The 60,948-nt window shown below is 42.5% G+C and overlaps 1 protein-coding gene and 2 long non-coding RNA genes across 4 annotated transcripts; all 3 read left to right on the top strand.

The window, feature by feature from the left end:
* The first annotated feature begins 471 nt into the window (after window positions 1-471).
* SOD2 (superoxide dismutase 2) lies at window positions 472-12,296 on the top strand. The gene is made up of 5 exons (XM_025866417.2): window positions 472-623; window positions 969-1,171; window positions 5,964-6,080; window positions 7,648-7,827; window positions 9,409-12,296. The coding sequence occupies exons 1-5, from the start codon at window positions 601-603 to the stop codon at window positions 9,552-9,554; spliced, it is 669 nt and encodes a 222-aa protein (XP_025722202.1). The 5' UTR covers window positions 472-600; the 3' UTR covers window positions 9,555-12,296.
* Window positions 12,297-27,467: 15,171 nt separating this feature from the next.
* LOC112819379 (uncharacterized) lies at window positions 27,468-51,344 on the top strand. 2 transcript variants are annotated; one of them, XR_003206836.2, is made up of 3 exons: window positions 27,468-28,870; window positions 30,478-30,634; window positions 49,021-51,344. It is a non-coding gene; the product is annotated as an uncharacterized lncRNA (long non-coding RNA). The 2 variants fall into 2 exon arrangements; XR_012378630.1 differs by lacking the exons at window positions 27,468-28,870; window positions 30,478-30,634 and adding exons at window positions 42,780-44,019; window positions 45,736-46,665.
* On the top strand, window positions 34,392-41,603 carry LOC141373016 (uncharacterized). Its single transcript, XR_012378631.1, has 2 exons — window positions 34,392-39,558; window positions 40,654-41,603. It is a non-coding gene; the product is annotated as an uncharacterized lncRNA (long non-coding RNA).
* Window positions 51,345-60,948: the final 9,604 nt, after the last annotated feature.

Below are 60,948 nucleotides of genomic sequence, written 5' to 3'. Positions count from 1 at the left end.
CTCCGGGCCGCGGTTGGAGGGGCACCGGCTCTCACCTTACCAGCGCTCAGGACTCCCCTTCCTGAGGGACCTCCCTAGCCCGCTAGGGCGCGCCAAGCCTGCTCAGGGAAACCGCACCCTTCCCCCGCAGGAGGTCGCCGGCCCCCACCGCGGCCCTGAGGCGCCGGGAGCAAAGGGGCGGGGTTGCGCCGGCGGAGCCCGCTGCGGCCCTTCCCGCGGGCCCCCGGGGGGGGGGCGGGGGGCGGAGGGGGCGGGGCTGCGGGCCGTACCATCTTCCACCATGGGGGAGATAGAGCGCGGCCTTCCCTTTGGTCACACGCTCAGAAGCGGGCAGGTGGGCGCCGCCGTTCCCCTGGCCCCCTGCGGCAGGTCCCTCACGTCCCTCCTTTTCGCATCCTCTGGGCTCAGGGCGTGGGCTGGCTCCGGCAGGGCAGACCCCGGGGCTGCGCGCCCCCCGGCGTGGGAGCGGCAGGCGCAGGGGGCGGAGTCCGTGGAGGTCGGCTGTGTCCTTGCGGCGCGGCCCGGGCCGTGAGTCTGTGTACGCCGGGCGGTCGGCGCGGCCGGTCAACTCTGCGGCGTCGGCTACTGGGCGGTCTCACCATGTTGTCCCGGGCAGCGCGCAGGTGAGGCGCCCGGGCCGTATGGCGCAGCGGGGACGGGTCGCGGCCCGGAGGGCGAAGGGGCGCGGGCGGCCGCCTCCACCGGCCCCGCTCCCTGCGTGCCCGCGCCGCTGCGGCGCGTCCCGGGCGTCTTCGGGGCCTCGGCGTCCTGGGGACGCAGCGGGCGGCCCTGCCTCAGGGCAGGTGTCAGCTGAGCGCGTCCCGGGGCTGCCGCGGCGCGGGGCCGCCGCGTTGGTTTAAAGCTAAAGGGAATGTGGAGGGCGAGCGAGCAGGCGGTAGAAAGGCCCAGATGGCGCTGGGTCTGCGTGGACGCGTGAGCGAATCGGTCTGCGTCTGCTCTCTTTGCAGCACGCGCCGGACGGTGGTGCCGGCGCTGGGGTCGCTGGCTTCCAGACAGAAGCACAGCCTCCCCGACTTGCCGTACGATTATGGCGCCCTGGAGCCTCACATCAACGCCCAGATCATGCAGCTGCACCACAGCAAGCACCACGCGACCTACGTGAACAACCTGAATGCCATCGAGGAGAAGTACCTGGAGGCGCTGCAGAAGGGTAGGTCCCAGGCTGCCTGCCGGTGAGAAACCGCAGGGAAAGGGGGCAGCGAGGCGCGGCGCCGGGAACCGGTCCCTGCCGTTCAGGAGAGCGGCTCCGCGTGTTCTGCGATTGACGTGGGGTCAGAATTCACAAGGAAGGCAGTCATTTTGTGGGAAACTGAGACAGGCCTGTGTGTATCTACTAATACTTAGAATTCAGTATTATGCTGTAATATGGACGTACACTTTTTTTTTCCCCCCGAAAGAGCTTAGTTGACAAAACCAGTAAGTAGTGTGCGAACTTTGTGGCTGGGGGCGTGTGTGTACGAGAATCTGTGTTTTAATGTCTCTCTACAAAGTCGTATTACACTTTTCAGCCTACTAATCAGTGGCTTGCGCGAGAAAGATAATTGACGGTATGTATTGCTTAATAAGCTGCCCAGTTAAAAGATGTATTTTCTCCAAGTTTATTGACTTTAGGTCCTCTGAAATTTGAGTAAATTTCAGACCGTGACATCTTGTTGACGGGGGTTGGGGGGGCATCTAGTGGGAAAATGTAGTATTTCAGCCTGATCGAGTGAGGTAATTGGCTAAACAAAAACAAGAGGAAGTTGCCACATTCGGGAGGATTTGGAACGGGAACCATGAGTATGGGGAAAAATTTTGGTGATTTGTACGGGAAAGGGGTTTTAGAAAATAACAAATTCGGGGAAGATGTGGTAATGATGACAGGGTGGGGAATATCCCAGTTGTGAAATTATTTCCTGCATGATAACACCTGACAACTTGAACTTTTCTCTTCAGTATTTTAAAAAACAACTTAATTTCAGTCCTTCTCTTGTGCAATCACACCTTTACTTGTTTTCATGAAAGTTACTGAAAACAAAAAAAAGCTGTACATTATGTTGTATTATGTTGACTAAAGATTAGTAAGTACCTACCAAGTTTCCTTTTATTTAAAAAATTATATATTTTCAAGACTGTTGAAGAATTAAATTTTCATGTTTGAAAATTTGGGGCAAAAGTATTAAGTGACATAAACATCATCAATCTCATTACAAGTAGGTAAATAAATACTTTTCAAACAAAAGTATTTCACTTGTACTTAACAGGAAAAAAATTGAATTGAAACCAAGGAAAATGTTGAACTTAAGGATAGTATTTTTAAAAGATTGTAAAGCCCCCCACATTTCTGTTTATTACTACTATTTTTTATTTTTTTAAAGATTTTATTTGTTTATTTGACAGAGACAGGGGGAGCACAAGTAGGCAGAGCGGCAGGCAGAGGGAGAAGCAGGCTCTCTGCGGACCAGGGAGCCCGACGCAGGCTTGATCCCAGCACTCTGGGATCACGACCTGAGCCGTACTCAGACACTTAACCAACTGAGCCACCCAGAAGCCCCAGTTACTACTATTTTTTTTTTAAGCTCTGTACCCAATGTGGGGCTTGAACTCACAACCCCACGATTGAGTCGTATGCTGTACCAACTGAGCCAGCCAGGCACCCCCCAAATTTATATTAAAGTTTATTTATTCAGTTTATTTATTTGAGAGAGAGAGAGAGAGCACAAGCAGGGAGGAGAGGCAGAGGGAGAGGGAGAAGCAGACCTCCTGCCAGCAGGGAGCCCGCCAAGCAGCTTGATCCCAGGACCCTGGGATCTCCGCCCGAGCTGAAGGCAGACGCTTAACCAACTGAGCCACCCAGGCGCCCCTATATTAAAATTTAAAAATGATGAAGTGGCTCAGTCGGTTAAGTGTCTGCTTTTGGCTTGGGTCATGATCCCAGGGTCCTGGGATCTAGTCCTGCATCGGGCTCCTTGTCAGTGGGGACCCTGCTTCTCCCTCTGCCTGCCACCCCCCCTGCTTGTGCGCATGCTCTCTCTCTCTCTCTGACAAATACATAAAATCTTTTTTTTTTTTTTAAAGATTTTATTTATTTATTCCTGAGAGACGGAGGGGGAGAGAGAGAGAGAGAGAAGCAGAGGGAGAAGCAGGCTCCCAAGGAGCAGGGAGCCCGATGCGGGACTCGATCCCAGGACCCTGGGATCATGACCTGAGCCGAAGGCAGACGCCCAACCATCTGAGCCACCCAGGCGCCCTAAAATCTTTTTTTTAAGATTTTATTTATTCATTGGACAGACAGCAAGAGAGGGAACACAGCAGGGGGAGTGGGAGAGGGAGAAGCAGGCTTCCCACCAAGCAGGGAGCCCGATAGAGGCTTCCCTCCCAGGTGCCCCTAAATAAATAAAATCTTAAAAAAAAAGATGAAGAAAACTTTAAGAGATTGAGATTATTAAGCTGGTTTTCAATAGCATGTTTCTTTCCCATTAGAAAAATTTAGTTAACTGTTGATTTATTAAAAAACAACATAAAACCTATATTTATTTTTAGGGTGATTTTCCTAGAATAATTTCTAAGAGGGACATTGATCTATAACAAAATTATATTGTGAACATAATAACAACAAGAAGTTGGCATCTTAAAACAACTCTCCAAGATGATCTGTGTATTCTGAGATCACTTGGCCCTTTCCTCCTCTCCGAGGTATGCCCTAAGAACAGATTAGAGAACTTTTTCTATTATGTATACTCCCTAAGCACAGAGCTCTCAGTGGTTCTTTGTGTGTTCCACTTTGTCTCTTAGTATCTTGTGAATAATAAGCACTTGGGACTTAATTGAACAAGGGAATTGCCATTTTCCGTAATAGTTAATCTTAGCTTCTTAAAGGTATGGAAAAGAGTATTTTGCCTACTTATTTAGCAAGGTAGAAAAAAAGTCTTCCAATGTGACTTTTCTTTTTTAAGTATAGATATTAGAGAATTAGTTGTTTTTTTTCCATAAAAACTACATTTAATGTATTCAGTTATCTAGTCAATCAAACACTTATTGAGTGCCTGGTATGTAGGAGGCAATACATCGGGCCCCTGGTATATGTGCTGCCGAAGCGAGCACGATATATCGGGCCCCTGGGACACAGCAGTGCACAGAAGTCCTTGTTATTATCGGAGCTTTTGTTCTAGTGGGGAGACAGGTGGACAAGTAAATATGTAGTAGTATGCCAGGGCTGTAAGTCCTATCAAGAAAAACAAGTTGGGGAAGTGATGAAAATTGCCCATTTTATATTATGGTTTGAGAAGGCTTCACTGATGAGATTGCCATGTCCCTGGAGACATGAAGGAGAAATGTGGGACTGAGCCACGAGGCTACCTTCAGCAAGAGTATTCCATTCCAGTCCAGGCAACAGCTAGGGTTAGGAACAGTTAGGGTTAGGAAACCCTAAACTGGGAGCAGGCTGAGCTTCTCTTAGAAGTGCAAGGAGGCCACTGTGGCTGGAGCTGGGCCAGCCAGTGAGGAAATGCACACGGTCAGATGACCTGCATCTTTGAAGCCGGTTGTAGGGACTTGGGGTTCACTCTGAGTGAGAGGAGCCCAAAGGAGGGCTTTGACTAGAGGAGTGCCACGATCAGTGTGGGGTGCAGAGGAGCCCTCTGGCCAGTGTTGAGAACAGACTGTAGGGGGCACGTGTGGAAGCAGGAGACCAGTGTGGGACATGGTGGCACAGATGCAGGTAGGTGATGCTGCTCGTCTGCACCAGAAGCAGGAGGAGGGGACTGGATTCTGGATCTTTTTAATGGTAGAGCTGGCTTTGCCAGTGGGTATGTTGGTGGGTTGAACGTGGTGTGAGGGGAAAGGAGTAAGAAATGACCAAGTCCTCAAAAATGTCCTGAGAAAGCAGCTGGGCTGGGGAAGGCCATTGGAGGGTGTTTGGGATTGGAAATTCGGAGTTGAGTTTTGAATATGCTGAATATTTTGTTCATGTAACATTGAACTATTTCCCAATTGAATAGTTGTCTATCTAGAAAGTGAGAGCTGAAAATCTACCATTTTTTTTTTAAACTTTTATTTATTTTTAGTTATCTCTACCCCCACTGTGGGGCTTGAACTCACCACCTTGAGACCGAGAGTTCTGTGCTCTACTGACTGAGCCAACCAGGCGCCCCTGAAAATTTACCATGTAGTACTGTTTATGGAACCACACATATCCGCATTTCACTGTTTTCTGTCTTTGTTCTCATTGTTGCTGAAATCTTTTTCTTTTTCTTTTCTTTTCTTTTATTTGACACAGAGAGATAGAGGGCACAAGCAGGGGGAGTGGCAGGCCGAGGGAGAGGGAGAAGCAGGCTCTCCGCTGAGCAGGGAGCCCGATGCGGGGCTCGATCCCAGGGTCCTGGGATCATGACCTGAGCCGAAGGCAGATGCTTAACTGACTGAGCCACGCAGGCGCCCCTGCTGAAATCTTTTTTTTTTTTTTAAAGATTTTATTTATTTATTTGACAGAGAGACACAGTGAGAGAGGGAACACAAGCAGGGGGAGCGGGAGAGGGAGAATCAGGCTTCCCGTGGAGCAGGGAGCCCAGTGTGGGGCTTGATCCCAGGACCCTGGGATCATGACCTGAGCCAAAGGCAGACGCTTAATGACTGAGCCACCCAGGTGCCCCTGAAATCTTTAATATCCAAGAAAACTTTGAGTTCTTTGAAGCTCAGGAAAGAATTTTCTGCATGCTTTGCACCCCCTGCTGGGACACTCATTGAGTTGTTCAAAACGTTATTAATTGAACTGAAAATCCACTGGGACAAATAATCTTTTAAGATAATCTTTTGTTGTTGTTGTTGTTCGAAATTGTGGAATTTTAGGACCGATAGGGATGTTATAGATAAGCTAGTCCAGTTATCTGATGTTTTACAAAGAAAATGGTATATAGATTGTTTGCAAAGTAAGAATTTTAAAAAGTATGTTTGCCTCTTTACAGGTGACATTACAGCTCAGGTAGCTCTTCAGCCTGGGCTCAAGTTCAATGGCGGAGGCCATATAAATCATTCCATCTTCTGGACAAACCTGAGCCCTAAGGGTGGTGGAGAACCCAAAGGTTGGTAGATACTGGTATAGTCTTAGCTACATTTTGTGCACAATAGGAATGACGGTTGCTTTTCTTATGTTAATTCTGAGATATCATAGTGACGTATTTTTCATAGCAAGGAGTACAACAAAGTTGTAACTTTGAAAGGGACATGTGTAGGAATGGAGTACATTCAGGGAGTTACATCATCAGCTTTTATACACATACAGTGTCAGATACGATGTCAACTTCTGGTTGAAATGTACTGTACTTTACATTAGAACAAGACTGGTAAACAGTTTTTAGGAAAGTTGAGCAGCCTGGGGGTGGGTAAGATACTTAATCATTCTGTATCTACTTTCTTCATTTGTATGATACAGGGACAGTAATAGAGTTATTTTGAAAATTAAATAAGTTATCAAACATAAAATGCTTAGAATAGTGCCTTTTGCTATTATTTTCCTGCTCTTCCTAACTGATAAAAAGTTAGTTGTCCCAGAAAATTAGGTTTTCCAGGACACCTGGAGGGTAAATGAGGGGACTGCAGAGCTCATGGTCTTGTTCACTCTGGCTGGTTTACTTGACTTCCTGTGTCTCTCGTGGAGGCCCAGAGGACTTTAATTACCCTCCCCATCCCAGGGAAGGTATGGGGCACAAGTAGAACTCTCCCTGTCTCTGGGCTTCTGGCATGTACCTTAAGTTTCTGTGGGTTTATTTGTTTGTTTTCAGTTGTTTTGTAGAAGGCATCTTAGGCACTTGTAATAAGCAATTTCATTTGGAAGTAAAGATGAATGGGAAAAAAAAAGATGAATGGGAGAGTAAATTTGAGAAGCTGGGCATTTCTTTTTATGAGTTAGGTCTACAGACGGTGACTTAATACTTCTGAGGTTTTGGGATTTAGTAGAATGTCAGATGTGCCCATTTTTAGCCAACAGGTCTTGGTTCTCTGACACTTTGGGTTATCTGTACCACTTTATTATTTGTGCTTATAATAGATAATTACTATCTATTATAGTAGATAATCAGAGAAGTGATATTTTGGCCTACTTGACTTGGTTGATGTACTCAATCTAGAATTATATGTTACATTGCTACAGAATAAAAGGACTGTAGCTCTTACAGTGTACCCTTTGTTCAATAATAAAAGACAAAAATCACTCTTTTTAAAATTACATAATTGTGATAGGAAAGATCTAGGCTGCCTTGGGGAAGAACCAAATAACAACCATAAAATTTTATTCCCAAATTGTGACAGAATAGGTAGGGTAGAAGTCAAAGTAAAATTTTCTGTTGAAGGGAAACAAGAAAGCTAACGGAAAATATCATTTCTTTTCTGATGGAAATAGCACAGTGAGGGAAGAAATCCCTCTAACATGGTTCAGTAACAAACCTGTGAATTACAATTGTGAGACCTTATGATGCTAGTGTCAAGGCAGGAGTAACGTGGTGCCGTCTGGGCTCACTGGCTTATGTTATGTCTTCCGATGTCTAGTTGTATCTTGTGCCTTATGACAGGCATATTTTAAAATATGTAATAAAATTGTTTATTGTTACAGTCTGTTCACTTATGCATGTTGTTGGATTTTTTTTAAAATAGGGGAATTGCTGGAAGCCATCAAACGTGATTTTGGTTCCTTCGACAAATTTAAGGAGAAGTTGACTACTGTATCCGTTGGCGTCCAAGGCTCAGGTTGGGGTTGGCTTGGTTTCAGTAAGGAACAGGGACGCTTACAGATTGCTGCTTGTTTTAACCAGGATCCCCTGCAAGGAACAACAGGTTAGGTTTGAAAATTGTTTCACATTCATTAGTGGGCGATGGTTCACTGTAAAGCATTTACCTTGAAATAAGGAACAAGAGCAGTGATTAAACCTATCATGAGCATGTCCTAATGTGAGTAGATCTTAACAGCTGATAATACCCTGAGTCTTCTGTAAGCAAAAATGCTTTAAAAGCCCTTGATGTTTTGCAAAATTAGCACATGTAATTTTACAGATACATTAACAAAACATGTTTTGAACATAAACCCTGCTTCATTTGACAGAGAATGCGTATCAGCTTACATAATTACATGCGCTGAAATTAGATAAACACCACGCAGGAGGAGAAGACCTGGAAGCCGAGTCTGACCTCAGGCCTTGGACTCTCAGCCCTTTCGCTGAGGACCTGTGGTCAGAATGGCACTGGAGCTCAGATTTCCAGACTTCTGCCTTTTTGGGGGGTTTTGGTTTTGGTATAGGAAAATATTTGGCTTAGAAGCTCCAGGCTGGGGTCACCAAGTCCTTTTCCATGTTGAGCCAGATTGAATCAGAATGTCTTTAGGAAATAGTCAGAAGGCATCCAGCAGTGGGACCTGCGGTGACGTCTTAACGTCAATTATCAGTGGTTCTCAGCCACATTTTCTGCCTCAACACATGCCCGCAGACTTGCTTATGTGCCTCATTTCCCTGGATATGTTCAGATTTAGCCAGGCTCTAAATGGCTCTTTTGGGAAAGTGAGATGCTGGAGAATATTCAGAGAGTTGGGTCTACCTTTGAAGGTGCCTTACAGACAAGGCTGTGATTTCCAGGTGAACCCTGGCCACACCTGCTTCTCTTCTACTTGAGGAAAGCCCACTGGAATGAAAATCCGTGAAAGTCACGGCAGTTTACAGAGGGAAAAAAATCATTTATAAACTTTGTTACCTTAATTATTCATAATACATGATTAGTGACATACCTCCCCACTGCTCAAGACCTACTGGTTGGTACTTGTTTTTCTAAAGGAGAGCTTGTCATTTTAGTTTGAGAGTTTTTGAAAATGAGTGTTGTGTAAGTAATTCCTTCTTTACACTATTTAATTTCTGAGGACAGTGTCTCTCTTTCTTTGGTCCTGTTAAGTTTTCCTTGTTAACTTATTCTTTCTGTTAGTGTCTCATAAATGCTCTGTATTTTCTGAGACTAACATTATTAGCCTTGGGAGCAGAGCGGGTTCTCCTAAAACTCCCCTGACTGCTTCAGAAGGTCCTCAGCCACCCCCACAAACATGGTACCTTACTGATCACCCGAGAATTGGCTCATGGAGAGCTTTGTTGGTATTTCAAGAACAGCTCTTAAAATACCGTACTTAATTTTCCAAACTCTATTTTAAATTTTTTACTCTTTAGCGCATTTTCTTCCAAAGAGCAAAGCTTAAAAACATTTTTATAGGATGTTTATTCTTAGGCGAATTTCCTACTTGTAAAAGAAACTGAAAAATGGATGGGAACGTTGTGAAGGGTAATTTTGTATGCAAAGGATAAAGCTTCAGTGGAGAAGATGCAGTCACGTTTTAGATTGAAATTCATAGTTTTTCTTTCTTTCCTCCCCTCTCTCCAATAGGTCTTATTCCACTACTGGGGATCGATGTGTGGGAGCATGCTTATTACCTTCAGTATAAAAATGTCAGACCGGATTACCTAAAAGCTATTTGGAATGTTATCAACTGGGAGAATGTAACGGAGAGATACATGGCTTGCAAAAAGTAAAACGTGATCATTACATTGAGCAAAATAAGCTTTTCACAACTATTTTTGTAGTAGTGCAGAGTACCATGGTCCTCCAGTGAGCTGCGCTATTGTAGCATTTCTAGCTTGTTCAAGCATTTGATGAACATGACTTAATGCTCTGAATTTCTTGTTTTCAAATTTTGTTATTGGGCAACTGAAAATAGTAAGTGCTTTGTATGATTTAGTCTTTTGATTGAGCATGATCTTCCGAGAGCTGAAACAGCCAGCAGGTTATAATTGCCATCATAAAACCATTGAAAAGATCTCACCCCTGTCCCCTTAGGGCCTCTGGGGAAGCCTTTTGCCCCTTATTGCACTTGTAGAAAACCTGGTCCTTTGCCCAGTTGTTTAATGATAAAAGATTAAATTTGTTTCCCAAGGGAAGTGTTCAGTTTTTCTATTGAAAATTGCTCTTTTTGTAAGTAATCTTCTGTCTAGTAGTACTTGTGGTAGATACCACCCATGGGCCTTTAAGTATTTTTCGTCACATGTTCCACAGGGTTAACACCATTTTGTCTTTTAAAAAATATCACTTGATTGCCAATTGAGAATTTCTCTATTATGAAAAGGAAATAGTCGTGCATTTGAATTTTTCTGTTGGGAGAAATAAAAAGACTTTTATGTGAAAGTTTGTCATCAAACAAAGAAGTATGTGTTAGGTACCTGCTCAAAGCAGACAAATCTGGGCCTTGTTGATAAAATGAATGTTGGGAATGAGGCCACAGACTGTTCTGGCCAGGCGCTTGCCCCACGTTTCCACCCTGTTCACAGGCACCCCTCTGCAGAGCGGCAGCCTGGGTCGGGTGCTGTCTTCCCAGAGCGGCAGGTGGTTGGTTTCTGGATGTGGGCAGCGGCGTGTCCCTGCCCAGGAACATTGCTTTTCAAGACATGTTTTTGAGTTATTCCATCATATTTGATCTTCTTTTCTTTTAAAAAAATGCACGGTCACTATAGAGCTTTATGTTGTATAGTTCTTTAAATAAAGGAAAACAATACCCATAATCCAGTGACACAGCCTGTCAAATTGTGTTCCTGTTTTGTGCCTGCAGGTGCGACTGTTTAAATGTAGCAGGGAGCCTTTTGTAATTTGGCTTGACATTGTCATGTCATTTTCCTTATTTTTGGTGGCTGGATAATTTATCAATTGGACACTTCCTAATTTATTTTACAGTTCTGTACTGAATATTTCATTGGTTACTAATTGTTATTTATTCAAATAATCCTGTGGTGAGCAACACACGTAGATTTTACCTTCTTTGGGAATACTTTTTCTATAGAGGTTTTTTTCTTAAGCCTGTTTAGTAACTGGGTGTTTTCCCAAGTTAGTATATTATTTTTTCCCCAAGTTTATTCTGTTTTTTTTTTTTGCATGGAAAAATGGAACAACTTAACAGTTTCAGTATTGAAGACTGAAGTTTAAAAAAATTAAATTTAAGGCACTTTTCTTTTAGAATTCAGTTAGAAAGTATTTAGGCTTTCTGAATTGTCAGCAGCGTTGATGAGAGTAGTGGTAACTGTGTGTGCTTGTGGATTGAAGACACTTTGTGGAGACTAGGCTTGCCATCCTTCATCTAGCACAGTGAAGTGACTTTCATGGAGTGCAAATGAGAGTCCTGTGCTTACCGCTTACGTATACGCACATATACACACACACGTGTGTACGCAAGGCAGTGAACTCTTTAAATGGACCATTTAGAGAAATAGAACCTTTTTGAAAGATGGCATTTTGAATACAAGTAGTCTAGCCAGATCCTGGTTTGTACTGAACTAGCAGGTATGCAGAGATTACTGATTAATATAAGACTTTTTGAGTTTTATTAAGCTTTAAGTTTTCAAAAAAATTCAATGTTGAAATTTCTATGGCGCTCTATTTTTGCTCTGATTTTATGTTGTGGGAACAAGGGAAAGCACACTGTTCTTCCCTAAGGGTTTTGTTTTTTCCTCCCGTCAGATAGATTTTAAGAGACTAAGGTAATTTACAGATAAAGCTTTTAATCATCCAGCAGCAAATGAGACTTCAAGATTTTGTTTAGCTGTTTCTCATAATAGAAAAGAAATAGAAAAGGTAAAAGCCATTTCTTCTGAAATGAACCAAGCATTCATTGTTCATCCAAGAGGGATTTTTGTGACCACTCAGCAGTGCCTGCTCTAGTCTTAAATGTGCTTTGAACACCATCACGTGATTAATGCTGCAAGAAAACAGGGCATGAGACAAATACTGTCTGAAGTAGAATCTGCTGCTTGAACTGTTGTGTAATAATTAAACTTTGATGTTGAGAAATGACAAGTTTTATTGCACACCTCAAATTCATGATCTTAAAATGAGATTTGAGTTTTTTGGTGACTACCTTTAAAAAAGGAACATCAAGACGATAAAATTAAGATTGATATCCCAACATCAATTGATATTGAGTATTGTGAGTCATCTAAAACTAGATCTAAATACAAATTTTATTTCCTGTTTTAATTTAAGCAGGGGAGCTACTGTTTCGGAAAGCCGTTAGGTAAATCTTTTATAAATCACTGTTTCTCATTTTCAGTCATACCTAATGATTGGGCAAGCTGATGTCCTGTCTCCTAAGGTACACGTCAAACCTGGGATGCATTAAAAATCCTATAAGGTCCTGGATAGTTTTCATTTAATTATTCATTAGAGAAACATTTATTTTCCTATTGTGTGAAGTTTTTTGATTGTTAATAAAAGAATGTCAACTATCAGAAGAGGTCTGCGTTATGCATGTGTGTCAAAACAGTAATCTTGTAATGCTTTTATCATTTTTAATGCTTTTCTGTGGGACAGGGATAATAAATGATAGGTAGTTGAAATTTTACTCTTAAAACTCAGAAGGCATATGAAGTCTATTCATATCTGTAGTAACCTCTGATAATGTAATAGCATGGTATTTTATATACTAAATTATAAAGTTAGAACATCTTCGAACACTACCCAGACAGAATATTGCCTTGGGGCGCCTGGGATGTTTTGTCGTTTGGGCGTCCGACTCTTGGTTTCAGCTCAGGTCATGATCTCAGGATCGTGCGGTTGAACGTCCCATGTCAGACTCCGAGCTCAGTGGGGATCCTGCTTGAGGTCCTCCCTCTCCTCCCTTTGCATCTCCCCACTCTCTGTTTCAAATAAATGAATAAAATCTTAAAAAAAAAATACTGCCTTAACCATATACAGCACATCTTGTGATAAAAAGCTGTTTACTTTTTTCTTTCCCATACAGTTCTGGGCAGGTGATATTTTATCCACTCATACTGGGAATTACGAGCTCACCTCATGCATCTTTCCCTGGACTATTTGTATAACAGCCTGGAAGGGGGCGTAAGGTGCACCTGTTTGGTGAGGTCCTGCTGCCTGCTACCCCGTGTGTGCTTGTAGTGGTAATGGGTCCTGTTCTCAAGACTCTTCTGGAACACCTTAAGAAAAATAAGACCTCTCAATTTAGATTGTGAAAGGAAAAGAGAATGAGTGCTTTCGAGTCCCTGCTTTCTGCTAGTCATTTACTGTCCCGTTGCTGCATTCAGTTGTCTGAACACAGGCCATTCTGTGTTTGTCTCGGCCCCCACTGAAACAGGAGCTCTAGGAAGGCCCAGGACAGGAGATTCTTGCTCATTGGGTCTTTGGTACTGAGCACATCATTTTGGCCCATATTAAAATTTTTTATTAAATGATGTGATTTAATGCCGTCTTCATTGTAAATACCTGTATTTGCAAGGCTCAGTTCAATTACCAAGTTCACCTGCCAAAACCCACATGGATTTTTTTTTTTTAAAGATTTTATTTATTTATTCATGAGAGACAGAGGGAGAGAGAGAGAGAGAAGCAGAGGGAGAAGCAGGCTCCCAAGGAGCAGGGAGCCCGATGCGGGGCTCGATCCCAGGACCCTGGGACCATGACCTGAGCCGAAGGCAGACGCTTAACCATCTGAGCCACCCAGGCGCCCAACCCACATGGATGTTTGATGGCAGAACTGCTGTGACTGAAGGCCTTACGCCTGCTCCTCTCCCTGCTGCTGGCCTTTGCGCGCAGCACAGGAAGAACAGAGAATTTCATGGCAGGGCTGGAAGCCAGCCCTGGGGCTTTCACTCAGCACCCGTGTGACACGGTCAGCACGCCTGTTTTCACATCCTATCCCTTTGATGTAGAATGTTAGATTTGGAGAGAGCATCTTAGGTGCCAACTCCCAACATTTTATGGATTTATCTGTGTACTGGCTAAATTTGTGGTGGATAAGTGAATACCGATTACACGAAATGCTTATGTCACAAAGGGCATCCGTCCAGCTTACGTCCTTTGAACAAGGGTTCTGCAACAATGGAAGTCTTGCTGGTGTTGCTCGTAGCGGCTACATCTCTCACTGGGGCTCAAGAAGGATGCCAGGAGGAAGAACAACCAAGTCTTTCAGGTTCTCATCCCCAGCCACATTGAAGTGATATCAAAAGGCGTGGTTCAGTTGGCTAAGCTGTCTGCTGGGTACCAACTCATATTAAATTGCACCGAGACTGAATTGGGACTTTATTCCTTTTATCTCCCCTGGCCTGGAGCAATCGTGTGATTATCATTGATTTGGAGTATGTTATTTCTTTATTGCCTTATTAAGAGACATTATCTTGTATGCCATTGACTTGTGAAATTTTCAGTGAGCTCCTGTTAAATTTCTGGCAAAGATTAAAAAAAAAAAGGAGAGACCTGGGGGAAATAACCCTGATGGAAAGTAAGATGCCCAGGACTGTATAATGAGCCCTGACACCTACCAGATTTTGAGACTACTACAGGTTAGACATTACACTTTTTTATTGAAAAAAAGAAAGTGGCTTATAATAATACCTCGTGTTTTTTCATGGAGAGTAGCATAGCCCAGATGGTGGAGCCTGGCTGCCTGAGTTTACAGCCCAGGTATATCCCTGTTTTTGCGGGTTGCTGTACCAAGAAGCCCTACGTGAGTGAATAAGCTATAGATGTTTATTTCTATTTCCTATAAAGCTCCCAGTGCTTCCCCTAGTCAATCGCTTATTCTGTAATGATTCACATACCCAGGCTTCTACTGCGCCCCACCATCTTTAGTATGTGGTGTCCAGGGTTCCTGTACTTGGCATCAAGCTGGCAGAGGTGGAGAGCATGGGGACTTGCTTGTGGGGAGCTTGTACGGTCTAGCACATGTCACTTCCGCTCATATTTCATTGGCTAGAATTTAAACCCATACCAAACTGTAAGGGATACTGGTGTGGTCTTGTCTGCAGGTTACCAGTCTCGGTCAGTGTTCCATTCTTGCTGTTAGAACACCAATCCTCAAAGTCCCAACTCCAAGTGATATACAGTCCTATCCATTAGATTTGTTTGTGGCCCCTCATGGCCTGGGGACCTATGAACCAAAAAGTCAAGGTGTCTGCCCAACCTTCCCATCCCAACCCAATGTAAGTGGAAGTGCATGGACAGATAATGGCAATACAAAGTCCTGTTCAGAAAAGAGGGAGGAAATAACTCAGCACTCACTGGTCCATGGCAGGCATCATGAAGGGTGAGAGCAGTTCCCTGATTAGACCATGGTTCTGCTCCCTGTACTACGTTCTCCTGACCCTGGCTCCATCCCCTGGAGGTTCTAATTTGTGCATCCTCCACGGTTCATTTGGAGTAGGTGATGGGCAGTTCCCTCTAGTGGGAGGATGCATAGCTTTCATGGCCTGGTTTCTGCAGTGCAAGTTTGGTCTGAAAATTAGTTTAAAACTCAAACAGTGGAAGACTTTTTAGTCTGACTCTATTGTTTTCCATGGCAATATGATTCCCTTAAAAAGTTGGTGGGTTTCTAAGCAAATTGTGCTGCCAGTTCATGTGTTAGCATCCACTTCTAAAATTTTTTACTAGACACACCTCTCAAGGATGATTTACATCCTTGCTTGTTCACCCCATCCATGTAATAGCAGCTACCTTGAGTCAGTTAAAATGATAGGCTCACATGGGAAGCCCACATCCTTCATCTTTGCTTTGGGTTGAGTCTGGAGCCTTTGTTGCTCAGAGTCTTTTTCAGTCTTACATCTTTTACTGTTTGGGGTTTAGAAATATCTTCCCCAGACTTTGGAGTCCCAAATTTCTGAACTATATCCCCTTTCATTTCTTCCTTCCTTCCTTCTTCCTCCCTTCCTTCCTTTTTCCTTCTTCCTTTCCCTTTTTTTCTTTCTTTCTTTCTTTCTTTCTTTCTTTCTTTCTTTCTTTCTTTCTTTCTTTCTTTCTTTCTTTCTTTCTTTCTTTCTTTCTTTCTTTCTCTCTCTCTCTCTCTCTCTCTCTCTCTCTCTCTTTCTCTCTCTCTCTCTCTCTCTCTTTCTTTCTTTCTTTCTTTCTTTCTTTCTTTTTCTTTCTTTCAAGATTTTATTTATTTATTTGGCAGAGAGAGAGAGCACAAGCAGGGGGAGTGGCAGGCAGAGGGAGAAGCAGGTGCCCCGCTGAGCAAGGAGCCTGATGTGGGACTCGATCCCAGGACTCTTGAGATCATGACCTGAGCTGAAGGCAGACGATTAACTGACTGAGACACCCAGGCACCCTTCCCCTTTCATTTCTGCTTGCAGACAGACCAGTTCTTTCCTGAACACACCAGCAATACCTCTTGAAAGGGGAAGGTAAGAGCCAACATGCAGTATCAGTTTGGTTCTTCCCAAACACTTGCAGAGCTACCATGGCCTTGCCCTTCATGCTACTACAGGAACTAGCTTTACTGCGTGGCTTGCCACTGTGTGACATCACCTTCCATCTCTTCAGCTTCTCACTCCAATTTGTTCATCACCCACTAACCCAGTGTCACCTGCTTTATGTCCCCCCACCCCGGGACCCCGGGGCAGTACCCACTTGTAGGTCCTAATTTTTTACTTAATTTAGGTAACAAATTCTTGCTTTGACAACAAACCCTAAATATATAATGGCTCAAGGACAATAGACTTTTTTACTCACGCAAAGTCTACAGTGAAGTTTTCTGGTTTGCAGGGGCTTTCCTCCAACTGGAGGTTCCAAGATCCAGGCTCTTTAGGTCTTACTGCTTTGCCGTCTCAGTTAAGTGTCATGGAAGGTAGCTCTTGTCATCGTCATTGAGCCGGTGGTGTCAACAAGCATGAGGATGGCAGGTATGAAGTTTTATGGGCTAGGTCTGGAGATGGTGCATATGCTTTTGCTCCTGTTTCATGGGCGGCCACACCGTACCTCCCCGGGAGGCAGGCTGGGACATGTAGTTTAGTTCTGCTCCCATGCCCAGGTTTATTTGACCTTTCTGTTTCTCAGTGTCCTCAGCTGGTGATAATGGGATGTTGTGAGTTTCAGATGCCTTAATACATGTGAGAGGCTTAGAACAGTGTCTGGTGTGTAATATGCACCAAGAAGTGCAGTTGTAATACAGCTAAACGTGGCTTCCCAATTTTCACATGGTCTGACTTAGCCACTCTCCAGCAAAGGCACGGAGCACACAGAATCAGGGACTGACACAGACATCCCTGGCCCGGCTCAACAGCCAGTTCTGGGAACCTCTGACTGCTTTAGTGTTCATTCCACAGCACTGCATGATATTCTGAAAGAATGCCTTTTATTTATACCTTATAGGTCAGGGGAACAAAACTGCTTCATTTAGGAAAAAACTCTAATCTCCTGATTTAATAAAGTAATTCTGCTGATGTGTTTGATTTACTTTTCTGTATGCATGTTTCAAATGTTACTTTCACTTCCTCCCCCATACCAAAGTATGTAATTGTTTACAAAGCCCTTTTTAAAAAAAAAAAAAGATTTTATTTATTTATTTGAGAGAGAGAGAGTGTGTGTGTGTATGAGTGGGGGCAGGGGCAGAGGGAGAGGGAGAAGCAGACTCCCCGCTGAGGGTGGAGCCCGACTCGGGGCTCAATCCCAGGACCCTGAGATCATGACCTGAGCTGAAGTCAGATGACAAAGCCTTTTTTTCTAAAGAAAGTATTTTTATTTGGTTAAGCCTTTCTGTGAGAAGGCCTGGAATAAGCCAAAAGTGAATATACTGTCCCTTCAAAGAGAGCCAATGGGAAAGGGTGAATGGCTTTAATCCCTCTCTCCCTTCCTCCCTCCCTTCCTTTCTTTTCTTTCTTTCTTAGACTTAGCCATCAAATAGTTAAGGGGTAAAATCCTTTACATAGCCTTGTAAGCAAATTGACATTTTTTTGGGGGGGGGTGTTGAGAGTGAGATGTTTTTCAGAAAAAAGGATATTTTGGGGCAAGTTCTGGCCTAAATTCATCATTTTAATTTTTTTATTTTTAATTCCAGAATGGTTCACATACAATGTTATATTAACTTCAGGTGTATAAGACAATGACTCAGCAATTCTCTACATTGCTCAGTGCTCGTCAGGATAAATGTGCTCTTAATCCCCTTCACATATTTCACCCAGCCCTCACCCCACTCCCATCTGGTCACCATCACTGCGTTCTCTAGAGTTCAGAGTTTGTTTCTCGGTTTGTCTCTCCCTTTTTTTTCCTTTGTTCATTTGTTTTGTTTCTTAAACTCCACATATGAGTGAAACCATATGGTATTTGTCTTTCTCTGACCGACTTATTTCACTTAGTATTATACTGTCTAGTTCCATCCATGTTGCTGCAAATGGCAAGATTTCATTCTTTTTTAAGGCTGAGTAATACTCCATTGTGTGTGTGTGTGTGTGTGTGTGTGTGTGTGTGTGTGTACCTCATCTTTTTTTTTTTTTTAAGTAGGCTCTATGCTGGGTGGGGGCTTGAATTCACCCAGGACTTGAACTCATGACCCTAAGATTAAGACCTGAGCTGAGATCAAGAGTTGGACGCTCAACTCTTGAGCCACCCAGGTACCCTTACCTCATCTTCTTTATCTGTTCATCTATTGATGGACACTTGAATGGCTTCCACAATTTGGCTATTGTAAATAATGCTGCAATAAACATAGGGTTCATATACATTTTTAAATTAGTGTTTTTGTTTTCTTTGGGTAAATACCCACTAGTGGAATTACTGGAAAATACAGTGATTCAATCTTTAATTTTTTGAGGAAACTCCATACTGTTTTCCACAGTGGCTGCACCAGTTTACATATGTCATTTGCAAATACCTTCTCCCATTCAGTTGGTTGCCTTTCAGTTTTGTTGACTGTTTCCTTCACTGTACAGAACTTTTTATTTTAACGAAGTCCCAATACTTTGTTTTTGCTTTTGTTTCCCTTGCCTCAGGAGACATATCTAGAAAGATATTGCTATGACTAATGTCAAAGAAATTATTGCCTCTGCTCTCTTCTAGGATTTTTATGGTATCAGGTCTCACATTTAGGTCTTTAATCCATTTTGAGTTTATTTTTGTGTATAGTGTAAGAAAGTGGTCCAGTTTCATTCTTTTGCATTTGGCTGTCCAGTTTTTCCAACACCATTTGTTGAAGAGACTGTCTTTTTCCCATTGTATATTCTTGACTCCTTGGTCAAAGATTAATTGACCATGTCATTGTGGTTTTATTTCTGGGCTTTCTATTCTGTTCTGTTGATCTATGTGTCTATTTTTGTGTCAGTACCATACTGTTTTGATTACTACAGCTTTGTAGTATATCTTGAAATGTGGGATTGTGATACCTCCTTTTGTTCTTTTTCAAGATTGCTTTGGCTATTCGGGGTCTTTTGTAGTTCCATACAAATTTTAGGGTTACTTGTCCTAGTTCTGTGAAAAATGCTGTTGGTATTTTGATAGGGATTTTTTTGGGTAGTATGGACATTTTAACAACGTTTGTTCTCCCAGTCTATGAACATGGAATATCTTTCCATTGTTTGTGTTGTCTTCAATCTCTTTCATTAATTTTTTAAAGATTTATTTATTTAATTTAGAGAGAGAGAGAGTGGTGGGGAGGGGCAGAGGGAGAGGGAGAGACAGATCTCAAGCAGACTCCCTGCTGAGCATGGAGCCCAACTTGGGACTTGATCTCATGACCCTGAGATCATGACCTGATCCGAAATCAAGAGTTGGATGCTTAACTGACTGAGCCATTCAGGCGCCCCACATTAATGTTTTATTGTTTTAAGAATAGAAGTCTTTCATCTCCTTAGTTTATTCCTAGGTATTTAATTATTTTTGGTGCAATTGTAAATGGAATCTTTTTCTTAATTTCTCTTTCTGCTACTTCATATTAGTGTATAGGAATGCAATTAATTTCTGTACATTGATTTTGTATCCTGTGACCTTGCTGAATTCATTTATCAGTTCTAGTAGTTTTTTAGTGGAGTCTCTCAGGTTTTCTATATATAGTATCATGCCATCTGTGGATAGTGAAAGTTTTACTTTCTCCTTATGAATTTGGATGCCTTTTATTTCTTTTTCTTGTCTGATTGCTGCAGCTTAGGACTGATTTCCAGTACTATGTTGAATAAAAATGGCAAGACTGGACACTTGTCTTGTTCTTGACCTTAGGGGAAAAGCTCTCAGTTTCTCACCATTGAGTATGATATTAGCTGTGGGTTTTTCATATAGAACCTTTATTATGTTGAGGTATTTTCCCTCTAAACCTACTTTGTTGAGGGTTTTTATCATGAATGGATGTTGTACTTTGTCAAATGCTTTTTCTGCATCTATTGAAATGATCATATAGTTTTTATCCTTTCTCTTGTTGATGTGATATATCATGTTGATTGATTTGTGAATATTGAACCACCCTTGCATCCCAGGAATAAATCCCACTTGATCATGGTGAGTGATTTTTTAAAATGTATTACTGGATTCAGTTTGCTAATATTTTGTGGAGGATTTGTGCATCTATGTTCATCAGAGATTTGGCCTATAGTTCTCTTTTACTGTAGTGTCTTTATCTGGTTTTGGGTATGAGGGTAATGCTGACCTCATAGGCTGAATTTGGAAGCTTTTCTTCCTTTTCTGCTTTTTGGAATAGTTTTAGAAGAATAGGTATTAACTCTTCTTTAAATGTTTGATAGAATTCACCTGTGATCTATCTGGTTCTGGACTTTTTTTTGGTGGGAGTTTTTTTTTTTTTTAAAGATTTTATTTATTTGACAGAGAGAGACACAGTGAGAGAGGGAACACAAGCAGGGGGAGTGGGAGAGGGAGAAGCAGGCTTCCCACGGAGCAGGGAGCCTGATGCGGGGCTCGATCCCAGGACCCTGGGACCATGACCTGAGCCGAAGGCAGATGCTTAACGACTGAGCTACCCAGGCGCCCCTGGTGGGAGTTTTTGATTACTGATTCAATTTCATTGCTGTAATTGATCTGTTCAAATTTTCTATTTCTTCCTGATTCAGTTTTGGGAAGTTATGTGTTTCTAGGAATTTATCCATTTCTTCTAGGTTGTCCATTTTGTTGGCATATGATTTTTCATAATACTCTCATAATTCTTTGTACTTCTGTGGTGTTGGCTGTTGTTTCTCTTCTTTCATTTCTGATTTTTGTTCAGAGTTCTTTCTCTCTCTCTTTATTGATGAGTCTGGCTAAAGTTTTATCAATTTTGTTGATATTTTCAAAGAACCAGCTCCTGGTTTCATTGATCTGTTCTTTTTTTTTTTTTTTAAGTTTCTATTTCACTTATTTTTTGCCTCTAATTCTTTATTATTTCCTTCCTTCTATTGGTTTTGGGTTTTGTTTGTTCTTCTTTTTCTAGGTCCTTGAGATGTAAGGTTAGGTTGTTTATTTGAATTTTTTTTCTTCTTGAGGGAGGCCTGTATTGCTACAAATTTTCCTCTTAGTACAGCTTTTGCTGCATCTCAAAGATTTTGGACCATTGTGTTTTCATTCTCATTTGTCTCCATGTATTTTTGGATTTCCTCTTTGATTTCTTGGTTGACCCATTCATTGTTTAGTACCATGTTATTTAGTCTCCATGTACTTGTACGGTTTCCAGATTTTTTTCTTGTGGTTGATTTCTAGTTTCATAGCACTGTGGTTGGAAAAGATGCATGGCAGGACTTCAATCTTTTTGAATTTGTTGAGACTTGTTTTGTGGCCTAACATGTGATCCATTCTGGAGAATGTTCCACATGGATTTGAAAAGAATGTATATTCTGCTGTTTTAGGATGGAATGTTCTGAATATATCTGTTAGATCTATCTGGTCCAATATGTCATTCAATCTACTCTTTCCTTGTTGATTTTATGTTTGGATGATCTATCCATTGACGTAAGTGGGGTATTGTGGTATTACTATCGATTACTTCCTTTATGTTTGTTATTATCTGCTTTTGTATTTGGGTGCTCCTGTGTTGGGTGCATAAATATTTACAATTGTTATATCTTCTTGATGGATTGTTCCTTTATCATTATGTAGTGTCCTTCTTTGTCTCTTGTTACAGTCTTTGTTTTAAAATCTATTTTGGGGTCGCTTGGGTAGCTCTGTCAGTTAAGTGTCTGATCTTGGTTTTGGCTCAGGTCATCATCTCAGGCTCCTTAGATTGAGCCCTGCATCAGGCTTTCTGCTCAGCGGGGAGTCTGCTTCTCTCCTTCTCCTTCTACCCCTCTCCCCCTGCTTGTGCTCTCTCTCATACATACATAAATAAATAAATAAATCTTTTTTGTTAAAGAAAATCTATTCTGTCCAACATAAATATTGCTACACCAGCTTTCTTTTCACTTCCATTTGCATGATAAATGCTTTTCCCTCCCTTGACTTTTTTTTTTTTAAAGATTTTTAAAAATTTATTTGAGAAAGAGAGAGAGAACATGAGCAGGGGGAGGGTATTGAGAGGGACAAAGAGACCCCACACTGAGTGTGGAGCCCAACATGGGGCTCGATCTGAGATCGTGAACCCTGAGATCATGACCTGAGCCAAAATCAAGAGTCAGCTACTTAATCTATTGAGCCACCCAGGACCCCTCCATCCCTTCACTTTTAATAGGCATGTCTTTAGGATCGAAATGAGACTCTTTAGGCAGCATATAGATTGGGTGTTTTATCCTGTTTTATCCCTTCCATCACCCTATGTCTTTTGATTGGAGCATTTAGTACACTGATATTCAAAGTAATTCCTGATACTTACTGCCATTTTGTTAGTTGTTTTGGTTGTTTTTGTAGTTCTTCTCTGTTCCTTTCTTCTCTTGCTATCTTCTTTCATGGTTTATTGGCTTTCTTTCTTTCTTTTTTTTTTTGCATATATATTACTGGTTTTTGATTTGTGGTTACCATTAGGTTTATATATAACATCGTATGCAGAAGGAGTCTATATTAAGTTGATGATTGCTGAAGTTTGAACCCCATCTTTACTCCTCCATGTTTTAGATGTATAGTATTATACTTTACATTATTTTATTCTGTGAATCCCTGACTGATTTTTATAGATATACTTAATTTTATTGCTTTTGTCCTTCCAACTTTTCTTCCTCCTACTTATAGTCTTTCCTTTCTACTTAAAGAGACCCCTTTGACATTTCTTGTAGGGCTGGTTTGGTGGTGATGAATTTTTTTAACTTTCATTTGTCTGGGAAACTATCTCTCTTATTCTGAAGGATAGCCTTGGTGGATAGAGTATTCTTGGCTGTTGGTTTTTCCCATTCAAAACTTTGAATATAGCATGCCACTCTCTTCTGGCCCGGCAAAGTTTCTGCTGAAAAATCAGCTGATAGACTTATGGGGTTTCCCTTGTATCTAACTGTTTTAGTTTCTCTTGCTGCCTTTTTTTTTTTTTTTTAAGATTTCATTTATTCATTTGACAGAGAGAGACACAGTGAGAGAGGGAACACAGTCAGCGGGAGTGGGAGAGGGAGAAACAGGCTTCCCACCGAGCAAGGAGCCCAATGCGGGGTTCAATCCCAGTACCCTGGGATCATGACCTGAGCCAAAGGCAGACGTCTAATGACTAAGCCACCCAGGCGCCTTGCTGCTTTTAAAATTCTCTCTTTATCACTACTTTTTGCCATTTAAATTACTATGTGTCTTGGTGTGGACCTCCTAAGGTTGATTTTGTTGGAGGCTCTCCATGACTCCTGGGATCTGGATTTCTGTTTCCTTCTTCAGATTCAGGAAGTTTTCAGCTATTATTTCTTCAAATAAATTTTCTGCCCCCTTTTGTCTCCTCTCTCCTCTGGGACCCCCTACAATGCAAATGTTATTACACTTGATGATGTCACTGAGTTCCTTAAGTCTATTTTTATTTATTATTATTTTTTTTTCTTTCCTATTCAGCTTGATTGCTTTCCATTTCTCTGTCCTCCAGGTCACTGATCTGTTCTTTGGCTTCCTCTAGTCTACTATTTATTCCACCTAGTGTATTTTCAATTTCAGTTATTGAGTTGTTCATCTCTGATTCATTCTTTTTTATGTTTTCTATCTCTTTGTTAAGGGTCTCACTGAGGTCCTCCACTGTTTTCTCAAGTCCAGGGAGTATCTTTATGACCATTACTTGAAATTCTCTATCAGGCACATTACTTATCTCCATTTTGCTTAGGTCTCTTGCTGTGATTTTATCCTGTTCTTTCATTAGGACAAATTCCTCTGTCTCATTTTGTCTAATTCTGTGTCTGTTTATATGTGTTGGGAAAGTTAACTTCATCTCCTGCTCTGGAAAGTAGTGACCTTATGAAGAAGAGGTCCTGTAGTGGCCTGCAGTGTAATGCCCTCTCTTCATCAGAACCTGGCACTTCAGGGGTGTCTCCTATAAGTGATGTGTGTACCCTGCTGTTGTGGCTGATCCGCTTTTGCCTTCAGTCTGTCATGTTCAATGGCTCTCTGCCTGTTGTGGGCAGTGTTTGGTCCCTGTGGTGTTAGTTGACTGGTCTGGGGCCGAGTAGGGCTTGAATTGAGTCAGACTGGGGGTTTACCAGAGATGCAGTAGCACCAAACTGCAGGGTACTTTCCCTGTGTTGTCCCCAGAGAAGCTTTCACTGGTGGGCAGAGCCTGCAGTCAGATCAGATGTCTGTCCCCAGCCCACTGCTGGGCCCTAATGACTGCTTCTGTATGGTGACTGCAGGTGGTTAAGAAGTGAGTAAGCCTTCCTAATCTTCTCGTGTCCCTTTCCTGGCTTGCTGGGCACGAATGCTACTATATTGGAAGCCACTTGTTGAAGATGGCTCAGACACAGAAGAGAAAAAAATCTGTGTCCTTGAATTGTTGCTTCAGAGAGAGCTGTGTGACCAAGAATACCCAGATTATGAGAGCAAGAACTAGTGTCTTAATGTGGAAAGGCAAATGTTGTGATTCCTTTATTACAGCAACTAACACTAATAACCCAGGGTTCTTCCCCTTCTGCCTGATATAGTATCCTGTTATTCTTTGGGGAACAACTTCTTTTTACTCCATCATGGCTTGGTAAGTCTGTCTATTCCTGTGCTCTGTCCCCCTCTCTCCCCAGTTTGGCCCGCTAGGTGGGTGTATGAACCAGTCTCATCAAGTTCTCCATTTTTGGATGCATAATCAGTTCAGGAATGGTTTCATGACTCAAACTGTATCAATAAGAATCTTTCTAAGCCTCAGCATCTGGGCAGTGGGAAAAGTAGTTTTCCTCTTCTTTGGACTCCTGTTTGGGAGAGCCTACAAAATGGTGGCATCTTGTCCTCTGCAGTGGAACAGAATTAAGACAGTGAGCAAGGCAGGAAGAGCTGAAGCATGGAGACAGAGGCAGAGCTCCATTATCACTGTTGGGTCTTTGAAGCTAGTGGTCCCTAAAGACAGTGCCTGGGTTCACTGCTTCTGTGAGCTGAAAATTCATTGAAATTATTGTATGTAACTTTTGTTTCATTACTTATTCTGCCTTGGCAAGTTGAGCAGTATCATTGTCGCAAGCCAACACACTGCCTGGTCAGTTCTGGCTCCATTCTTCTCTCCAGGCTCATGGTACACAGTCCCTGCTCGCTTGCTCGCAGCTCCATGAGAGCCACCAAGGAGAGCTCAGGGTTCTGCCCACGCCCCAGTCTGCTCATTTCTGAGTCCTTCCCACCTCTGATATCTTGAATCCAGAACTTCAGTTGCTCTCAATCTTCTCTCTCTCTCATTGTCTAGTTTATCAGCAAGTCTTGTCTTTCTTCTTCCTTCTCATTTCTCTACTTTCTCACCTGCATTTTCTCCAAGACTCTCCCTAGTGGATTCTCAGCTTCCACTCTTGCATCCCTGTAACTTATTCCCATGTAGCGACTAGAATAATCCCAGAAGTGCACATTATTCTGCTGAAAACTGCAATGTCCTTCCTTTGCTTTTCCAAAATTCTTCCTGTGACCTTCAAGTCTTTGCATGGTCTGGCTCTTCCCTGGTTTTCAACCTTACCTCTCATCCCTCTCTTGCCAATCCCTTGACTTGGGGTCTTGGACTTACCATTTCCCAGATCCCTCTCAGTTCTTCTGGGCCCTTGGGCCTTTGCACCTGCTGTTCCCACCAGAGGGAAGTTATTCCTTTCTTTCCCAACATGGCTATACTTTCTCAGAGAGGCCTCCAACCATCCTATTTAAATGTATTTCCTTCCCAGGAGGGTCTGTGATTGTCTATTTATTCTTTTACTTGTTTGTTACTTGCCTCTCTGCTTTAGAACCTAAGCTTAAAGGAGGCAGGGGTCTTGTGTGCTAATCATAGCTGAATCTCTGGGCCCCGTGCCTAGCACATAGTTGGTGCTCCATAAAAAACTCTTCTCTTCATGTGACTGTCCTTGAGAGGGTCCTCAGAAGGCAGTTTGAAACCCCTCAGACTAGAAATTCTCTATGGTCCTTGTTGGTTTGTCTTCCTCCTGAACTAAGTGCAAATTGAATATAATATTTTTTTAAAGATTTTATTTATTTGAGAGAGAGAATGAGAGAGAGAGAGAGAGCACATGAGAGAGGGGAGGGGCAGAGGGAGATGCAGACTCCCTGCTGAGCAGGGAGCCCGATGCGGGACTCGATCCTGGGACTCCAGGATCATGACCTGAGCTGAAGGCAGTCGCTTAACCAACTGAGCCATCCAGGCACCCGAATATAATATTTTGATTAATATTCACTTAGGTTGGAGTGATATTTTGTCTTATTTATATGTACTTTTATTTATTTATTTATTTTAAATGGAAATATAGTTGACATATAACATTATATTAGTTTTAGCTGTACAACATCATGGCTTGACAATTACATGCATTATGAAGTGCTCACCATGATAGTGTAGTTGCCATCTGTCAATATAAGATTTCTTGCATATTTTCTGATTACAGAGGTAGGAAATAGAAGAAATCCATGCTTAAGTTTTGTTTTAATAGAGTACTTGTAAGGGGTTCCTTTTAACTCCTCAAAGGTTAAAGTTGAACCCAGACACGTGAATTTGTGGTGCTTTCAGTGCTAGAAGGATGTGGGTGACTGTATCCTTTATTCTCTTTACTTTGGCTATATTCAGCTGTCATTATGGTTTTGGTGAAATAGAGATAGAATTAAAAAAAAATAGATTTTGTGTTTTATTTTATTTTATTTTATTTTATTTTTATTTTTTTAAATAGGCTCCATGCTCAGCATTGAGCCCAACACGGGGCTTGCACTCATGACCCCGAGATCAAGACCTGAGCTGAGATCAAGAGTCAGATGTTAACCGACTGAGCCACCCAGGCCCCCCTAGGCTTTATGTTTTAGAGCAGTTTTAGGTTAACAGTAAAACTGAGCAGAAAGTACAGAGATTTCCCATTTACTCCCTGGACCTCCTATAGCCTCTCCCACTATCAACATTTCTCACCAGAGAAGTATATTTGTTATATTCAATGAACTTATATTGACAAATCATGATCACCCAAAGTCCTCAGTTGTTTATATTAGGGTTCACTCTCCGTGTTGTATATTCATCACTATGGATTTTGATAAATATACAATGACATGCGTCCATCATTAAAGTATCATACAAAATAGATTCACTGCCCTGAAAGCCCTCTGTGCTCCACCTGTCATTCCCATCCCCACAAGCCTCTGGCAACCGCTGATTTTTATTTTATTTTATTTTATTTTATTTTATTTTATTTTATTTTTTTACTGTCTCCATAGTTTTGCCTTTTCCAGAATATCATATACTTGGCATCTTACAGAATGTAGCCTTTTCCCATTGGCTTCTTTCATTTAGTAATAGGCATTTAAGGCCCCTCCATGTCTTTTCATATCTTGGTAGATCATTTCTTTCCAAGTGCTGAATAATGTTCCACTGTGTGGATGGACCACAGTTGATCTAGGTTGCTTGTAAGTTTTGGCAGTCATGAATAAAGCCCCTATATACATCTTTGCATAGGTTTTTGTGTGAATATAGGTATTCAACTCATTTGGGTAAATACCGAGGAGAATGATTGCTAGATCCTATAGTGAGACTGTGTCTAATTGTGTAGAAATAAAATTTCAAAAAATTAACAAATAACTTTTAGATGGTTAAATGTTCTCCTCAATGTGCAAAGATTCTTACCAGTAGCCAGGGCCTTTGCAAATGATCGTCAGACTGTGCCCCACAAGGACTGGGCCAGGAGGGTGAGTGTGGGCTGGGATCCAGCCTTCTCCTGCCCTAGTGTGACGCTTCACCTGCTCCACTCCCACAAAACTGCCCTGTGAGCAAGCTTAGATCCTGCTAGCTGTCTTCTCTCTCCTTGGGTCCTGGCCTGGCATCTTATCCTTGGGCCTGTTCTCTCATTTCTTCTCTTTCTCAGAGAATTCCTCTTCTCCAAGGCTGCTGGCGGTGTGGTGGGGAATGGAAAAATTTTGTGTCTTTTTCATACCCTGTAAATGTATCCCTTCCTCTCGAGCTCCTCATTCTGGAGCATGCCCTGGGCTCATCGGAAACCCAAGAAGCCACTGCCACCAGCTCCAAGTGTCAGATTGAATTCTCGGGCAGGCCTCAAGGTTAAAAGACCCGTTTCCCTTGCTCTCCGACAGCTTTTAAAAGTCAGTCCCCATAGGAAGCTCTGTTCTTCCCAGGGCAGGGGACAGATGGTCTCCCCCTCTGCGCCCCCATTACCCTAAATGTGTTTGCTCTCCGCCAGTAGGTGGCAGTATTCCCACACTTTTCTCTCTCGCATGCGCTCTCCTAAACGCAGGATTTATGTAAGAGCAGAGTGGGTTCAGGGTGTTGAGATAGTATTAGAGGAAGCCTCCAAAGGCACAAGACTTTTTTTATTTTGTTCATTTAAAAACAGATAATCTTTTACCTTTTTTTCATTTTAACCCTTTTCTTTTTCTTTTGAAACAATCTCAAATTTACATAAAAGTTGCAATTATGTTTCAAGAACTTTGTTTTTTTCCTCAGAATCTTTTGAAAGTAAGCTGCCCATGTGATGTCCCATCACCACAGAGAACCTTATCTGTATTTCCTGCAAACAAGGACATTCTTCTACATAGCCACTAGAGAGCCTTCAAAGTCAGGAAATGAACAACCGTACGTGACTATTCTGTGATTCTCAGATACCATCCAAGTTTCACCCTTTGTCCCGATTATGCCCTTTACAGCACAGGGATCCAGTCCAGAATCACCACTGTATTTAGTTATCATGTCTCCTAATATCCTTCAAGCTGGTAATGTTCTACAGTCTTCTCTTGTTTTCCATAACCTTGATACTTTTAAGATTACAGGTATTACTTCGTAGAATGTCCCTCAGTGTATCTGTGTCCTTACATGAGATTCAGTTTATGCATCTTTGGCAGGAATAATCACAAAAGTGATATGGATCCTTTTCACTGCTTCCTATCAGGTAGCACAGGTCTCAGCCTGTGCCGTGACCGGCGAGCTGTTGTGCCTCCGCCCACTCGATTACAGTAATGTCTGGCGGTCATGTCGGTCATATAAAGACATTCTAGTTCCCTTTGTAACTAACATGACTTTTGGAGTTACTTTGAGACCATGTGAGTAGCATGTTTATCATCAAATTTTTGAATTACTCACTCATTTACTTCTACCAGTATGGACTGATAAATTGCTGTTTTATTCAGTGGTCTATTTGTTTCATATTTAGTCAGTGAGAACCGCTTCGAGGTGACTTCTATGTCCTTTTGACACACCCCATCATTAATTTCTGGCACAACATGTACGAAGTTCATATAGTACTTTCTTTGTCCCCCCATCTGCCATTTCTTCTAAGAGTTCTGGGTTCTTTTAGTGGAGAATGGTATTTAGAAACCAGATTGAGGAGCCAGATGAGCTCATTGTTTTTCAAGCGCCCTTGCTCCCAGGTCTTTTTGTTGGACAGAGCTAAGGAATATGTGACTATGCATGTGAGTATGTGCACACACACACACACACACACAAACACACACATGCGTAGACACACACACATGCAGACACTGACACACACATAGGCACACACATACATATATATACACACACATAGATGCACACACACATATACACACAAACATAGATACACACAGATACACATATATGCATGTACATACACACAAACACACATATACGCATACACACACACAAAAATACACACACATAGATACCCACACGTACATTCATGTATACACACCTAGATATACACATATGTGCACACACATATATGAAAATACCTATATACATATCAGACAGTTATATCTACAATTTTTTCTGTATCTGTATATACTGAAACCTATGAGTCCACACCAGAGCTTGCTACATAATTTGTGGGTCCCAGTGCAAAAGGAAAATGTGTTGCCCCTTATTCAAAAAACAGAAAAAAAGTGCTGTGTAAGTTATTGAAATATAAAGCTTTTTCTTGTTTTCCATAGTTTCTCTCCAACTTGTCATGATGTCTTTCCATGTGCTATTTAATGTCACTCTAAGGAAAGAATAATTAAAAATTTAGATTATTAGCATGACTTTTACTCTTCATCTGTGTATTGTGCAATGCCAGTTTTCAGTGCAAATATAAAAGCATTTAACTTGTATGTGGAATCACCTAGAATAATACATATTTTGTACAGGCACACGTATTTTGCTCTCACCAGGACAGCTATGACACCACACAAAACTGACTTAACTGTTTTTATTTCCCCTCCTGCTAGGTGCACGTTCTACCAACACTGTCTGCTCAGCTGCTCAGCTTAGGCTCACTGATGAGCCAGGAGGGATGTAAGCAAAGGAGCTACAAACTGTGTGGGGACCACAGGCAGGCCGCCCCAAGAGGGGCCACTGTGACATATAGATTGTTTTAAATACAAGGTATGTGAGAGATGGCCTCAGACCCTACTGTCCCCCTGACAGCAGGAAATAAATCTCCCATGTGACAGGCGCCTTCCCTGTACCAGGAGGGAGAGACAACCTATCACCAGGGATGGGAAATTTAGAGCCCAGGTGCTGTATATATTCTTGTGACTTTCTACTAATTAGCTACCCTGGCCCAAATTCTGTGGAGAATTCCTGACTAACTGAAGCTCTGGAAGTTGTTTTGTTTGTCCTGTCAATTTCTCACAGATTTATCATCTCTGTCTAAAAAGTATCAGAACCGTCGGTCTGGGTTGCTTCTTTCAGTCTCCATTTCATTCTTGGGCCTCCATGCGCGTGTCATCAACCTTTGTTTTTCTTGTGTTAATCTGTCTCATGTCGGTTTAATTCTTCGTCCAACCAGAAGAATCTTGACCAGAAGAATATTGCTTCCTCCCTAACAATTGCCGTATCTTTCCCTTTCCTTCTAGGTCCATAATTTCGGCAAAGTTAGTTGGCTCATACAATAGAACACGAGTAAGGAAGAATACGGCCTTTTGTTTTTCTTAGAAGACCATTGTCTTCTAGCAAGTTCTAGTCCAAATGGAAGGCGTGGCTCTCAGAGCTCTCAGTCACAGAAGGAATGTGTTTCCTGTGTTGGCTTTGAGTCTCACTGAAATCCCAGTGGGTCCATGAGAACCTGTGCTCAAGGGGCATGGCAGATGCCACATGCGAAGGGGACATCAGGGAATGACAGACATGTATTGCCACATCTCCTCTGTGTATTCTAGCCTCTATTGTCTTGTTAGACTTCATTTACAGAGCACAAGTTCAAAAACAAAATTGCTAAGAATTTCGAGAAGGTGACGCAGAGTATGAAACAAAGCGTGGGGCTCTTCTGAGCTTGGGTCCCCACCGGCCTGCACAGGTCCTGGGATCGGAAGGCTGGCCTTGGCTCTGGCATCTGATGATCCAGAGAACCTGCCATAGAGGCTGCCATGGGTGTCCTTAGAAGGCCCCCACGTCCTGGACCCTGTGCAAAGGGTCATAGTGGGAAAAACCCTGTAGTTTATCCTACAAATCCAACCTCAACCCAGCGGACAATGAAGGGGTATGGACCCTCCCATATTTTACAGTAGCAATTTGAACCTTAGATAGTTGTCAGAGTAAAGCCCCAAACTCTCTCCTGAGTGTTTATAAAAGTCAAGAAATAATATTTATAAGCATTTATATGAAGCACGACTGTACATCATGTGGAGATCATTCGTGAGTGACAGGCTCTGATCCCTTGCCATCACCAGATTGGGCTAGCTCTGCTAAAAATCATTCCTGGACTCGGCAGGATAGCTGCTCATGTACACTGCATTATTTTAGTCTTCTATAGACCTTCTTTGCTGAACAGGTGAGCAGTACAAACAGTGGTTGAGAGCTTGGGCATCAGATACAGGTGTTCCTGACTTGAATCCTGCTCTAACCTTGGCTCTTCCTCTTGCCACCCGTGTAACCACTGGCAAGTGACCCAATCTCCCTAGATGTCAATTCTCTCATCTGTAACATAGGGTATGGATGCCTTCTGACAGAGTTGGGACAAGAATTAAAATAATTAATAATTCGCCCGCCGCATTGGGCACAATGCCTGGCTCATCGTAAGTGCTCAGTGTATATATTTAAAAACTACTTAAAACTTTTGACACAATTATTAACTGTGCATTGGCATTCATGGGGGTAACATTATGACAGCGTTCCCTTGTGATGTTGTGGTAGGAATTTGCCAAGATGTTCATTTATTCATTTATTTGTGAAGTACTTTTTGACTGACTATTATTGCCAGGCATGATTCTTACTGCTGGTGATGGAGCAATGAGCAAAACATTAAATAATTCCTGCCCTCAAGAAGGTTATATTCTAGTTGCTGGTCAGCGGTGGGAGGCAATAAGCACAAAAAATAAGTAAATTTGGGCACCTGGGTGGCTCAGATGTTTGGGTGTCTGCCTTTGACTCAGGTCATGATCTCCAGGTCCTGGGATGGAGCCCCGCATTGGGCTCCCAGCTCGGCGGGGAGTCTGCTTCTCCCTCTCCCTTTGCCTCTGCCTCTCCCCCTGCTTGTGCTCTCTCTGTCTCTCTCTCTCTCTCAAATAAATAAATAAATAAATCTTTAAAAAAATAACTAAATTATTTAATATGTTAGAAGGCAAGAATGCTATGGAAATAGAACAAGAAAGTGGGGGAAGAGGGTGCATTTAAGAATGTGATCATGGTGGGCCTCGCTGGGAAGGTGTCCTTTGAGTGAAAACTTGAAGGAAGTAGGGGTGAGGGGCACAGATGCCGGTGGGAAGGGCACCCCACTAAAACCTTGGCGTGGGAGTGAGTTTCTGGTGTGTTCCAGGAGTGGCCAGGAGAACAATGTGGCTGGAGAGCAAGGAGGTAGCAGTGGGAAACGAGGTTGGGGTAGGGGTGGGGGCATCGTTCACGTAGGCCTGTTGGCTTCAGGAAGGACATTGGTTTTTGCCCTGAATAAGATGAGAGCCATTGGAGGGTGTGAGTGAGGGGTGTGTTGTTCAACTTGTGTCTCACTGTTTGCTTCCTCCTCTCTCTCTTCTTTTTTTAAGATTTTATATTTAAATAATCTCTACACTCAAGGTGGGGTTCAAACTTATAACCCTGAGATCAAGAGTCACGCGCTCTACTGACTGAGCCGGCCAGGAAACTCTCTCTTCTTTTCTTTTTTCTTCTCTTCTCTCCTCCCCTCCCCTCTCCTCTCCCATCCCTTCCTTCCTTCCTTCCTTCCTTCCTTCCTTCCTTTCTTCCTTTCTTTTCTTTCCTTTCTTTCTTTCTTTCTTCCTTTCTTCTCATTCCTCTTCTTCTCTCCCTCTTCCTCCTTTGGGTAGATCAACAGGAAATTTTTTTCTTCAAATTGCAGTGTCAGGTCAGCTCTGTTCCTGAGCAGCTGCATGGTTTTCAGAGAAGATTATGAAAAGTGTGAGTGGTGTGACTTCCCAGGCTGTGTCCTTTTGTTGAGAGCCAGAGGGCTAGTCTACATCCACTTTCAGGGCAAAGCAAGGGCCCCCTTTGTCAATAGAATGTTAGGTTGATGAAACCTGCACAGCTTCCTCACAGCAGTAGGAGGCTTCAGAACACGTACCATCATTGGTTTTTACTATCTTGGCATGATCGTTTGGTTAGTAGCGGTTTCCTCCACTAGACCATCAGCTCCATGAAGGCGCAGTTCATGGCGCTGTTTTAAAAATCAGCGTTGTGTCCCGGAACCCACTACACTGCCCTGTACACTTATAAATATTGGTTGAATGAGTAGCTATGTTGGATCAGTAGGATAATTTCTATTTCCTTTGCTGCCATAATGCTAGAATCACACAGGAAACCTGTGTTCACAGAGCCGTAGGCAACTATATCATTGGATAAAATCCATCTGTTCAAGAACACATTGCAAAACTGTGCTTTGTGTCAACAAGATGTGGGTCGCAGGGCCCAGCTTTTGTCATGATTTAGCAACTGTCTGAAATGTCCCCTCTTTGCCAATTTGTTGGGAAGTCAGACAAAAAGATTTCAGAGGAATGGTAAGATTTGATAAGAAAACCCATTTGTGTGTGTGTGTGTGTGTGTGTGTGTGTGTGTGTGTGTGTGTGTAAATGAAAGAATTCAGGAGACTCAGTTTGGTGTTTTTTTTTTAATTTAAATGATTCTTTTTAAAAAAGATTTTATTTATTTATTTATTTATTTATTTATTTATTCATTTATTTATGAGAGAGAGGGAGAGAGAGAGCACACACTTGAGCATGCGCAAGCCAGAGTGGGGGGAGGACGCAGAGGAGGAGAGAGAGGGACAAGCAGATTCCACGCTGATCCCGAGATCATGACCGGAGCCAAAACCAAGAGTTGGGCACTCAACTGACTGAGACACTCAGGTGCCCCTAACATAAATGATTCTTAAATTAATATGAATATGTAAAAATACCAACCTATGTAAAAATGTCTACTTTTATGAATCTTATGCAACTATAAAACCAAATAAATATGTCATTTAATATGAGCTCAATTATGAAAGTGATATAATTCACAGGAACCACATCAGTGAACCTAACGGTGCCTCCTGCACGAACCTTGCCCTGCCCCCCATGCCTGTTTCCCTTGGCAGCCTTGCACCCCATTCCCTACGGCGATGTGCTTCTCCCAACATTCCTCTTGCTCAAAATATTGCAAAATATATATTCCTTCTGCCATAGGCAATGCAATTCACCTTTTACTTCCACTGGATTAAAAATGCCTCATTTATCTACTAAATTCGTTTCTGCTTAGTTCACCAAACTAAAAGTCGTATTACTCGATGACTAGTCAATCAGCCCAACTGCAATGAAGTCACCTTGCTGTCCCTAGACATAAAGCAGATGTTCCAATAGCCCAGACAGTGCATACATTAAAAGTTTATGCATTACAACTGAAATGAAAAATAATTAATGACTTACTAATTTGCTGTCGAAAAAAATTGAGAGTGACCAACTGTAGATCAGAGGTCTGTGGCTTAAAAACATCAGGCTAAATGGTGACTTACTGCCTATTCATTCAGACCCAAATAATCAATTTGGTATTTTTTCTTTCTCTGTGTGTGCACGGAGGGTATGTGTGTGTGTATTTGTGTGTGTGAGAGACGGAGAGAAGGAGGGAGGGAGCAAGAGAGAAGTTATTCTTGAAATGTACTTGTTTATTTTAGGCTAGTCTTTAAATTTGGATGGGTACATAATTTCTTATGGAGATCTTTGAGGACAATCAAGAGTATGCTTGCCTCTGGTTATTTTCAAGATTCTTAACATTAAGTTGGCATTCTTGAGGGATGAAAGATACTATATTGTTCTAGTAAATAAATACAAGAATTTGAGAAGGCATGTCCTGGGCAAATGCCAAGACTTGTTTTTTATTTTCCACTTAAGTAAACTATTTTAAAATGTTCTTTGGAGATAGTGCTCACCATTGTGTTATGTTTTAGACTGTTCAATAGAGAGTTTATCGAAAACTTACTGGTGTTTATTTAGATTATAATAAATGGCTTAATTATCTCTTCTTAGCCTTTTGTAATTGTCACGAGGCCAAGTTCAGTTAAAATGTCAAATTCCTTTTTTTCTTTATACAAATGTTTTCTGTGAATTCTTCAAAAGTACAGTATATACTTTACTACCGCCAAAGAATGTATATGCCTTAAATGTGAGTTTTTGAACTCTAACAACTGTGAACATTTGAAATACGTTTGTTTAAAAACCAAATTGTGACATGAGTGTGGAATCACCATCTTGAAAAGTCATGAGAGCTTCAATATCGAGATGACCATATTAACATAAAGTGTAGCGACTTCAGATTCAGTTTCATGGTCTACTTTCTAGTTCTATGTGGGGAGCAATTCTAGTGCTTTACAAATAAAATACATTAGCTCTTAACTAGTGAAATGCATCCCCCTCTGGCAGTAAAACTTAAATGCTTTGGTGTAAAGTTTTAGGATGGGATTTTAAAAGCTATCTTAATAACCGTTAGGATCCTAATAAAAATAATGAGCAAATCTTGTGGTAAGCAGACACAACCCTGAGGCTATCACAATGGCCAAAATTCCATACAAGTAAATATGTCTATTAGCTAAGCTATGCTATGACCCCCTACGTTACGCCCAACTCTGACTGCAAACTAAAAATAATCAAATGACAACGGGTGTCTCCAAAGTCATGGATTTAGACTGTGAAATAGAATTTTACATGTTAACATTTTTATTCCATGGTCTGACTGTAATACCGCTTTGCTCTTTATCAAGGTCAGAATTAAATTTTAACATTGAATTTTAACATTTGTGTACTTCACTAGTTAAGAGCTAACGTATTTTATTTGTAAGGCACTAGAATTACTAATTAGTAATTTTGGTAAAGTGTCATTGTTCATGACATAAAACACTGATTTTTTTCCCCTCTAGTTAAGATTATGCTGCGTCAGCTATATTTGTGTGTGCCTGCGTGTGTGTGCTTGCAATTTTGCAATATTTATTGTGTCTGTCCCTTTAATTTACTGACACATTGTAGAGTATGTAAATACAAAACAAATCATGTTAGAAGTTTCAGTTTGCATTTTAGGTTTTTCAAGGCGTTTATAGAGATGTGTAGACAAACACGCACACTCAGTTGAATATCAGGTGACAAGCATGTGGAGCCATGAACCCGATCGTTGGTCCAAATTGAGGGTGGATCAGATAGGGTGTTTTGGTTGCAAGGAAAAAGAATCCCAACTCACACTGGCTTAACTAATGAGAACACCGGATGGCTCTTGTAACAGAAGTCTGAGGCCATGGTGGACTTTGGGGCTGGTTGAGCCAGCGGTTCACGGGGTCTTCAAGGATCCCGGTATTTTCTGTCTGTCCCCTCTGACATCTGCAGTATTAGCTTCAAGCAAAGGCTTGTTTTCTGAGTAGTTGTGGTTTGGTCAGCAGCTCAGTTAGGGCTTCATGCTTGTCTCTTCCCATCCAGTGGGAGGGAGGTCTGGTGTGGTTCTCTGAAGTCAACCGCAACGGATGGGAAGGCAAGGGAGAAAAGTAGGTGAGGCACAAATGCTACTCCTTAGCAGAAGGTACAGACCGGATCCAATAGCCAGGCTTCCTCTTCCAAGGGCGGGTCAAGGATTGAGCAGAGATGGTTAAAACCTGATCTCATGGGGCTGGGGTTCAGAGCCAAGAGTGCCGTCATTTCGGCTAGAAGAGCCAATGTGCTGGGGGAGGAATCTTGTTTCTAAAGGTGCTGAGCGAAGAATGAAGTGGGACATAGGAAGTCTTAAATCTCAGTTTCAGAACCCTGAGGATACCAAGAGTGAATGAGAAAACCAACTTCATGTGGAGCGGATGGGCCATCTCCCCAGAACTCTTCAGATCTTGCTGCCTTTCTCTGGAGTGTGGTTTGGAGCCGGGGCTGTGGTTACTGATGGGGCTTATGTGGCTTCAGTTGCAGAAGGTAGGGAGTAGGCGGCAGCATGACACGGAGCAAGAAATATGTGGTGTATTCTGGCCCAAATACTCTGATTGAGTTAAGAGGCAGAGAAGAAATCCAGCCAATAGAACACGTTGAATCGCATATGATATGCAGCAGGATGTTAAAATGGAGCTTTTAAAAATGTCAGTTTCAGGAGAGGCCCCCAAAGCTAGAAACAAAGACGCTATTTCTGGTTAAGGTCACACTCACATTCACGGGTATCCGGGGGTAGGGCTTCAATATAACTTTTTGGGGGACACAATTCAACCCACAAGAGGGGGCTCCAAGAGGACCCTTGGAGAACTCAGTATGTGTCCCCTGGAGAGTCGGGACACGTGAGTAAGGATCTAATTCTTTATAAGAGAAGTGTAAAGGGGAGAGGACATGGCTGTTGCTGCCAGTCGGGGAGCAGGGAGGAGGGCGCTGGCTGATTTGGCGGTTCCTAAGTCCACGGCGGGGCCAATGTGTGGGTTTGTAGGAACGAGAAGTGGAATGTGCTAAAAGGAAGCTGGCCTGGGGTCTTCTTAAAAGGCTCCCTCCCCAGGTGGGTCCTGGAGCTGTGACCTCCAAGAGAGGATGATCCACCAAAAAGGGCTGGAAAGTGTAGCCCGGATTTTTCTGCCCAGACTCACACTAGAAATATTTCTACATGTAACCGTCTATACCTCCATTAAGCTAAACATGCATCCTGACTGATGTTTCCAATTCTAATATATCACCATGTGGCTCATTCTGACCTTCTTGCTTAGGTATAAATTCCTTCTCCATTAGTGCCTGCTCGACCTTCTGCTAGTCGTTACTTAATTATTTAGTTGCAGTATACAGGATAGCAGCATTGTAACTGTTGAGCTGTACACCCATGGGAAGTAATTTTATCAACTAGAGAATGGTGCTTGTATGCAGTTCCTGTCTACCTTTAATTTTCTAGGCTCCATCCACTTCCAAAGTTACTTAGTTCAGCACCTTTCCCCAACACCCCTCAGTGAGATTGTGTCATACATTTGTCATACAGTGAGATCCTTTGTCATAGTCTACCTTCCTTCCTGGGCTTTTTTTGACTTCCTAAATGAATTTTTTGAAATATGCATGCATTAAGTCTCAGTCTTTGTGCTGTAATGTGTTTTGGACTTTAACAAATGCACAGTGTCATATAGCCACCATGATAGTATCATGCCAAATAGTCTCACCATCCTAAAATCCCCTGTACACCACATTTTCAACCTCACCTCTCCACCCGAACCCTTGGTAACCACTAATCTTTGAATTATCTCTACATATTTGCCTTTTCCAGAATGTCATATAATTGGAATCATATAGTATGTAGCCTTTCCAGCCTGGTTTCTTTCACTTTGCCATATGCATTTAAATTTCCTTTATGTCATTCTGTGGCTTGATGGCTCATTTGTTTTCACTGCTGAATAATATTCTATCATATGGAGATGCCAAAGTTTGTTTATACACTCATTTTTTGAAGCACATCTTGGTTGCATAGAACTTCTATAAACATTCATTTACAGGCTTTTGTCTGGATACACGTTTTCAAATCAATTAGGTAAGTAGCTAGGAGTGTGATTGCTGGATCCTGTGGTAAGACTATGTTTAGCTTTGTCAGAAACTGTCAAATTGTCTTCCAAAGTCACTGCTCCATTTTGCCTGCCCACCAACAATGAATGAGAATTCCTGTTGCTCCACATCCTCGCCAGCACTTGGTATTGTCTGTGTATTGGATTTTGACCAATTTTTCTTTCTTTCTTTTCTTTCTTTTTTTTTTTTTTTTTAGAGAGGGAGTGAGAGAGTGTGGAGGAGCGGCAGAGAGAGAGGGAAATAGAGAATCCTAAGCAGGCTCCATACCCATCATGGAGCCTGGCACGGGGCTCGATCTCACGACCCTAAGACATAAGCTGAACCCAAATCAAGAGTCAGACGTTGAACCGAGTAAGCCACCCAGGTGCCCCAGATTTTGACCATTTTATTAAGTGTGTAGTGATATCTCATTATTGTATGGTTTTAATTTTCAATTCCCTAATTACCAGCGATATTGAGCATCTTTCTCTATGCTATCACCACATCAGGAATGAAAAGCCTCAGTGTAGACAGAACGAATTACCTCTGGACTGAATATGTCACTTTTTCTTTGACTAGAATGTGCTCATCTGGAATGTTCCATCTGTATGTCTACTTTAGTGAAGTGTCTGTTCAGATCTTTTGCACGTTTTCCAATTGGATTGTTCACTTTGTTATTGTTGAGTTTAAAAGTTTTTTATACATTTTGGGTTCAAGTTCTTTATCAGATATGTGTTTTGCAAATATTTTCTCCCAGCCTGTGGCTGGTCTTCTCATTCTTTGAACAGTGTCTTTCCTAGAGCAAATGTTTTTAAATTTCAATGAAATATAACTTAACTAATTTTTATTTCATGGATTGTGCTTCTGGTATTGTATCGGAAGAGTCATTGCCAAATCAAAGGTTACATACATTTGATTCTGTATTTTCTCCTATAAGCTTTGTAGTTTTGCATCTTACATTTAGGTCTAGGACCTATTTTGAGTTATTTTTTGTGAAAAATTAAATAAATACATTTTAAGAATTTAATTGTAATCACTTGTTTTTATCCATAAATTTATCCATATTTGTACTACATGTGGCTAATCAGGGTTAATCTGTGACCTTTTTCTCCATTACTCAGGTCACTCAAAAAAGAGTTTACAGCATGCCTGTGCTTTGTTACTATCAGCACGCACTCTAAAGCGGTTGCATTTTCCTTCTTATCTACTGCAAACTGTGTTCTTTCTCACTACCTCAGCTGGGGTGGACTTTCTTTCAGCACAATTGCACTTCTTAAATTAAAATCAATTCCCTTAGTCAATATCTCATTAGTTGGGATCCTTTAGTGGTAACTCTAGAGTTAGAGAACTGTTGGGAAGGATTTATATGCTTTGGAATGGACACGTTCAGGTCATGAACATGGAATGAGTGTGTTCAGGTCAGAAGTAAGTTCTGTCTGCACTGATATTTTTCTCTCCTGATAACAGGGTTCGGCCCAGCTCCCTTCTTAACCTGGGAATCTGCATCCGCCTGGCTCCTGGCTGTAGGCTGACCCTGTCACAGGCTTTTGGACAATCCTGTGTATAATGAGGAGACTTCGTGCTGCTGGTTGTCTTGCAGTCTTGAGGTTGGATTGTCCATCTGAATTCTGACAATTTCCTGCATGGTCGCTGCTTAGATACTAGATGTTTTAGATTCAACTTAGACCTTTGGCTAGAGTAGTCATGTCTTCGCTTCTTAATTCTTGGTGGCTTCATCTTTTAGTTTCAAGCCTGCATATGCCTTTGTGACTTCCAGAAGTAATTAAAATTAGACAGTGCTTATGCCTAGAACCTCAGCCTTCATCTTGTGTGGATTATGATTCTAGTTCTCTCCTGTTCAGCCCATCCAGCTCCATCTGAACCTGATGGGCCATCTCTTTCCCTCCCTTCCTCTCTTTCTCTCCCCCCACCTCTCTCCAACCTGTAGTAGACCCTCCTCAACTCCCACCATCCCCTGTGTGGGCACAGTCCAGGATGTCACTTCTCCCCAGGGGCCACACGTATCTTTTCTATATTCATGCAAGAGCACACACTGACTTGGCCCACGCTGACTTGACACCACCTCTCTCAGCTCCTTCTCTGCCTTCCTCGCTCACCTGGGGCTCCATGTTCTCTGCCTGCCCTCCACACTCAACTCTGGCACAGTTTCCCAAGCTTGTCGGTCATGCTCCATCTGTCCTCCTGGTCTTTGCCCAGAGGTCCCTCCAACTCTCCAAACCAGGTAGTGTTTGCTCCTCAAGGACTGGGTGAGCATCAGCTCTTTCTGGAAGTCACTGTGCATCCCTTGCCCTCTCCGTCCTGTGCTTCACGGCTGCTTCTTTTCCATCCACCTCCTTATGTTACTTGATTAACTGAACCAATACATAAATAAATGAATACATTTGCTACTTTATCAATTTGCCAACTTAGAGACTTAGGAGTTTTTGCTTTACCGAGTATTCAAGGATTATGAAATTCCCTTGTGGGCTGAATCTCTCTCCAGCACACCAGGAAGCAGCACATAGAAAGAAAAGGAGACTGGGTGAAGAATGGAGGTTAGTGAGGGCACAGGAAACGTGAGCACAGGACAAGGGATGAGGGTCTGTGCCCTGTCCGGGGCTGCCTGGAGGAGGCGGGGTGCCTGGGACTGGTGTGAGGAACCGGTCATTTTAGTGCTGGTCACGAGTTGGTTCTACCCTCCCTGGACAGGTGGATTTCTCTGGTGACAGAGGGTGGACCCTACTGCAGTCACAGCTAATGCATGCATTCTCACTGGTGGGGGATGGGAGGGGTAGGCTATCACAAATACTGTTTTGGGGAGGCAAAAAAAACCCATCTTAGATATTGCAGTGGTCTGTGGAATTCCAAACAGCCTCAATCCACCGTATATCAGTATATCCGTGGCATTAACATTTTATGCAAGGGGGTGGTTAGGACACAAATGCCTAATATGGCTTCTGGAGAGAAGGATGGTAATGATAAGAAGGTCAGGAAAAATGGGGCTGCTAGACAGTTTTCAAGCCAAGGAAGGGACTCTGGCCAGAGTCCTGGAGAATGGTGATGTTTCTGCCCAGCCCAAAGCTGCCCAGCCGAGGGGTGAGTGGGGCTGAGCTCAGCCACTCTGTGGGGTGGCCCTGAGTCTTGTCCACCCACAGGAGGGCTCTCATATTTGTACCAGGCAAGCTGTATACTCCTGGAGGCCCTCGATCTGGCAGTCCTGCCTGCTCACGCTTGAGCCTGAGCTGGCAGTGCCCGGAGGTTCAGACTAAAATAAGAACTGCAGGGGCGCCTGGGTGGCTCAGTCGTTAAGCGTCTGCCTTCGGCTCAGGTCATGATCCCAGGGTCCTGGGACTGAGCCCCGCATCAGGTTCCCTGTTCATCGGGGAGTCTGCTTCTCCCTCTCCCACTCCCCCCTGCTTGTGTTCCCTCTCTCGCTGTGTCTCTCTCTCTGTCAAATAAATAAATAAAATCTCTAAAAAAAAAAAAGAACTGAATTACTGGCAGGTCGGCTGAGCGGGGATTTGACGGACAGAGAGCTTGGCGCCATCGCTAGAGTGAAGCAGGAATGCGGGTCATTTTAAGGACAGGTGAGTCCTACAGCTGGAGGCACATTGGTTCTGCTCCCCAGGTGGAAAGTGCCCTGGAGCAAGGTGGGGGTGTGGGAGCGGAGCAACACCCCCGGAAACGCCAGCCATCCCTGGGCTTCTGTGATGTGGGGCTGCTGTCTCAGCTGAAAGTCAAGGCCAGCGCATGAACCCTTCCATTACTGGGAACCAGTTATACTACCCTAAATCAGAACCCTTTGGTTTGCCTTCTGGAATCCTCTCATCCTGCAAGTCCCAAAGGAAAACCAAATAGAGAAAAAGAACTGCAGGAAAGTGGGAAAATTGCCAGCTTCTTTTTCCTCCAGAACCTTGACTCTGGGTTAGCCTGTGGTAATGGATACATAGGTAATGAGCCTGTTTGTGTATATACTTTTATTGATAGAATATCAATCAGTAACTGTCAAACAAACCCTGAAAGACAAGGCAGTGCTGGGTGCACACGAATGGTTGTCAGTCTGTGTCATGAAGTACGGGATGGTGCAAGTGTCGCCCCCACCCCTTGAAATAGGGGGCTGTCTGGGGCTGGTTGGCTCCAGGGGCCAGGGCGGGGCACGGGTGAGGTCAGGGCTGTGGGCTCTGCTCCAACCCTCGCCCACATCAGGCCACGCCAAGGACTATCTGGTGACACGTGTGGGTAGGCTGGCACCAGCCCACCTCGTTGACTCGGGAACGTCTCCAACCCTGGGCTGCAATGCGGGTGCGTCAGGGAGGTAATTTTCACATGAGACCGGCATGCTCCACAGACTCATAGAGCTTCTTCGTTGTTTTCTACAAATGGAAAAGTTAGATTGTTTATTTTTCTGTGGGAAGGCTGTTTAGTTCTGCGGGTGAGGATGAAGACTATCTCCCCGAGTTTCACCAGACCAGACATGCTGCCAGGCCTGTTGTTAACATCTTTTTTTATCTTTTAAAATTTATTTATTTATTTGAGAGAGAGAGAATGTGAGTGGGGCAGGGAAGGGCAGTGGGGGAGAATCTTCAAGCAGACCTCCTGCTGAGCGTGGATTTCCCTATTCGGGGCTCGATCCCACGACCCATGAGATCATGACCTGAGCCGAAACCCGAGAGTTGGATGCTCAACCGACTGAGCCACCCAGGCGCCCCCCTGTTGTGAACATCTTGTGCTCAGTCTGATCATCGTCTGATGGGGCCGAGCCGGCATGGTGGCCAGTGAGGAACTCGGAGTGAGCAGGCCCAGGCAGGCAGAGGGGCAGAGCGTGGCAGGAAGGTAGAAAGACGTGGTGTCCAGCTTCCAAAGAGGTGATAGGGCGGAGCAAGCAGCAGCTGTTGGAACGATGACAAAGAGGGTTTGTGCTTTCCTCCTTTCCTGTGTGACCCCATGCGGGCCCCCTCTCCTTCCTTAGCACGAGAGGTGCTGAGGTGGCACGAGAGTTTGCGTGTAATTTGGAGCTTGGGCAGACAGTCTAGATCTTTCAGGGAACACAGATGGGGCAAACTTCCTGGACTGCCATCACTGCCCCCTCCCCAGTAAAACTGCTGGTTGTAAGATAAAAACATTTTCAATTTTATTAGATAGTGTGTGCCAACTTGCTCTCCAAAGCCGTCCTTGCCTACTCTTGATACTTTTACATCTGAATTTTTTGCTAGTCTTTTATGGGTGAAAAGTGCTATCTCTGCCTTGATTTTGGAGGGTTTTTTTTTTTTTTTAAAGATTTTATTTACTTATTTGAGAGAGTGAGAGAGACCACAAGCAGGGGGAGCGGCAGGCAGAGGGAGAAGCAGACTCCCTGCTGAGCAGGGAGCCTGATGTGAAGCTTGATCCCAGGACTCTGGGATCATGACCTGAGCCGAAGGCAGACACTTAAACCACTGAGCCACCCAGGCACCCCGATTTAGACTTTTCTCATTACCAGTGGAGTTGAGCTTTTTTTTCCCATTAAAATTTTTTTCCAATTAGTGTATTGGCTGTTTGCATTCTTTCCTCTGAGAACTATATAGTCATCACCTGTGCATGTTTTTATTGGGTGTTTGCTGTTTTCTTATTGATTTGTAAGTTGTAAAAAAGTATATATTTGGATATGAATTCTTAGTTTGTTCTATGTAGGGCAAAGACTTTCTCCAGTCCGTGACTTCTCTCTTAATTCTGTTTATGGCATCTTTCGAAAAATTGGAAGTTTTGCATTTGACAGAATTAAACATTCTCCCTTATCACTCATGCTTTTGGTGTCACGGTTAAGAGAACCTTACTACCCTGAAGTCACAAATATATTCTTATACTTTTTTACTAATAATTTTAAGATATTTTTCTTCTTTCCCGTTTGGATCTTTGATCAATCTGATGTTGATTTTGGGGGTATGAATCTAATTTAACTTTTCTTGTTTTTATTGAAGTATAATTAACATAGAGTGTTAATGTCAGGTGTATGGTGTAGTGATCCAACAATTCTTTGCATGACTCAGTGCTCATCACAATGAGTGTACTACTTTAACTTTTCAATATGAAAAGTCAACTGCCCTAATACTATTTATTGGGTGACTCATCAGTTCTCCACTGGTTGGTACAGCCATCCTATCATATCCCAAGTTACCACATATATACGGGTCAATTTCTGGGCTCTCTTTCTGATTCATTGATTTTTTTATCAATTCTTTTGATAAACTTTCAAAAACCATTTTATTGAGGTATAATTAATATACAATATGCTGAATGTATTTAGTTTTTAATTTCATGAGCTCTCTGTATTTATATATTCTAGTTTTTTTCATTGATTTAATATTTATTTTTGAGTATAGTGAACATGAAATGTTACATTAGTTCCAGGTGTATGACACAGTGATTCAACAAGTTTATACATTGTGTCGTGCTCACCACAAGTGTGGATAGCTACCATCTGTCCCCATGCACTGGTGTTACAATATCATTAACTATATCCCCCATGTTGTGTCTTTTATTCCTGTGACTTTTTCATTCCATAACTGGGAGCCTGTATCTTCCACTCCAATTCACCCATTTTGCCCCTCCCCTCACTCACCTCTTCTCTGTCGACCACTGGTTTGTTCTCCGTATTTATAGGTTTTAGCTTCTTGACCTGAATATTTATCTCATTAATTTGTGCATTTTTTTTTAAATATGCTTCCTGTTTTAGCTACATCCAATAAGTGTTGATGGGTAGTTCTTTTGTTGTTCATTCTAAGTACTTGGGAACTTTCATGTGAGTTTTTCCTTTTCCAAGATTTTTTAAAGAAATCTGCTCTCTAATTTCCAAGGATATTTTTGTTTTTTGATTAAAAAATGTATTGGTTCCAATTGTATTGCATTATGATCACAGAACCTGGTTTTCATGGTACAAATATTTTGGAGTGTGTTGAGAATTGCTTTGTTTTCATAAAATATTGTATATTATCTGTTTACTGGGATGTATATCAATCTGATTGCATTGCTTGAATCATTTGTGCTCTTATTATGCTTGATGTAACAGTTTCTGATGGCAATATGTTTAAAAAGAAACCTCATTATGGTTGTGGATTTGTCAATTTCTCTTTCTAATTCTGGTAATTTTTGGCATGATATTTGAAGGGAATTTTGTTAGGTGAAGCAAATTAATGATTTTATATCTTATTGGTTATTTTCCCCTTTAATTATTAAGTAATGTCTGTATCTTCATGAATATATTTTTCTTTAATTTTATTTGACTAAATACTACTAAATTGGCTTTGTTTTCAACTTTTTAAAAAGACTTTATTTATTTGTCAGAGAAAGAGAGTGAGTGAGAGAGCACAAGCAAGGGGAGCAGCAGGCAGAGGGAGAAGCAGACTCCCTGCTGAGCAAGGAGCCCAACACAGGACTCAATCCCAGAATCCTAGGATCATGACAAGAGCCAAAGGCAGATGCTCAACTGACTGAGTCACCCAGGTGTCCCCATTTTCAACCTTTTAATGTCACTTTCTTTCTTTCTTTTTTTTTTTTTTAAAGTAGGCTCCACACCTAGCATGGAGCCCAATGCAGGGCTTGAACTCACCACCATGAGTTCAAGACCTGAGCCAAGATCAAGAGTTGGATGCTCAACTGACTGAGCCACCCAGGCACCCCTTAACATTAAATTTTTATAAAAAGATTTATTGATTTATTTGATAGAGAGAAAGACAATGAGAGAGGGAACACAAGCAGGGGAAGTAGGAGAGGGAGAAGCAGGCTTCCTGAGGAGCAGGGTGTGACTCAGGGCTCGATTCCAGGACCCTGGGCTCATGACCGGAGCCGAAGGCAGACACTTAATGACTGAGCCATCCAGGCACCCCTAATGTCAAAATTTTCAGTGAAAGACTAGATAGTCAAAAAATAAAGAAATAAATCTGGGAGTTTGTCTTTTAATTGGTTAATCAAAGGCATTTATATTTATTGTAGTTACTATATATTTAGACTTCTATCATTGCATTTTGTAACTACTATGTTTTTCTTTGGTTCTTATTTTTTCTTTACCCTATTTTGTTGAAGTAAAAGATATATTTTTCTTTCCTTTTCTTCTTTCTTTTCTCTCTCTCTTTTAACAGTTTCTCTCTTGTTCCTATACTGGTTTGGAAATTATGCATTCTAATTATATATGTATACATACTTCTTATTTTAATATTTCTAACAATATATAAAGTTAATAAATATCTCTTTCCTACTCTTGAAAAGACAGTGACTTTAGAACACTTTGACTTCTCTTTAAATTCACTTGCCATCTGGGGCTCCTGGCTGGCTGAGTTGGTAGAGCCTGTGACTCTTGATCTCAGGGTCATGAGTTTGAGCCCCAAATTGGGCATGGAAAGTCCCACCTTTGTCATCTCAAAATGAGTTATTATCTTTATTTTTGAGATGGAGGGTTCTTTTTAGATTCTTCAAGTCTTTTGTTGTTGTTTGTGTGGGGTCATCATTGCTTTAAGCACTCTTCTCCTTTCTGGGCTAAATGTTTTTCTTGATGAAGTAAGAGCTGTGGTTACTCTCTGTGGGCCAGGCTGTGCTCTAAGTGTGGTCATGGTCATGGTCACAGTCAGCGCTGGCTCTCCATCCCCACAGTAGCTCCAGATGCTAGGTGCTTGCCAAAGGGCATTTGCCTGTCCCTCTATTTCCCCATTTACAACCTGAGCTCTGTCTCTTTGTGCAGGTTCCTTCCTTGTTTTTCTTCTAATGTCCAGGTTTCTGTGTGTTCAAAGCAGGAAGCATGAGGGAGAGGGATCTCCAGCAGAAACCCAAGCATTATTCTCAGAGAGAACTTTGGGTAGCAGCCAGACATCAGTGGCTTTGTTGTATGCAGAGAAAGTTCTGTGGATGGGCTACAGTCTCTGTGAGTTAGTTCTTCCTTTTTTTTATTTAGCTATGTGAGCTCATTTATAATGGAAACAAGTGAGAGTATTGTGGGATTTAAGACTGGAATCAGTGGTTCCTACATCAATTCATACAGTTTTTCTGGGTGGTTTTTAGGAATAAACACAATATTTAATCAGAGGATATTAGTTCTGCTCCTCATCACCCACAAATGAAATGTGGTAATTCAGTTTACTGGTTAAGTACTGTCAGAAAACAAAATTCAACTGAGTAAAATTTAAAGATCTTATCAGCTTTAGTCAGTAATTCATGGATAAGGCAGCATCTAATCTAGCAGATAGGTGCTCTGAAGAGCTGTACAAGGCAAGAGATTTTATAGGCAGAAGGGAGTAGGAACAAGGAGGTGGTACTAGGCAAAAAAGCAGATTGGTTATTGTGAGGTTACTTTCCTTTAGGGGATGGAAGGGTAATCCAGCAGATTACCTAACTAATGTCAATCCAGCAATTCCTGATGACTAGTTTAAAAGTCCATTTCTATGAGAGCCGAAACTGTCATTTACTCCCACGTTGGTGATGTGCGAGTTAGCATATGTGACTCCAATTTGGGTCCTGTTGTCTTTAACAGTACTTCTGAATACTATTATTAAATACAGGAGACGTAGATCCTGGAATACACTCATATCCCAGTGCCACCTTGAGGAAGGAATTTAAATTGAGAGGCAAGCTACGTGTATTTATGTCCATCTTAGTCACCTACATATATATCATTTTTGCCTTTCACATGTATTTCTTCTTCTGTAAAATAAGGGCACCCATAGCATAGGTATGTGAAGATTTCTCACAACCAGAGTCACTAACTGGTAAGAATTTTAAGGAAGGCTTGCTACCATTTTTAATGAAGACTGTACTGTAGGCAAAATGCAAACTTACTGATTAAGAGTGAACACAGTTTTTGCTTAACAGCATAGAAAGCCATTGAAAAATAAAAATGACTGGTCATCTCAGTTGCTGAGCTGCCTTTAACATCAGAATATTTCCCACTCTGTAGGTAAGTCTGGCTCACAGCTATCTACCATGTCTTCCTAATCTTGGACTTCCCTTGCCCGGTAAGCATATTGCTTGTCCTCTAAAGTGAGATGTGAATTTTCTCGCCATTTAGAGACAGTGACAATAAAAATCACCACCAGGTATTGAGCGCTGTCTTTCAATCAGCAAAATATACTATGATGCACTGAAAATTTGCATCCTCCTCCAAGCGCTTGCCCCCCTCCAAATTCATATGTTGAAGGCCTGACCTCCAATATAGTCGTATTTGGAGGTGAGGACTTTGGGGGGTAATTAGGTTTAGATGAAGTCATGAGAGTGCGGCCCCCAGTGATGGGATTAGGGCCCTTAAATGGAGGGGATGAGACCATGAGACCAGAGCTTGCTCTAGTTCCTCGCCCCATGTGAGCGCACAGTGGGAAGGTGGCTGCAAACCAGGAAGATGACTCTCACCAGGAGCTGAGTCTGCGGGCCCCTTGATCTTGGGCTTCCAGAGTCCAGAACTGTGAGACATAAAGTTCTATGTCTACACGGTCCATGGTATTTTGTTGTAGCAGCCCCAGCTGACTCAGACATACACATAAGGTGATAGCTATTTCAGCACTATAGCTCAGATTGGCTTAGTGAAGGCCTGTCTCCTAATCCACTATTTTTAATATCAGGCTTCATTAAATCTGTCCAAAAATGTAAAGAACTTACTTGGGTGAGCAGAGAGCCAGGAAGTAGGAATACAAAGATGAACATTAAACCATTTCTGCCTTTGTAGGGCTCGCTGTCTAGCCAGAGGAAAGCCGTGGGGAGCCCTTATTGTGACATGGCGTGATAAGAAGGGTGATGGAAGTGTGTACTGAGCACTGCGGAAAGGAAGACATTAACTTATAGGGTGGAGAACGTGGAGAGGAAATGGGGACAGCTTTGCAGAAGAGCAGACATTTGCACTCGGCCTTGAAGGATGACTCTGAATTCTGATACCCAAAAACTGACTTCTGGATAAACGTGGTGGATTGACCTGTGCGTCCTCTGGCATCCCCATTCAAACGACCATGTAGTGATTTAAAATTTGTTTTTAAATTATAAATGATAAGTCGGGGGTAGAGATAAACGGGATCTGTTCTGGAGGCCAAATAACATCTGAATGAGTGAGAACTGACCAAACCGAGCAGGTACACCGGAAAGAGAAGCAGGCAGGGAGGGAGGAGGGGAGGAGGCTCCTGCTCTGTGCCGCAGCCCCCAGAACGGCTCAGTATCTGGAGCTACAGGAATCTCTGAAGATGCAGGTGCAGCTGGGGTGGGAGGACAGGTTGAAGGTCTGCAGGAGAAGTGGTTAGGGCTCCTCCCCATCCCATCCCATTAGGCAACTACTCCTCCTCTGCCCTAGCAAAAGACCATATGGTTACTCCGTGACGGTATCCCGACTACCCATGCTCTGGACTCAGGGGCGCCAGGCACAGTTAAGGCTGGAGGCTAAAAGGCCTGGAGCAGTTAAGGCAGTTAAGGCTGCTGGATGGTGAGACACCCTAGAACCTTCCCCAGTCCTGTTCAGGATGTCGGCAGCCACGCTCACACACCCCAAGCAGAATATTAGAGTTCTCTTCTGGGGAAACTGAGCAGCCCAGGAGAAAAGGCCTTCTGATACTAACAACTGTGTGTCCACTGAAAACTACATCCCAATTTCCTTGCCGTGAAGCCCCTTGTCCACAAGCCCTGCCATGCACACAGAAATTTCAACCACTTTATCTGAAATTTACTCTTTAAATATGAACGAGCAGACAAAGATCATGAGACTTAGGGGAAAGTTTCCAACATTAAAGACAGCTTAATAACAGACAAACAACAAAGACAAATAGAAAAAGGAATTTGGAGGAAATAAATACTTTGAGAAGCAGTAAAACCTCCCCCCTCCCCCCTCCCCTGCCCCCAACAGATAACTTTGAAAAGACTAGAGAAGACACAGGCAGACGTTCTTGCAGAGGATATTCCTTTTCAAATAAAAGGCAAAGTCTTACTAGGAAAGATATCTTTGTCCTTCCCTATTCTTTTTCTCCTGGAATGTGGACATAATACCTGGAGGTAAGAGCCACCATCTTGTGATGATGTGGATGGATGCCATAAGCAACGATGGTGGAATAGAAAGGTGGAAAGAGCCTGGTTTCTGAAGACCCTGTTGAGACTCATGCCTGCCTTAGAATGTCTATGTGTGGGCTTCTTTTTATATGAAATAAACTCCTTGCTTGTTTAAGTCACTCTAGAAAGGTTTTCTATTACTTGCAAATGAACATAATCTTAACCCATTTAACAAACATTGTTAAAAAATATAGAAAAGACACAGTTAAAAGAGTTGAAAGTAGGGACACCTGGATTAAGCATCTGTCTTCGGCTCAGGTCATGATCCCAGGGTCCTGGGATCGAGTCCTGCATCGGGCTCCTTGCTCAGCGGGGAGTCTGCTTCTCCCTCTGCCTGCCGCTTCCCCTGCTTGTGCTCTCTTTCTCTCTCTGGCAAATAAATACATTAAAAAAAAAATAAGGAGGGCGCCTGGGTGGCTCAGTCGTTAAGCGTCTGCCTTCAGCTCAGGTCATGATCCCAGGGTCCTGGGATCGAGTCCCACATCGGGCTCCCTGCTCCGCCCGCTTCTCCCTCTCCCACTCCCTCTGCTTGTGTTCCCTCTCTTGCTGATAAATAAAAATCTTGAAAAATAAATAAAATCTTTTTTAAAAAAAGGAAAAAAAAGAGTTGAAAATAGTTAAGACTTGGGGGTCGGGAAAAATGAGGCAGGGAACGACTGTCTTTCTTTACTATAAGATTTATAGAACTATTTTTTAATTACTTATATAATTTTGAGAAAAATACCAATTAACTAAAAGTGAGGGAAAAATTGGTGGGGGATGGGTCAAGCACTCTGGGCTAATGGCACGAACACAGGTGTGAGCAGGAGCCCACCGGAGGGGGGACATGGTGGGGGAGGAGCAAGAGGTGGGACTAGGAGGAGGGAAGCTGGAGACAGATTGTGGGAAGCTGGATGTGCCAAGTGATAGAACTTGGACCAAAAAAAAAAGAAAAAAAGTCCCCTAAGTGTTGATGAGTTCAATCACAGCCCAGTGGCCTGGACAAGCCAATGTATCTGAGTCATTTCTCTAGAAGGGAACTACTTGTCCTCTTGGGAGACAAGAGGTACAAAAAATTCAATGTAATCACTCAGTTCTAAGGGGATGACTGGTCCCAGTTTGATGATATTCATGATTATTTCGGTCTGATCTTTTTCTCCTGGTTTAGAAAAGAGACAGATAAGAATTTGGTGATAATTAAACATGAACAAAAACACTGTGAAATTTTACTGTTAAATTTGAGTGCCAAGGAGCAAATGCTATGGGTTCTGTATTATTAGTTGTGTGACATTGAGTTCCTTAACTTCTCTGTGATTCAGTTTCTTCATCTGTAAAGTGTTATTTTATTTTTTAAAAGATTTTATTTATTTACTTGAGAGAGAGAGAGACAGAGACAGAGACAGAGCATGAGCAGGGGGGAGGAGGCAGAGGGAGAAGCAGACTCCCTGTGAGCAGGGAGACTGTTGCGGGGCTGGATCCGAGGATCCTGAGATCATGACCTGAGCCGAAGGCAGATGCTTAACCGACTGAGCCACCTAGGCGCCCCTGTAAAGTGTTATAATAATACCTACTTGTTAGAGTTTAGGGGATTTGATGAGTTAATGAATGTAAAGTCCTTAGAACAGTGCCTGGAATATAGTAAGTGCTATTTACAAGTTTGGTATCGTTACCGACATTGCCAGGATGTCCGGTGGTAAGAATACCCGAAAAAAGATCTATTGAGGATCCAAACGATATGGCGAATAACAACATTTTACTATGTAACAAAGGAACGAAAACTGTCTTACTTATCTTGACAAGTAGAAGAAAAGCATCTGAAAGCAAGCAAAGGAGAGTTAATAAAGCACAATTGGGTGAATTAACTGTAAACAATAGTCCAATCAAATGTGCCATTATAAAAACTGGCTTTGGGCAAAAGTTTCCTGGAGGGAAAGGGAGGAAGGATGAGTATGCAGGTCAGTGGGGAGTAGAAGAGGCCACATGGATAAATCGAGTCTGTTCTTATGGAACATGAGTCAACAGTATGATCTAAATACTGTAGAAGGCAAAACCACATTTGGGCACATAACAGACCTAGACTGAATAGTTCATTATTCCATTTCCTTTGGCTCTTGCTGGGCTCTATTCAGACTTTTTTTGGGTTACATTTCCAAAAATCACATGTTGCAGAATATGGAGAGGAGTGCAGGGATCCTGACCTGGAGTTTGGAAAGCAAGAAGGATACAGAAAACACCCCGACTAGCTTGATGCTGACAGTGACTTGTGGCTCATGTTTGGAAGAGAGAGGCTTCATTAGTCTGATTGGTCAAGGACAGCGGGATCAGAAATCACAGTGTGACACTGCCAGCAAGGGGAATAGACACTGAATGCAGGAGTAATCTAATTACAAGAACCGATCGGTCAGTGGGACCAGCGGCCACCAGAGGCTAGGAATGATGCTGGGAACATGATGGGTTCAGACAACTGCCTTTCAGGCCGACTTTGGCATAAACATGAGCTCAAAGTTGCACTGAGAAAATACTGTGGTCAGCTAAGCCCAGTGAGAGCTGCCTGTCCTCAGGACTTGGGGTGCAGGCTCCACCGATCCCCACACCCAGGACTGCTAGAGGAGCACAGAACCTTGTCGATGATTAAAACCACACTCAGGAGTGGGTCATTCAGGCACCCTGTGGCCGCCTTATACTGACTGATGGTGTTAATTCTATTTCCCACTATTTCTCGAGTGTGCAGTGGAAACCCCTTTCGCTTTTCATCTATATCCATTCCATTTCGTGAGAAAACCGTAGAGGGGTCCATGATCTTCACAAACTGGGAGGAAACAGGAAAAATTGGTGTAGGGCTGGAAACGAAATTGATGTGATCTGTGAAAGGGGCTTGTCACACTGGCCAGTGTCCGTCCTGAAGTAAGATCAAATGTCACTTCTCAGAGGTGTCTTCCTGGACCTCTCTTACTGCAGTAGACTCTCCCCCTGGGGTCACACCATCAGGTAATCCCACAATGATCTATTTGCTTACTTATTCATCAGCTGCTTCCCTCACTGCATATGAGATCTCTTGAGCTGGGTTATGGTCCTGTGTTTTTAAAAGTTGTGTCACCCAATACCTAGAAGTGTGCCTGGCATTTAGTAACTGTGTTTTTTGTGTTTGTTTGTTTTTTTCCCTTTGGATGAACAAAAGGGAACTCTCTAGGGTAAGATTGTTTTGAATAGCTAACCACTTGCACCCTTTTTATTAGGAAACATGTCTCTCTGAATCTCTGTGAAGTAAGGGTGCAGGTGGGAAAGGTCCAGGATAAACATATATAGGATTATTGTTTAGGATTTTCTAGTTTTGGCAGCGTTCATCAAAATGTCTGGAAAAGCCTAGATTTTTTAAAAAATTTTTTATTGTTATGTTAATCACCATATATTACATCATTAGTTTTTGATGTAGTGTTCCATGATTCATTGTTTGTGCATAACACCCAGTGCTCCATGCAGAATGTGCCCTCTTTAATACCCATCACCAGGCTAACCCATCCCCCTACCCTCCTCCCCTCTAGAACCCTCAGTTTGTTTTTCAGAGTCCATCATCTCTCCAGGTTCGTCTCCCCCTCTGACTTACTCCCCTTCATTCTTCCTCTCCTGCTATCTTCTTCTTTTTCTTTTTTCTTAAAATATGTTGCGTTATTTGTTTCAGAAGTACAGATCTGTGATTCAACAGTCTTGCACAATTCACAGCGCTCACCATAGCACATACCCTCCCCAATGTCTATCACCCAGCCACCCCATCCCTCCCACCCCCAACCACTCCAGTAACACTCAGTTTGTTCCTGAGATTAAGAATTCCTCATATCAGTGAGGTCATATGATACATGTCTTTCTCTGATTGACTTATTTCGCTCAGCATAACACCCTCCAGTTCCATCCACGTCGTTGCAAATGGCAAGATCTCATTCCTTTTGATGGCTGCCTAATATTCCATTGTGTATATATATTCCACATTTTCTTTATCCATTCATCTGTCGATGGACATCTTGGCTCTTTCCACAGTTTTGGAAAAGCCTAGATTTTTGCTTTGAGTGGCCAAAGATGCATCTAAAAGATCAAGAACATCTGATGAGATGAAAAGTTGATCAGAACAAACGGGTAAAGTTAGAGACACAAATGTTCTCCCCTAGAACTCGCAGACTCATAGGGTGGTCAGATGCCGGTTTGCCTGGGACCGTCCTGGCTGACACCTGCTGTCCTGGCATGATTCTGATAATGCTCCTTTACAACCTCAGAAGTTTATTGATTTTGATGATCAATTATATGGTCATGTGGTCTGTAAGATTCAGTCCACTCCCTTTCAGCACCCAGTCATACTGGGGCCACAGTGTACATTGAGCTGAGGATGGAATAGCAAGAAGGGATAAGAAGTTGTAATTTTGGAGTTCATAGATTATTAAGAGAATCTCAAATATTTCTTGACACTCTTATTTGATTCTCCTAAGGTTCTGCCAGTCAAATGGTCTTTCTGTTTTTAAGTTTTCATGACTTCAGGATATTTGGGGCCCATAGCTCTGGGGGCGATGGGTCTTGCTACATGATCTTTTTTTTTTATTTAATTTTTTAATTTTTTATTTGACAGAGAGAGAGAGTATAAGCAGCGGGAGTGGCAAGCAGAGGCAGAGGGAGAGGGAGAAGCAGGCCCCCCGTTCAGTAGGGAGCCCAATGCGGGGCTCGATCCCAGGACCCTGAGACCATGACCGAGCCGAAGGCAGATGCTTAACCGACTGAGCCACCCAGGCGCCCCTTTGCTGCATGATCTTAAGACAGCATGGCTGGGTAGCAATGTCTTCCCAGGAGAAAAAGTTGGTCAGTTTTATTCATAGCTCTGGTCTCTCTAGGGCTCAGCAAACGCTGCTCTTGGGAAGATCTCTGGGGAATGGAGAGATAGGTACTAATAATTATGCCTCCCTTTAACCTAAAAGACTTTATCTTGGTCCAAGCTCCTAAACATCCATTTCTTTCTTCCTGAAGGGGGCTTTGGATCCTTAAAGCAAAGAGACACCAGAAAGAGGGCTCAGGCCATACCCAGATATGTCAGAATACTTGGGTCTATAGACAGGGGTCTCATAAAGTCTGCTAACACAGGCAACTGTCTGACATATTTGACCACTTTTAAGTGGTCGATAATGAATGCATGCATTTGAAGGTTGGGGAAGTTCACTGAGCGGTTCCAGCAGAAGAACATGTCATCCCATTACACCAAAGTGGTTAGATGATAAGTTTCCCAAACCAGAGTGGATGACGTGGCCAACAGGAGAGGGCCACATGCTTGCTAGATCTGAATTACAGTTTTAGTCAATGAAAATCAGAGACACAGGTCACCTGAGGCAAGGCATCACTGATGCAGGCACAGGGGGCAGAAGGAAATGCTGCCCTAATGCACTGTGTCCATTGCAACTTACCTGTGCATTACTTTAAGAGAAGCGACACTGACAATAACATGCAATGCCATTTCACATGTGGTGTCTTGTAATGTAATATCAATAAATTATTCTCTATTAATTTGCCCGTGTATCCAGACTGTCCATAGTTTTTATCACCACCATTTAAAATGTTTTCATCATAGTCTGTTGGGTTGGCATGCCATAACATAAACATTCTTCAACTTTTGTGTATGTACGTTGTTTCTTTTTTCTATTGTAAAATTCTGTAAATGCTGGAAGTAAGCACACACATTTCCCCATATTTTAGATTAGTTAATTAAGATGAGTGTTCACCAGGGGGAGAAAGATTAAGGACTGTTTGAAGAGCAGCAGGAGGAAGAGGGTCCGGGGAGCAGTGACTCGGTGAAGGCATTTCCTTGTCCGCACCATGCTCCTCATGGCGCTCCGTCGTCTGTCTACAGGAAGTCCCCACTGTGTAAAAAAAAACTTACAGCAGGCTGGTGAAGGACTTGACAATCTTATGACCAATGACTTTGTGGACCTTGAATGGAAATACTGTACCCCTAATCTGTTTAGGGGAAGAAGTGAAGTGAGGAAAAACCTCCCATCTACACACAACGGTGCTTTTTGTGCAACAATGTGAGAAATACATGCATTTCTACGTTACACGTCTTGTTCCAACCTATTTGTGGGTTGTTTTCTTTCCTTTGCGTTCTCTCAAAGCAGGTTAATGGTCCGCGGGAGAAATGATTTCCCTGGGCAAAGAGGTAGAAGACATTTGCGCAAGAGGCAAAGAACATGTCACTGTGGGTCCTTCGGATGCCTTCCCTTGTTTTATTGAATGACCTTAAAGAAGAGTTTACTCTTTCTTTTCTCTAAAATAGGAGACTTTAGATGAGGTTTTGTTTTAAAAAAGCTATTTTCTTTGAGAAAAAATGGGCTTCTCGTTTGCATGCTTGAGATTGACATGATGAAGTTTAGGAAAAACTTATTTGACAGTTGCTTATGTTCCTTCTGGGTGATTTGTTTAGAGATATGTGCACGTCTAAACTACTTAAAGGTATTTATGACAGATTTCTCACTTTCATAGGGGATATGTAACGTTGCAGAATGATGGGATTTTGTAGCCTCCAGTTCCTGGAATTGTACATATTTGTAGAAGGGTTGGAAGACGCTGAGCATGATTTTGCAGAGTTTTAAAATAGAGTGTTCAGGCACGTGAGGTAAGGGAAGAGCGAACACCAAGTAAGCGCCTACTGTGTGCCAGGCACAGAGCTGTGTGCTGTACAACTGTCAACCCATTTAATTCTCATGACAACCTAGGAGGTAGGTACTGTTATTTCCCCATTTTACTCAGCATCAGTAGAAGAATTTGGACAAAGAAGCTTGATTTCCTAGTTACAAGCTTGATCCACTGTATTGTCCTTGGGGCCAGTGAAGCTGTTCCCCACTTCCAGAAGTTGACTGCTTTGTTGAGCTTCTCTAGGGTCAGAAGTGGCTGCTCAGCACCACTCTCACAGAGGGTCATTCTAAGAACAGAAGAAATCATTGCCAAGGAGAATGGTTATTTGTCCTGGTTTTAGCAATTTGCGAAATCCAGTAAAAAATAAATCCCAAAGCAGTCATATGTTTCAAATCTGAATGTTAACAGCTCTGCTCTTATTTCTTTGCTGACTATAATTTTACAATGCTAAGCTTTTCCTCTGTGTTTAGAAAAAGCTCTACCTTTACCTTAATGTCTGGCCATACCACCCAACTGTATATTCCAAATTTGCACCCAATTTCCCATTTCTTTCTATATATTTCTTTCTCTTCTTCTTTTTTATTTTAACTTAATTAGCCAACATATAGTACATCATTAGTTTTGGATGTAATGTTCAATGATTCATTAGTTGCATATAACACCCAGTTCTCATCACATTATATTTCTTTCTTCTTAAGGAGTGATCTTATAGGGCTAAAATTTTAAAACAGCAAATTGCTAAACTCTTAATCTTCCTCTAACTTCTAAATTAATGCTTTTGGAACATACACACAGACACACACATATTTTAGTAATGTTTTAGAAAGTCTTTCTACCCCTGTCCAAAAAGAAACTCCAAGAACCAATTTTTTCTTTATTTCCTTCCTTCTTCCTTCCTTCCTTTCTCTTCTTCCTCCCTCCCTTCTTTTCTTCTTTCTTTCTTTCTTTCTTTCTTTCTTTCTTTCTTTCTTTCTTTCTATTACTTAAAGGTAAAATGATCCCTTAACGTATATATGAGAACACTGTGTGATGGCTGGATATTTCCTATTCCTTTCTGGTCTCTGAATTCTGAGTCACTGAGTTTGTATTTTTAAGTCACACCTGTGGGTGAAGTTGTCTTTAAACTAGTGTCCATGATGTAAAATGCCAACCAACCAGAAAACCCACTCCCTAAAAAAATGAACAAACCAACCCAAAACCCCTCAAATTGAACCAAAAACCTCTCCAAAAAAAATCAGGTCCTCATTTGGGATCAAAGCCAGACTACTTTTTCCCCCCAAATTCCTCTCGCTCTGCAGAGAAGGTACATCTCTGAACGTGCCAAATGGAAATTTGGATATGACCAACTCTTTTAAAATTCTAAAGTCCTTTAAATATTCATTGTTTTCCAGTTCTTTATGATCATAAAATTCTTCTCATTAGAAAGCTCACCTTGGAAAGAGCGAGGGGAAGAGCAAGTTTGGGAGGCTGCTGTTTCCCTGCCTCCTGTTTGCTCAGAAATTGGCCAGTCATTGGCGAGACATCTGGCTGTGGGTGCTGGAGGGTCCTAGTTCGAATCTGTGAGGACCGAGATGTGTCCCTCCGAATGTATCACCAGGGTTGGATGGACCCCACTGAAGCCTCTCTGGTGGGGGTGAGGGTGGGAATTCTTGGAGGCAGAGATGTCAGAATTTTCTATAGGATGAGCCTGTAGAACTTGTTTATAGGTTGACTATCAAGCTAGAAAGGCAAAGGGCTGGGGACGTGACTGACAGCTGCATTTGCTCAGTACTTTATACAAGACAGAGATGATCTTTCCTTTATTCATCGAAGAATATGGAAGAGGGCTGCTGGTGACAACGGTGGGGTGGGGTGGGGGAAGGAAGGCCACTCCTTTCAGCCCCTTCATGGAATCTTTACTGATGAGGAGCCTCCTGGGATAGAACTATGACCATGCTGGAGGTTGGGCATGTTGGCAAACTGACGGTGGGAGAAGCTGGGGCAAGTGCACCTGCCTGAGTCTGCAGAAGGGGCAGGCAAGCCTAGAAACTTTTTCCATCATGGGAGAGGAGAAGCATTTCCAGGTTTCATCATGCATCCTGTGATTTGTCTCCTTGGTTAAATGTCTGGGTTCTAGAAGCTGCTTTATTAACGATCTCTTAAGGAATGGAGAACCATGGAATCTCTCAAGTAATCTTGCCCACATGAAGTTTCCATCTCCACTGTGTAATTTTCTTTGTCCATGCCTTGAAAGGGGAAGCAATCATTGCTTGTCTGTTTGCACTTCCTACAAGAAGATGCTACTCTGGATGAAATGCACTGGCCCTGCCTGGGCAGCTCGAGGACCCCACTGAGGGAGCGGTCAGCTGCTGGCCACCAGCTGGGTGATGCACAGAGAACAACAAGCCCCAGAGCTTGTCCCTGTCCCCAGCTGTCCACATCCTCATCCTCATCGTTATTTCCCCGATTTTTCTTCTGGAACTAGGGGAAGCCTCTGATGTGCCTTTGTCTTTCTCTACCTTTCATATTTTAAAAAGTAGGATACTAGCATTTATGGAGACATGAACTAATATTTAACCTTTTCTGGCACCCAGTAAACATGCTTACTTGGCTCCACGGCACAGGTCTACACTACATTAATCCAGAGAATACCAATAGGAAAAAGGAAATGATGAAAGCAAATGCACCACTAGCTACAGAAACACTCATTTAACAAAATCAAGAAAGAGAATGTATTTCCTTAAGTTTGATGGGATAAAATAAAGTTATAATACTTTGGTTTCTTTAATTTCATGTCCTCTGCTCTGTTTTCCCTTTGACCACTAACAACACTCAGCTATGTCCCTTTGTGACCCAATGGCTGTGTGCCTGAGAGCCTGGGGCCGATGAGAAGGGGACCCGCTTGCTCTCTACCAATTTTCAGCTTATTTTTACCACCAGCCCCTGAGACTCAGTCCTTCCTGTTGTGAGTCTAGTGTTTGGCTAAACTGGAGAAGGAACTTAATGATGGTATTGGAAAGACTTTCTTGACAAAATTCGTTTTCTGGATATGGGAAATAAGGATTCTGGGCTTCATAAATGTGACTTATGGGGCAATTAGACATC

This window comes from Callorhinus ursinus, unplaced genomic scaffold (genome assembly GCF_003265705.2).
Source record: "Callorhinus ursinus isolate GAN/ISIS: 27379988/994484 unplaced genomic scaffold, GSC_fseal_2.0 scaffold6, whole genome shotgun sequence".
Taxonomy (NCBI): Eukaryota; Metazoa; Chordata; class Mammalia; order Carnivora; family Otariidae; genus Callorhinus; species Callorhinus ursinus.
Note: the sequence above shows the minus strand (reverse complement) of the source record. Positions and strands in the feature narration are given on the sequence as shown.

Excerpts from the sequence above, each read along its gene's own strand:
- SOD2 (XM_025866417.2), top strand. The coding sequence starts at position 601 with ATGTTGTCCCGGGCAGCGCGCAG. Across the intron at positions 624-968 it reads TTGTCCCGGGCAGCGCGCAG|CACGCGCCGGACGGTGGTGC; the intron begins GTGAGGCGCCCG and ends CTCTCTTTGCAG. Across the intron at positions 7,828-9,408 it reads TCCCCTGCAAGGAACAACAG|GTCTTATTCCACTACTGGGG; the intron begins GTTAGGTTTGAA and ends TCTCTCCAATAG.